At 44.0% G+C, this 72,089-nt stretch overlaps 1 protein-coding gene across 3 annotated transcripts; it reads right to left on the reverse strand.

Annotated features, from left to right (window-relative positions):
• Window positions 1-4,667: 4,667 nt before the first annotated feature.
• LOC146857553 (calcitonin gene-related peptide 1) lies at window positions 4,668-27,890 on the reverse strand. Of its 3 annotated transcripts, none has more exons than XM_085648112.1 (5): window positions 27,809-27,890; window positions 26,625-26,720; window positions 25,204-25,335; window positions 20,124-20,309; window positions 4,668-5,148 (listed from the first exon to the last, which is right to left on the reverse strand). In XM_085648112.1, exons 2-4 carry the CDS (start codon window positions 26,708-26,710, stop codon window positions 20,150-20,152), a joined length of 378 nt encoding a protein of 125 aa, XP_085504238.1. In that variant the 5' UTR covers window positions 26,711-26,720; window positions 27,809-27,890; the 3' UTR covers window positions 4,668-5,148; window positions 20,124-20,149. The 3 variants fall into 3 exon arrangements, with proteins under 3 accessions (XP_085504238.1, XP_085504237.1, XP_085504236.1); XM_085648111.1 differs by having other exon boundaries at window positions 20,124-20,312; XM_085648110.1 differs by lacking the exons at window positions 4,668-5,148; window positions 20,124-20,309 and adding an exon at window positions 20,325-23,448.
• Window positions 27,891-72,089: the final 44,199 nt, after the last annotated feature.

The following is a 72,089-nucleotide window of genomic DNA, read 5'->3' on the forward strand; positions in this document are numbered from 1 at the left end:
ATCGAAATAGGGAAGTCTTTGGTCAACATATTCTAAAGTCACTATTTTGTATAGCTCAAACTGAATTGTTGGTTTGCATGATTCTAGTTCGACTGGATTTCCTCAAATTTGGTCTAGCTGGAATAATCCTGTATTTGTATAGTGCAGTGTTGAGGGTTATATACCTGAATTCAATTACTAGTTTGTAGGTCAGTTACCCAAATCCTGGTTCTCATTGTATAACTGGACTGGATCCCCTATATCTGACCCCTATCAGCATGGTTCAAAGATCCATCAGAGGACCAAATAAATTACTATGAGGTGTAGTGTAAGGAGATAAAGTGAGACATGGTAAATAAGCCAACTGTCACTACAGCACCTGCATTCTGCATTGCTAAGCCAAGAAATTCCTCATTTCTGAAGAGTAATCAACACAGATGAGCGGCTGGGCCTTCATCATGATGCAATAAATAGTCGCTGTTTCTATGTAAGCACTGAAGGTAATCCAACCAACAAAATGTGATATGTCTGTGCAGAATATTATCCATGTTCTATACTGATGAAATTGATGCCCCCGTGTGTTAAACCACATTACATATCTTTTAATTAAGACAGCTCATTGATCCTCATGTGAGACGAAAACTAGCTGTTTTCTTTAATAAGGTAGGTAATGTGAGCTCAGAAGAAAGAATATGGTAAGAAATCAGACTGACAAATATTCGAAGGAATATTACTTTTATACAAATTATGCAGCTCTGCTAATGGCATTGCAGAAAATACAAAAGACAACTTAGAGGACTGTGGCTTGGACATCTTTGATTCATGTGTAATTGGGGCACGTTCCAATTAAACACGAATGTGAGATGTAGTCCAACAGTAAACAAAATTGCCAATCGTAACATGCATGTTTTAATAGCTACTAAACAAATATGGCTCTAGGGAGAAGATGTTAAACTGTAGAATAATGATGGTGCATTAAAATGAAGGGTAATTCATGTCAGGAGAGAAAATGCTAAAACGTATAACATGATGTGAAACTCAATACTGAACATTTCTTTGTGAATAAAAAGCTTAGGATCATCGCACAATGACTGGGCGGGGGTATAAATGCCATGGAGTTAGAAAATTCACAAACTACTTTTAATTGGTCGGCTAAGGGCTGTGGAGTATTAGAAACTCTAGCAGAATATATTTTACATCAGATCTGCTAATGAGCCTGTTTTTCTCTACTGTTTTAAGAGATTAATGAGCATCAAGAGGCATAGTCACATTATGGATATATCATAATCGAGCGAGTTGAGCTGTGTGTTGGAGATTCATATTAATGTGGGAACTAAATTTAGATTTGGTTCTTCCTACCAATAGAACTTAGGCACCACTCTGAAACTTTGCTGGGGATGAAATTCAGCAGATGGCGGATAGCAGGAGATCTTCTCAAGGTAATCAAATACTGTACAAGGAGGTATAAAATAATTCACTGAATCCCGTAGCTAGAGATAAGTAGCTTTAATGACCATATCATGGAAGGTTCTGCCTACCTCAAGACAATAAAGAAAAGCAAATACGATTACTCTGGTTGTAGTTATCAAAACAGTGAGATAGGAAGGAAATGTTGATCCAAATATGTAACAGTATCGTGGCAAGAAACAAAGATTGCAGCTTGTAGATGTGCCTTAGAGATAAGCACGAACTTGTGCTGAAGTCATATTCATATGTATGTTTGTGTGTTATGTGTGTGTGGGGTACGTATGTATGTATTTGTATAATGCAAACTTAGCCTAAAGGCAGCTGAGCCCAATGCTGAGTCAAAGACAAGCATGCAGTCACTGACTGATCAAAGAGGCAGCTTTTAATTTTTGGGGCGAGGGGCTTCTTCAACTATTTCCTAAACAGTGTTGGCATGATCCTGATGGATACATGGATGTTGTTCCATGTCTTTGGTGCCAAAGACCTGCTGCCTTGGTTTTTTTTTACATTTAGTTTCTAGTCTGATGGAGTTCCCTCTGAAGGTGTGCCAAGTGCTACCAGATATGGTGAGTTTATTTCCAAGATAAGCTGGGTGCTGGTCTTGATAATAGCTGATGAACGCCGGCAGGGAGAGCTAATTGAGCTCTGTCAAGATGGAGGTGATATAAGCAAGATAAAAAGGCCCTAAATATTTTAATGAACGTGTTATTGTCAATCGTATATACTGCATTGGGGTAGGTTTCATTCCAGATCTGGTTTTGAGCAATTATGATTTTCTCAGGGCCACTATTATGCTGTAATCACTACCAAATCACACGAATTAGGTTTTGGGGTACCGGAGAGGCATATAACCTGGTGAACTGTAAGTTTTTATTTTCGCTCAAGAGTATGAGGAACTTCTCAGCCCAGTTCGAGAGGGTGATCGGTTCAGTCAAGTTAATTTTGAATGGACAGTACGTGGGCAATGGATCAGGAAAGGTAAGAGTCCTCGGTAGAGTTTCCTATTCTCTTTGTGATATTTATTCATCTTTTGGAAAAGAGGTGCATCCTGACATTCTGGTCGGCACTGGTTGTTCTGGAGCTGCTAAAATTCTGCTTTATGCAGACAGCCTTGCTTTCTATTTAACATCAAAAAGGCATATTTTGGAAAGTGGCTAGAAGTGATTCTGGAATTTTGATCCCTGTCCCAGTATTAAGTAAATATATCTTAAAAAGACATAATTTTAAAAACTTGTGTATAGAAATGTATTCCCCCAGTGTTGCAGACTAAGGATCTCTGCAGTATTTAAGTTTCCCATGATATAAAAAGACATGTATGCAATGAATTACAATATTCTGAGGAAGATAAAACCCAGCACTGATAAGTGGAAGCATGTTCCATTGCCAATACTGGTGGCATTAATCTTATGAAATAATTCTTCAATCTTGGTGTCTCTTTCTCTTCTGAACTTAACACGTAATTTAAATACTCAATTTTTCTGATGTTTAATGGTCTTTTCACTTCATTTGTGCGGCCAGAGAAATGTTATCTCGCCACCACTTATAGTTGTACTGGAAGGTGACAGGTGCCTCCTAGATTTGGACTTTTACTACTTTGCTGCAATTGGACAAACCTTCAAACATAAAGCAATGTCAGGAGATTTCATTTCAATTCTGTATTAGTAAATGTGGGGACAGAATCCTTTAGTCCAGTGGGTCTGTTCAGCAAGCTAAAAAGGCCTTCATAGTTTAATGCAATCAAAATATGAATCCTTCTCTCCCAATTTGTAATATTTGATGGGGCTATGGAAAACTTAAAGTGATAGGAGTGAAAAGGCTCCTTTCTGTGGGGTTCAGTCATCAATTCCTAAGAATGATAACAGAAGACGTTTTTCTTGACTAGTGAAGCAAGGTTTTCTTCATTAATGAAAAAGATGCTTTCATAGCTATCTCAGTCTACATGGCTGTGGGAGGTTATGGTTAATTACGTTTTTCCTCTATATGATAGACTCAGTCACCATTTTTTGGGCAGCTTCTGTAAATAGTAGCATCTGCAAACTCACTTTGAATTGAAACTTGATATGACACATGGTTTTGTTTCTGAAGCAGTCTTTCAACAAGCACCTTGCAAACACTATATTTCTATAACGTATGCTCTACTGACTCGATCCAGAGAATGGCCGTGTTTGTCAGAATTGGCTGACTTGATCTTGAATAAAGAAAATGGGATAAGAATGGAGAATTATCAATGCTATCAGGTTACATGTATTCATTAGTGCCAAACTTCGTATTCTTTGCCCTATAATTCTGATCCTATTCTAGAATGGCTGCCTCATTTTGGCATTGAATATTGTGATTATAATAACTAGACGTCAGCAAGCGACTGGAGACTGGGAACACTCAGTCTAGCACTGTCCCAAATTCACACATTTTAGACTTTTTGTTTTCCATACTTGGGCCTGGGTACGCGACTCTACACAGCCTTGGTGGGTGAGGTGCAGCTGAAGATGGTTTTTTCAGCTCCTGTTCCCCGAGTAACCTTTTACTTATTTTCTCACTCTTTTCCTGGCTCACTGATTCTCTAAACGCAACAAATGGAGACAACCACTTCACTGGAAGGAAGGGTTTAGAAAATGAAACTGAGTAAACTGCTAGATGCTGTTTGCTATCGCTGGTCATATCATCTGGATATATTTGACAGTATTTGGGGGGATTCTTATGAATTTGTAGGGAAGTCAGCGGATGAGCTACACACTGACTAGTAGAGCAGTTTTGTTATTTTATCAATTAAAGTAAGAGGTGCTGCATAGTGTTTAAATGGTTTGGGGGAAAGGAATTTAAATCCTCTTTGCCTACTCAAATGCATTTATAACTACTATCGTCACCAATGCTATAACTGTAAAGGTATGCATTTTTTTAATTTCAAATAATAGTTATGATAAATGTTTGCATACAGGTGCCTTTTTTTCTTATAACAAAACATTTCTTAACGTTGTGGACGTCAAGGGCTGTAAATCATAGAATAATTTAATTCCACAATAATATCACCTAACAACCAATGAATAGACTCCTAGTCAACTACAACTTTTTACTGCTATACCTCACACAAATATAATGGTTTGGCAGTGAGAATTCAGTGGCAGGCAAGTCATTTTTCTCTATTGATTACACCGGAAAAGTAATAAAAATGAATTTTATACATATGCGAAGAAGTGAATAAAAAGAAGTATCTCAATCCAAGTGTATCTAAAATACTTTTTTAATCTTGCTGAAATTCACAATTGATACAATACTGAATCTTTTTTAACATACTGTACAATCTGGTCAGTTAAATGTTTTACATCAAGGCACAGCACACCATATTTTACAAATATGCCTTGATAGGCAGCAATTTCGTTTAATCCCCGAGATTTGGCAGAGTGTTGCCATGGTAATTAGCATGGGTCACATTGCACAAATTGTCCAGAAGATAAATAAATAAATAATAGATGCTGTCACATTTTTATTTTGAAATAGAATTGCATATAAAAAGAATATACAATAAATTACTTTTAATAATTCCCTTCTCTTGTACTATACATAACAGAAGTGCTCTAGCTTTTGTTTATAACAAAAGAAATATGTTCAGATATTCGAAGAATGCCAAACGGTGTCTTCTGCTCGGCCTTCCATCGTTCAAAAGAAAATTGATTTTGCTTGAAATAAAAGGATTTTCATGGCAATCTGGAAAAAAAACAGTAAGAGGTAGCAGATTATTTTCTCCCACGTAATAGGATTTCTTACTTTTTAAATACTGTTTACAAAAATCACTGTACTGATTTTTTTTTCTTTTTCATTTTCGTAATGCTTTCTCTCAGACAGAGGTGATTACAAAACGCTGTAATATTGTCCAGGTTCTTCGGTTCTATATCCAGGCTGAATGCTTTTGAGCTGTTACTCCCATACTTTGGTTTATGTGTTTCAGCCAATCAGGTTAGTGTACATGTAAGTGAGAAGTATCCCAAAGAAGTATCAAGAATAAAAGAAGTCCTGCATTGTTCAAGGGTGTAATGCAGGTCAGTGGTCATGCTGCATCCTTTTCCAAGGTGCATAACATAACCTGCAGCAAACTTCACCCATTGCTTCAATGTGCAGCATGTTTAGAGCATCCCTAAGAAGGAGATTCCATAGTATCACATATAGTACTAGCAGATTTAGGACTGTAAGATATATTTCAGAGCACATTATCTTACAAATCCTTTGCAAAAGATAAAGGTTTGATATACAAGCATAGCAGCGTTACAAAAACATTAGAATCATTCTAATGGGTATTAATTAGAGTTAATATATTAAATCTTCCATACAAGTGCCTCATACAGACAACATGGGAAATGGTGTTATCTTTGCTGAACATAATGGTTTAGGTCATCAAAATAATAATGTCAAATTGTGTAATATAACAACCTTCATAGTAACTAATTCTGAAATACTAATAAAATATTACTATTGGCAAACATATGCAGGTCCCAGCTTCCTCTAGCCCACATCTTGGATAGTTAAATACTGTTCGACAATTCCATTTAAGCAAACTATAACTTATTTAAAACACTGCAAATTGCTTAATGTTAGAAAGCAATGTAATGCTCCTCACATGTGGCTGGAGATTAGTAGGATGTTTTTCTGGAACAGACATGCAGCTACAGTATCACACCACTGAGGGAACATCCCAATAAGAGAGATTCATGAACAAACGGCAAGCCCAGCACAAATGAGCCAGGCCCATACCTTTGCCAGTCGCAGAATCTCTCGAAGGATACACGAACCTTTGAAGCCCAGCCGGAAACCACAAAGGATAATGAAATTCTGTCCTCTACTGGGGTTGGCTCTGGCAGGTGGTCAAGAGACGTATCAGAGTATTACGCTGTCACGGAAACCCCAGAAATGGGGGAAAACACATTGCTTAGGCGATAGTTCTGGCTGGGTCACCAATGGGGTGCCAACAGGTATCACCTACCTTACAGTCCAGACGGCAAACAGGGAGTGCCTTTTGTAATCCCACTCTGCACCACCCACCAGGGAACAATAACGTTACCAAGGTGGTAACCTTTAAATAATGACAACTATGATAATTCTAATCTTCGGAGAACCAGTGGGCAATTTCCTGTCCTATGGCTATGAAAGCATTGGACTTTTTGTGTATTTGACTGCTACTGTGGGATGAAAGGCTTGGAATGGCTTACCACTGAAAGAGGAATCTTAGTGATTTTTGAAGCATAAGCAATTTTACAACCACCTCTGGTCAATTTATGGACTGTTGATGTAGTACACCAATATGGTGTCCTTAATTTGACAAATATCTTATGTAATATCGTATGCAGTTCTTCCAGTTGCAAGAAGGAAACCCTGCTCAGACTCATTCAGTCAATGGGCTCTGTATCTTCAATCAAAGACAGAGAGTGGGACTTCAGTTCATAATCGTGATAAGAACATTGGAATGTTGAGAGCTCCATTGAAGACGATAGAGTGGCTCCGGGCTTATACCGGCTGATATAAGCCTTCTGCTCCAACATTTCAATGTTTGTCTTTCCCCCTTTTTAATTTAGAACTACTACCCTATGTTGATGGAATGTTATAATAGCCTTATAGTCCCTCTGCATTGGGCTATACCCGTTTTTAAATTCCCCCATCCATGTAATAGGTGCAAGCTGCACTTGAATTCTGGGCCTTTAACAACTGATATATCCCTCAGCAGTAGGCTATAAAGCTATAGTGGGTATGGATAAATAATTCCGACCAAACAATGAATCACATTAATTTAGCTGTATTTCAGAGTTCTATCTCAATTGAACATCTCCCTTGTTCACCTGAGTTCGAAAAAGATTCAAAGAGATTATTCATCAGACCACATGATTTTTTAAATTCATGTAGGATAGCAGTCCCCAGCCAGGAGTGCATTATTTTGTTTAAATATTTTTTGCACGTCTAGTCGTTGGTTAAGGTGGTTTCCATGAGGGCATCATAGATGTTTTCTCCTCAAAGGTCTGTGGAAATTATTACAGTCTCTTTGTTATGTCTACTGTACATTGACTATTGTCTTCCACGGAGAGAATAGTCCCTTTTGGTGCATTGTAATAATTTACCAGTTTCCCTGTTTTTATGACAAAATTAACAAATATTCAATGGGAGTTTGCCTGGGCCTGTTTGGGAGTCCCATAAAGGCATCAGTGAGTTTCTTTTTTACTTAAAAATAATAAATCAATGTAAATCGTGTTGATCCCGCCACTGTATTGACTGGTGAGCAAATGACTCTCATGGAATCGAAAGGCACAACTTCATAGGCTGATATTAATAAGCATTGGCAAAGCTGATAGGTCTGTCTCAGAAAAGGAATTACAGGCTATACCAATTGACCTTGCCACCGTTGGTGAGCAGTCAGGAGAAGCATTCAGGTGCACTTAAGAGCAGTGGCAGGTTTAAGAGCCGAAAAGCATGATCACTGTATGGCTATCATCCCGGTAGCAGAAGAGAGGAGCCGTCAGTTGGGAACTAAAATAGAGTGATGGGGCAGATGGAAAGGAAGCAGCAGCTTGAGCAGCGGTCCAGCAGTAGGAGCGAGGAAATGCCAGGCTCCATCACTGCATAATCAGAAAGAAAGAAGTGGCTAGCCCAGCAGAGAGTAGCATTTTTTAATGAATTTGTGGTGTACTTTTTCAGAAAAAAATATTGAATGTGTGATGAATGACAAAATGCCTCAGATGTAAAATAGTCCCTCTTGCATCCCAATGGAGGTGGAAGGATACAGTCAAACAGTCTATGGAACTACAGTGAGACTAAAAATCTCCTCTGGTTTGATCCAAGACGTGATTTTCAAAATCTCAAAAACAAAAGTGAGGGGTCTTGTGCCAAAAGACCCAATGGCTGAAGGAGGCTGTCCTATGAGTATGTTATATATATATTTTTTAAACCAAAGGTCTTGGCTTACACCAGACCTAAAAACGAATTGGCTGTCACTTCATTACATTAGTAAACCTCTAACATATTACCAGGATTCCAAAGAAAGGTGAACTGCTAACATATGACCAGGATTCCAAAGAAAAGAGAACTGCTAAGATATGACCAGGAATTGATGCAATCCTTGATGTCTTAGACTTGTGCCTGTGCAGCTGTTGGGCTTCCTACCATCATGCGCCTTGGGTTTGTGTAACCCAAAGCTATTTAGTTGTGCTGGTAGCCTTTGAATTTTTAGAAGAGAGATTAAGAAAAGTTACTATTCAAGCACAGTATACAATTTTCATGAAAACCTTTCCTTCATGACCGAGGTCGGTCTGAGTTGACTTTAGCAACGAAAAATGGCAGAAGAAATATGTTTGTTTTACAAGGCACATGCCACACAAGTGCTAACTGTGGACCCGATTACAAGTTATGCAGAGTGGAATTCACAGGAGGGTTTCCAATCTGCACAAGTATAAGTTTGCTGTTACTCCCACACCTGGATTTTCTGAGTACAAGAACAACGGACCCAATTTACTGGTGGGATATTCTGGCCAGTATATTTAAATTGGGAAAAGGTTGCAACTTCCCAGCCCCCATGTGACCAATCGCTAAGGCACGGAGACCGCATGTAACGCTTACCCCTGCCAGGCAACATCTCTTCTCCCCTTTCACCACCTTTCCGGTGCCCTCCCTCTCTTGTTCCACAGAGCAGACCTGTCATACATTTTCCACCGCTCAAAGCAGATGGTGAATGTCTAGGTTAAATCCCACGGAATACAGAATTCTGCATGGAAAACCAGATGACAAAAACTGTTCCACAGTTGTGCTCCCAGGGCTCAAGATCTAAAAAAAGAAGTAGGAGAACTTGCCAAGTTAGGCAGAATCGATGTGACATCTCTGTGCGTGACATCACTGAGTGTGACATCACAGGAAGTGACATCACCCCATGTGGCTTCAGAGGATGTGACATCACAGGAAGCAACCTCACGGCTCATTGCATCGAATGTGGCATCACAGGAAATAGCATCACAACCCATGACCTCACAGGAAGTGGAATCAGATGTTAAGACCTCATTTATGTTTAGCAGGTCTATCATGAGTACAATGAAGCGCATTATAATATTGAACAATTTAAATTTTGCATTGGGGGTGTGCCAAAACATTGACTCATCCCCGATGCAAAATCTGGGCCTCAACTTACACTTTTATTTTTTTTAAACCCTGCCACAAAGAAATTGGCAGCAAGGAGAAACGGGTCAGTAAACATTTTCTGCTCAATTAGTTGGAATTATCTGTATTTTAAAATATCTGATGGGGTTAAGACATCTGCTGCAGAGATCTTTGAGTGCCAGCTAAATCTCAAGGAATACTAATAGTGGTAAGAGAACTCTGGAGGATAATGTATTTGCTGGAGAGATCTGGATTTTGCAAAGTGCTAATTTTAAATCAAAGTACCATAGAGGGTTAATATGTCCCCTACAAAGTACATTATGTAACACACAGATGACAGATTTTTATTTTATGTAAATGATTAAGTAGGTTAATGCGTTTAAGACAGAGATCCTTTTGTTACTTGCAGTTCTTAAATTGTAATCCTTCTAATATAGCACAGTGAGGTAAGAAGGACATGTGTCCAGCGGCGACCGGCACTGGTAAACGCTCTGAGTTGGTGGGGCGGTTAGGGTGAAAGAGGGGGAAGTCGATAGACAACGGAATAGGTATCATTAAATAAATAAATAACACCTATTCCGTCGTCTGTCGGCTTCCCCCTGCCGCGCACTGCCCCGCCTCACCACGCTAACCAGTGCCAGACGCCAATGCACGTGGCTCCTACACCTTGTAACCCACACTGTCTTAAGTAACACATCCTTTATATTGATGTACACACATATAATTTATTGTCAATATCTAATCAGTACGTGTGATGTAAAGCGCTCTGACATGTTGCATTGAGATGAGCAGTGCTAAAGCGCTATAAAAGAAATTTTAAAAAACAGTGGCATTTAAATTGGTATTTGTGTAAATCCGGGGACAGACCACCACATCTGAGATTCCTACAGTGCATGCATATCTCTTAGATACAGGGACTGAACAAAGTCAAAAGCATGCCTCTCTCAAGTCCCTGTGAAGTGATACACTGTTGTTTGCCCTCCATTGCATTTAGGTGTAAGGCTCCTGATAGCTCCCAGCCAGGATACTTAAATAAATGTGATGCCTGATGGCTTCTTAACTTCGGCCTTTGTTATAGGCCCAGTTAGAATCTGATCCTACCCTTGCACAGCCTGCACGCTGCTGATTGGAACAAAAAGAAGACAACGTGCAGGTGCTGCTGAAAGTGTCCCGGTGTCTGAAAATAACACCGGGACGAGTTCAGCATATGATATTTCTGTGAATTCCGGGAGAAGTAGGAAAGGAACGTGGCACCGCACTGAAAGTGAACAGCTTGGCAGCAAGAATAGATGGCATCTACACTCTGAAAATAGTGGGTAAACGGCATCTACCTGCGTCTGCCCTTGACTCGAGCCCTGGTTGTTCCCCATTATCTGGGGATAAACTCAGAAAAACAGTCAATCTATGCAGAGATTCCAGCCTATGTCGGTAATTCAGGTTGCCCGGAATCTCAACATGGAATTTTACTTTAGTTGTAATTGGTCCTCCACTGATTCTTAGGCTGGCAAGGTAATAATAACTGCAACAGGGCAGAAAATCTGCAGCTCTGAGCAAAATAGACAATTGTAGAGTCGGGCGATAGAAGGACCACCGACTTCCCAGTCCGCAACCAATACAAGATCTTCAAATTAGAGGCCTTACATTGAAAGCTCTGAGTAACAGCAACAGTGGAGTTTTAATTCGCAAAACAGATCATGCTTCCAGGGAAATTACTTAGAAGAACACAAGATTGACTAGCATTCTTCAACCTACATTAGTATGGAGACTGTTTCATTGACCTTAGTTAAAAAAAACACCATAAACAACTTTGAGTCAATGTAGTCATGTAGATGGCACAAAGATTATCAATTACACCACATTGGGGTCACTATGTGATATATGTTATCATGAACTTGTTTTCCCACAGCTACATATTTAGAAAAATATTTTACAAATGGCTATTTTATTTTTGAATTACAACGCATATTACAAACACGACACTGACGTTTTAAACAAAATTGATGACTGTTTATTAGCGTTGCCAATACAACTAAAGAAGCAACACTGGCCACAGGAGGGAGAGGTCACTACCGGGTATGTTTTTACTTCCGCTGCAGAGTCAATCCCATAGTCCTTCCTGACATCCTGCAGAGCAAGATGGGGAAAGTAAGTGGGGCAACATGATTGTTAACTACGGCTACCCCTTCACTGAGATGGAGATGCTGCCAAACTTAAGCAAGGCTGCTTGACTGATTTAAAACAATTGGAATTCCATCTTGGAGTCCCTCGTTTTATCCCACAGTCCACAAAGTGGAAAAAGTCATGTTTGCATGTAATTCTAGGAATGTAGCCCCATCCACTGCCATATAATCTTAAGGATCTTGAGTTCTGGACTTATCGCTGGCTGGTACTGGTAAGCATGGTTTTTTTTTAAAAAGCCTTTTAAAATGAAGTTCCATCTGCATTTTGCATGTATGAGAAATTGGAGTGTAGTAGGGCGGAAGGCTATAATTTATTTACGTTTCCAAATACTTTTTTAAAATCTATTGTGCATTAATATTCAACTGAAGAATTCAGAACAATTTGGATACATATTCAGAATTCAAAAGACCTGAGATGACTGACAAGTTTGTCAGATGCCCTCATATTATATCAGATTATAATATCAGAAGGACTGCAAAGATTTAAAATGAAGTCGCATTTGTATCACCGATTTAACAGGACTCTCACAGTGGTATATTTATAAAGGTAAATGTACATGTGTATATTTAGTCACATTTAGATATACTCCTACTCTTAGGTGTAACTCTCCACTTTTTCTGGTATTCACCATTTCTGAGCAGAGATTTACAACTAGGTGTAGATTTACATGTCTAAACCCTCTGAAATGAGGGTGGAGTCTCCTACAATAGAATTTTTAAGTGCAAAGTTAGTACTAATAACTTTTCATCGGTTTGCAGAGATCTTTATCACCAAGGTGGCGATCCTATGGGATCCTATGGGAAAGTTCACAGAAATCTAATAAAGATTACTACTTATTTTTTTAAATAAAATATTTTTATTCTATGATTTGGGGTCCTGGTTTAATGGTATTTCTTTTTTTTACATTTCCGTCTATATTTATCCATATTTATTTTTGGGCCACATTATTGGTATTTATCCATATTTATTTTATGTTTTGAGAATAAATGGAGTCAATAAAAGGGTGTATTTCCACATTTATTTAACTGATAAACATTCACTCATACTTTGATGTCTGTAGCGTTTTAGCAAATTAGGCAGAAAAATATAACAAAATACTACACCGACAGGTAAATACTAGTATTATATACAAATATAAGTTAACATATGCCTGTTTTTAAAGGAATCTCACCCTGTTTTTACGTCCTCATGGTGTCTATCTGCTTAGTAGTTGGTCTAGAATTCATGAAGGACAACAATGAGAGTCACTCACAAGAAGCACAATTTTCTGCATTTTTTCACTTTTAAAAATAAATGCAGACAGGAATTAGATTGTTTTCTGTCTGCATTTATCTGTAAAAATCTGAAAAAACGGAAACCCAGAATCCTTATTTATGATATCAATGTAAAATACATTTAATTAAAATATTGTCAATGTACAATTTAATTGTAAAATAGATTAAAATATTTATTACTAACAGGGAATTATTACACTATCAAAATAAAATGTTGAACCACATTAAATCATCAAATCAAATGTGTATTAAATACTACATTAATATAGAAATTAGTGTAACTTACCAGAATATTACTATTTAAACAATAATTTAAAATATTATTTTCCCTAATATTTTTATTTTCTATTTCATTTTTAGTGAGCTTGGTTAAAAATTATGTATTTATAAAACATTTGAAGTAAATTAAGTTTATCATTAAATTTGATAAGTACAAAAATAAAAAGTTATACTTTTATCACTAAGATGTGTGTGTGAGAAACATTACACATATATGTATGCATATATTTTTAACTAATTTAATATAATTAATTTCAATGGGGTGGTATTTTTTTCCCATGACTCCATTGTTTTCTATGGAAGTGAGAGGCCATGTGTGGTGCAATAGTCCTACTCTTTTGTGGGTGGGTGTTTTGTTTTAGCATATCCTGCCCCAAACCCTCTTTAAATTTCCCTTAACCTACTTTTTGTTGAGTAATTATTCTCCATTTTCTCAACCACCTCTACCCCTAATCCCGTCACATTTACTACAAAGTAGTGTACGTACATCTGCAGAGGTCTTGGCCAGCGTGGCAGAGATCGCAATATAAGGAAGAGGCAGAGAACTGTAGTTATAGTTTGTGAATTGCAATTTGTGTAGAACGTACTAATGTAGAACTAATTTACATATTTTAAAAAATGTGTTTGTGAATCAGAACCACAGTGTCTAAAACTGGTTTTCAAAGTGGCATTCCCTCTACATCTTGTGAACTTCTTACTGGTCAGAAAACAGACAAGCCTAGTGTGCATGACCATAATCATTTTGCTGAGGTCTAAAAAAACTCATACAAAATTAATAAAGGAATGTTGCTGTAAATCTAAAGAACATGTTCTAAATTTACTCATGGACGTCAATTCACCAAAATGCCAAGGGTAAAGGAAGTAACACTGCACGCCATTTGACCTTTACTTTGACTCACACACACACATGCTTACATACTTAATACATTCACACACTCTCGCGCACATAAACACACTCTTAGCCACAAGCATGCATATAACATACATTTAACAGCTTTTTTTACTTACCTTAGCTTCCAGATAGGGTCATAATCTAGCTAATGTACTCCATTTTTTACACTAATAGTGATTAATATTATTCACTATTTGCATATTTAAAAAATGGACAGAAACCAGGCAAGTGGAGCTCCAACCAGCATCCATTAGGAATGCCCCTGTGTTCCAGGCACTGATTTAGCCACCTCTGAGGCCAGAGATCGCAAAAGCAGTCCCAGGGCTAGCAAATGAGCAAGTCATGGGTCGCAGCTGTGACCCCTGACAACCCCTAAATGATTTTCGTTAGTACCCTCCAACACAGCAATGTGCAAGAAATGTAGGTACAAAACGTAGATCCCAATGCTAAAAATTCTAGCAAAGGGCCTGGGTGCACACATATCAAGACATAACCATCTCGAGCAACCAGTGAGCCATCCTGAGTATGGTGTTCCAGAATGTCACCACTTCATATTGCTATGTGCCCATGTGGGATTCTTCAGATGTGCACATACATCATCTTTCCATCACAGATACTTACTTTATAAGTAAGATTTTTTGGTTGGTCCTTGCACTTCCCTGTCTGGTAGAATCGAGTCATTTTCATCAGTTGTGCTGGTTATTTGTACGGGAGGAAATAATTTGCTTTGTATTTTCCTTTTATTTGTATGTCTTTATTTAACTCTTTTATGTTTAAAGGTACTTGTCTGAACTTTCCTTTTTTTCTTTATTTTACTTTTTAGCCTATCTTAACTGCTGGCCTACTTAAGTCTGCCTCCACTGGATCTTCGGTAGTTTTCCTTGACTTTATACCAAACACAGATTAGAAGTACATTTAAGAAGCCAGTGCTCCCTCTTTGCCCTGAAATATCACAACCTCAGATGGTGGAAGACTATTTTAGTGGCTTTTGAGTCTAAACCAACATTGCCCCTTACAGGGGGTGGTGAATAACGAAATAATATTGATCAATTCAGATGTTGTTTTTATTTCATGTTATAGTGGAGGTAAACTTGGTTTGGTGCCACAAGTGCAATTGACGTGTATTTGCATCCAGGAAGAAAGGACAATTATTGCACCACAAACAAAAACAACAATGTCACATGGACTAAATTGAGAAATGTCTCAAAGCACTCAAATGTAAGAGGCACACTTTAAATTAACCGTCCACATGCAACCATTCCTACATACAAATCAAAAGTAATTTATAACAAATTACCATATATTAAATCACTCACTGCCCATTGGACATTGAGTCTATTAAACTTATAGGCCCTCTGGCTAATCTGTGAGTGAAGCCTTAATGTCTTCGGACTAATGCCCATGCAAGAGGTTTTGAGGGGCCCATTTGCCTATATTTTCAAATCCCCTAGGTTGGCACTCAGACGGTATAGCCCTTACGCCATCCCTTTAGAAACAGATGAGGGTAATGAATTTATGGGAATCAATAGCAAAAGGGCAGTCAGTGATTTAATTAAGTGAATTTGTTATGAATCACTAAATCTAGCGAGTCTACTAATTACTCGGAGATAGAACCTGTTACATTCCAGGGCTTAACACAAGATGGGCATCAGCACATATTTCCAAGTGTAGGTAGCAACATAAGCACGACATTATCCTGGAATAAGTTAAAACAATTGTGGTAGTTGGCTCCCAGACAATGGCATAGGAATATAACATACTATAACCTCCAAACTCAATTTCACAAAATTCCATTCCACAAGCAAGAGCAGAATCCAGTCTTGGAAAAAACGTGGTCAAAACTAAAACTTCCAACATTAGAAAGCCTATGTCAGAGGCAGTGTGAGAGTGAAAGGCATCTACAAGCTGTACACTCACAGGTGTGATGTTTGCCTACAAACTCATATTTTGGACTTTAACTGAAAGCTGAGGCCAGTATTTTTGCCTCAAAAGTTTCTGTTGGTTTACTGGACCATCATCATCCAAGTTATTGGCACACTTAAGAGGGCTGTGGCTTGGCAGTGGTCTGGCTTGGCCTGGTAAGAATGCAGGGGTTTATTTGTATTAAAATGCATCTCTAATATGAATGCATGCATATGCAGGAAAAAGACCCTATCAGTTGTAGGGTCTTATTACCACTTTGGCAGTCCTCCAGTGGCGCTGCCACCACACCGTTCGCTACAGTATGGCCAAAGCTGTGGTGCGCCCACCTGCTGGATTACAAATTAAATCCTGGTTGGGTGAGGCGCGGTCTCACAACGGTGGGCTGCTAGGCTCATAGGAGAGCCTAACATGCAGCCCGCCAACATGAAAGCACAGACTGCACATTCCTGCACGGTGTGGCATGCATGCACATCGTGCAGGAACTGGGGTTGCAAATCCAGACGGCACAACATGTTCCCCCCACATGCACCCCCAGGCCCAGGAGCGGAACAGGGTCCCTGTTGGGCCTTCCTTTGTTGCCTCTCTGCCACCTTTTTCATGTTGGGGGTCACCGCCATGAAAGGGACGGTGGACAGGTAACTTGTAATATGCTCTGCGGTGAAGCAGCAGCACCATCAGTACATTGCAGCTCCCTGACCACTGCTCAACTGCCGCGGGATGCTAGATCTGTGGTGGACCTGGTAGTCCTGTGGCGGTCCGACTGGACAACTCGTAATACTGCGGATAGGATGGTCAACAGGAAGGTGCGCAGAGTTGAGGATAGTTCCACAAAGCAGTGAGCTTTGTTATGTGCTGGACTAGAAACAAGACCACTAACCATGTCCGTGATTCAGCAAAGTGAAATAAACTTTTCTCTAGATGAAGTAAGGCTTTGTCTTTCTGGATTTCCTAGCTGGGAGGCAAGAACCCTTAGTGGCCCTAAAACGTTTGAACCAGGACGTTGAAAACCCCACTTCATTAAAATGGCGAGTGTTGACAAAAAGCTCTGAGTGGTGCCTGTTGGTCTTCAAATATGCCACAGCATAATTATGGAGTTTCTCCTAGAGAAAGTGTAGGGTTTTACTCATAACATTTGTGGCAGGTTTGGGAGTACAAAGTAAGGCTCTATAACCTAAGAAAAGGATCAGCCCTTCTCACTTGCACCAGTGCCCTCCAGGGACTGATAAGCTTTTCTACCAGATGTGAAGAACTCGATTTGCTAATTAAGCTGGTGCTGAGGTGGAAACCTGTCCTGACTGTAGATTTGAACTCCAAGTGCCAAGAAGCTTGAGTGCTAGAAGCTGTGGTGTCCAGGATGCCAGAGACAATCAGAAAGGCTTGAAGAGGTGGTTTCGGTCAAACAATAGGCTGTGTTTAGCAGCAATTCAGAAGCAGTGGGGCATTTGCATTCAAATCCAGGCCTTAGCAAAACTGTTTCTGTGGGGCTTGGTCATAAGGTAACCAGCCAGTACATTTCCAGAGTAAGGTCACCGACTAACCTGCTGAACCTGGTTAGCCAGTTATAAATATCCTGAAAAAGTGGTTTTCGTCTACATTTAATTCTCCCATGGCAATGCCACAACTTTGATGCAACTTCATCAGCCGCTACTCACACCTTGCTTCTGCTCTGAGCTCTCCATCCTTGCAAACCCTCATCTTCACACTCAGGCCGTCACAAGAAAGCTGAACTCTATTAGGCTACATCTTGAGATGGGTGACCGGTGAAGAGATCTGCGCTTTGAACAACATGCAGCAGGAGAACCACTGGCCAATTTCACCAAAGGCACCCACTGACGGTAAACAACGTTTACCACAAATCTTTTTCCCCGCAGGGAATCACAACGCGGTCGTTACAACAACCGCATTGTGATTCCGCATACCATTACTCCGCAAGTTGGAACAACGACTTGCGGAGGGGGGGGGGGAGGTGTTGGATTTAATATCCAACACCTTCCCTATTGTCCGCACAGACTGGAGTTGGAATAGTAAATTATACTATTCCAACATCCAGCACCCCCCCTCTGCAAGTCGTTGTTCCGACTTGCGGAGTAATAGTATGCGGAATCACAACGCGGTCGTTGTAACGACCGCGTTGTGATTCCCTGCGGGGAAAAAGAATGCAGGATAACAACACACATTCCCACTGACCATTTACCATGCATCAACGCCTTGAGGTGTTTAGCTTCTCTAACCTTCAAGGCTCGCAATGTGGCTCTGACTCAGTATATCCAGCCTCAGGGAATCCCTGCCAAACACAGCCTGGAGTTGACAAGAGTTATAAAGGATCTTCTTTGTCTGAAGATAAGTTTTTATACTGGGTCAAACCACCAGCTCCTTTCTGAGGACTTCCACTTTTAAGAAACTTATCAGGGGAGTAGTTCCTCAAGGAACTACTCCCCCTAATAAGTTTGATATGACATTCTAGGAGGGGCATGGGTGTGGGACCTCTTTAAATATGTATCTCTGTCCCTCCTTTGTTGATACAGACTTCCACTTGTAAGTCAGCATTACTTTTCATGTCAGCCCCTAGAAGACCCACAGTGGCATTTGGAAAATGTCTCGCCATTTCCACTTTTCCTTATAAACTGTCATTGATTCACAATGCCTTCAATGCCTTCTGTTAACCCCATTACTTTCATAGAAAATGATTATGCTACGTTTTTCTCTGTTTTTCCTTTTACTTTAACTAATTTTTTGTCGCTGTTAGCTTATACATTTTGTCAATTTTAGAAATTTTTATAAACTTGATCTGGCATGTGTTTTTCATTTTGTTGCACTAAGTTTAAATGTATTATCCTTTTGAAGTCCTATTTTGTGATGCTGGGTGACTTAATGATACTTCACAGACATTTTTCAAAGCAAAATGTCTGGCTTTTGCAAGAGAATGTGAATGTAAATTTTTTATTGAAAGTTTAAGTCCCAAAATAATCGGAATAAATTAAAGAAGGGATGTGCCATTAACTATATAGGGAATGTGTTTCCAATATAAAAATGTGCATGGGTGAGGTACAAAAGACATTGCTAGCTAGAGATGAAGCTGTAAACTGTACTGCCAGACTACCATGGCCCAGAAGTGCCCCAGCAGTCCCACAAAGAATAATACTTTGCCATGGATGGCCTTGTTCCTGAAACTGTGTTCAGGCTCCTAAAATCCTGTGATCCAGCAGGGGGTGACACGAAGAAGCTGACAACATGGTGAAGTTGGCCCCAGGCCACTGGACATATAAGCAGGCCATCTGACACATAAGTGATGAAGCTACTCCTGTGGTGCACAAGGCATTATGTAATGCTTAATTTGAGCCAGTGGTTTCTGGTGCTCGGCACTGTCGCTTAATTGTCAATACCGGCTGTTATCACAGTCTGCCAGATGGTGGCGCTGTTTGTCTAATTTAGAGACAAGCACAACAGTTGCTCGTTAATTTATTATACCATTAAACATGACTAATACCTACCTTCCAAGCCATTCTTATAGTTTTGGGTGGCCAGGAACAGTCTGAATTGTCAAACTTGTAGGAGTGTGATGGTAAGTAGTTGTTTTTGTACTGTCACTGGCAACGCTGGCAGGGCAACAGGTAGTGCAAGATGCAGTGATCTTCTGATGAGGGCCCTGGTACTTTGTTTCCTCACATTAAGCACTGGTATTATGGCAGCACTCTCGCTCATTACTTATGATTTACTAGGCACGCCTGTGAGCCTCCCTAGGCCCCCTGGCCTCTGCTTCCGGTCTCTTCTTTTTACTACTCCTCTGTGGTGCCTACTGCTTCCGGCAGATGGATGTTGTAATGCTTTGCCTGCGCACTGCTTTTCTGTGACAGGATGCTACTGAACCACAAAAGCTTTACATGATGGGGCTCTAGCTAAAGTTAATATGGAAATCCAAATCATTGTTTCTTCCATGACTGAAAAACTCCCCGGTGCCCAAGCAGTGGACATACAAATAGGTCAATAGGAGCTTGTGTAGGTCTTACCTTATTCCTACTGTAATGGAAGAACTTTACACGTGGATGCTTCTTCTTCGCCTGCCAAATGCTTTCGCTCCTACGTTTGTTGGTACAAATGTGCTCTTGCCAATCCCTCCAGACCGGCTGAGGAAATCTGCCAGGCGATGGGTCACGCAGGTAGCAGTATTGCATGCGCGCTTCTTTGCTGTAACACTACTAGAGAAAAGAAGACAAGACCTATGTCAGAGAGGCGTCTTGGAGCTTGCATTTAAGACAACATAGCCTAAACTAGTTGGGTTCTGTCCTTGGAGAGCCAGTATCAGACAATTGCTGACCCATAAAATGGCATTTGGGCAATTTGTTCCAGGCAGTCTGCCCGAGGAAGATGTTCCTGTCAAATTTCATTAGATATGTGCAAACAAAAATAAAGATAAAATAGTTTTGGACACCAGTTAGGGACTCTCTTTTTTATTTTATTGAGATTGATTCTACCAAAAGTATGGTTAAAAGATAATTTTGTCTCACCGTGCTCTGCAAGATAGAATGGTCCCCGTGTTCAATATGGAACCTTGCATTCACAGAACCCTACGACTAATTTATTGTGGACATTCTGTGGTGGGCTTCACTCAACAACTCACCTGCCTTTTTGGTTGATCTAATTAAGGGGCATCTGCATAAAACTGCTGAATCCCCAGAGAGGATGGTATGTTCCAGTACCAGGAGTAGCCAGGAGTCAGGTGTTTATGCACAAACTACCATAGAATAAGCCATTTTGATTAGTGTGCTCGACAACAGCCAGCCAATCACATTGCCTAGTTAGACAGGCTACTACTACTCGCTGCTATGTTCCATGCATTAAGAGCCTCACACCATCACCGTATCTGAGTAGTCAGCCAGCGGAAGTGAAACAGAGTGGCAGAAGAGACCAGCATTACAGGTTGTGTGAAGCTTCTGCAACATTCTACAAACAGCATTTAATTTTTAACCTCTCGTGGGGATTCTTCATATACAGAATATTGAATCAGCCATTAATACACCAGACATTCTTTTTGGCCAGAAGCAATGCTTTTAACACATCCTTTGGGGGGAAATGAGACCATGTACAACTATGTCAAAGCAGTCGTTTTGCAGCCCTGACTCAGCCAATTCTAGAGTTCCCAGCCTCCTAGCACCACGTGAATACTTGAATGAGTCTACAGGACGTGCCTTGCGGTTTTCAGTGGTTTCAGCGATTTAAATTCCCTGTTTATATATTAGAATTGCTGTTAAAGTGTTCCTCACTAAAAAAAAAAAGTTGCATCTAGGTTTTCATTGTCTTAACACATAAAGGGGTATATTAGTATTTACGTGGCATTCACTAATACATGCCAATCGTGTAGACGCTTTGCATGTTAGCTACCTCTCCTTTGCATCTTGGGACTTGTAGTTTAATTTTCCTAAATGTCAGTAAAGGCTCGCGGTCTATTGTGGGAGGGCCCTCTATACTCAGCAGGAGTAGTGCTTTCATTATGCCGGGTCTGCGCCGCTCTGGGTCAGGCACCTTAGAGCACCGGCACGCCGTTCCCTCTGAAACTGAAGCCAGAAGGGCTCGGATTTTTTTTTTTGGTTTTTTTAAGCACAGAGGATAAGGACGAAATGGCTATACGCTATTGTAGGAGAAAAAAAAACGGCTAGAAAAACTTAAAAATGGGGCCAGTCGGCCACCAATTACCGAGCAAAAAAAAGCATTTGGGAGAGGCGTCCCTTCTTCATTACGTGTTTTTCCTCGTTAAACCCACATATTATACACGACGCACATAAATATATATTGTTTCAGAGCAAAAGAAACTGAACTTTTGTTTTAAGTTTGAGGGAATAGTTGCCATTATTCCATTTAAAAAATCAAATATTCGCTGACTTTCGGGGTCAGTAAGAAAGCTGGACATGAACTGAAGTCATTTCAAAAGAACTCTTTTTTTATTTAAGAATTTAAACAAACGTAATCTAGCTGATATCGGAGTTTTTTTAATGTCCTTCAAGATAAATTAGTCATAATAATTGTTCAAATATGAAGCGCCAATAAAAAAAGAAATTGATTCGAAAATATCTGCTGGGTAGTGTTGGTAAAACGCCAGGGAGCGATTCTTAAATCACTGACCGCGCTTTATTTCCCATTTGGTTTTATACGTGACTGTCATTCGTGGGACAGGGTGTGCTCAGTTATGCGGATGCTAAAATAGACGAGAAATGCAAACCACCCAACGAAAAGAATGGCCTAAGGGGCGACGCAGCGATGACGTCACAGGTCGTTTGTCAGCCTTAGTCGATGCTTGCCGAAACGGCCTGTGACGTATCATTAATGCGTCAGCATAGTCACGCGGAAGACACCTGTGTATTATTTGCAAAACCCCCGGGGAGACGTGGCATTGGAAATAATAGGCAAAAACAGCTGGCAACAAACACATCATGGAATGCCCCACCCCACCCTCCGTACATAAACCTACTTCCCAGTGACAAACAACGGCAGACATTTGTCGACAAAAGAAACATTTCCATAGTCTTACCTGAGGCGTCTGAAGTGGCACGCGCTGCGAAAGACGGCTGTGTGACGTAAAGCATGTGTGAGCTGCCTGAGCTAGCGTGTGAAGTACCTCTTGTCTGAATTAAAGCATGACCTGGCTAGACCGTGCTTTGTAAAGGGGACAGGTGTAGAAAAGTAAATAAATGAAGCTTGTGCATCATATTTCTCTACTTCAAACATAAATCTGAGCTTCCCTGATAATCTCAACCTGCAACACAATGAAACAGCAGACCTGCTCCTTGTAGAAAAATAGGTTTATTGAACAAGTACATCACCAGGCATGAAAGAAGTGCTCATGTTTTTTTTCACATGTACTAGCCAGAAATGTAAAGCCCCGCTCAGATTTCTTGTCATAAACTTCTAAGTAAATCATCTGAAATCTCAAAGTAGTGCTGCTCATGTTTGATTTTATTTGGTATGAAACTCTGCGAGGGGTTACCCTCGGTGTCATGTCTGCCTTGGGGTGAGTGTGCTGCGCTCCTGGCGCCCCCTAGCCCGGGTCCGTCTCAAACATTCTCTGCCGAAAGCTGAGCCTGGATGTGAGGCCGCCATGCATGGAACCGGGACTGCCGGGGCGGGGCGGCCGGGCGCGGCTACTGCCCGCCCAAGGGGTCGCCGTACTGTGCGTAGCGCTCGGCCTCCGGCTCGCTGGGCGCGTTCCGCTTCTTGCCCGGAGTTCCGGCGCCGACGTCGGTGCGAGGGTACGTCTGCAGCTTGTGAAGCTCCTGCGAGAGCTTGCCCAGCACACAGGTACTCAGGTTCGAGCACCGCTTGGACATGCGTCTATCCATGCTGCAGGGAGAGAAAGAACATGCCAGCAGGAGGAAGAGAACGCATGCGCTCGTGCACTTCTGCAAAAACAACGTGTCAACATAAAAGGTCACATGCACCTCTTCCCATGCCTAGTTAGAGCAGACTCTTTATTTTTGTAACAGGACTTCTTCATGCGCCGGCAGTCAGACTTTATAAAAACAAGAGTGCAGAACTGTGTATATTCTTATTAAAAAAAAACATGCATCGGCAGTCGCAGCTCATAACACGTTAGGGCAAACATTTTATTCAGGAGATTGCATGCACTGCTAACCATGCCTCATACATAATCCTGCAAACCTACATTCAGATCATGCGCCGTTGTATGCATAATAAGGAAAGTGGCCGGTGCGTATTGGGGGTGCATTCTCTGCTTGGGGGGGTAGTTGGGTTTGGCGCCAGCATGCGGTCAGTTCGGGGTGTGCTCATGCTCGAGGGCTGCCTTCCAGTGGAGCGCATTGAAATGCAGTGCATGCATCTGCCATCGACCGGGTGGCCCTGGGAATGAAGTCATCGCTGAGTGCCATGGGTGCACGCCCCGGGATTATTAATGGCCTCCACTGCAGGCAGGCGAGCTGGGTGCATCCGTGCAGTCCGTGCATGCCACAGAGTGGGAAGAAACATGCAGGCTCCCGACAGAGAAAACTTGGGACACGGGGGTGCCACCCTAGCCCTCCCCCCAACGCCCCAGCACTGATAGGGGAAACGTACCATGTTGTAAACATTTGCAACCTCAACTCAACCTGGACTGCCTTGTTCTGCTACAATTGAGTCATTAAAAATAGATAAACATGTTATTTGTCATGACGTAGCTCTCTGATAGAATAAGAAAGGTGAACTGGTTAAAAAGACAAGAAACGTGGCCGAACTTTGATGAACTATGCAAGGTGAAACCTGCCCACTCAAACGGTGCCAGCGTGTGACACACGATATTGGCTCCCATCACATTGTTTCCCGGTGAGGAGCCGAGATCACACGGTGGCAGGCAAAAACGAGCTGAAAACCACTGTAAAATGGGGTTTTCCAGCTCGGTTTCCGAGGCTTTGAACTGACCACGTCTATTAAGCCAGGGTGTGAAAACACCCCAGGACATCGGCACCAGTCTCAGCAAGTTATTTTCTATTTTGCGGAGGAGGGGGCTTGGGAGTGAGGTGGGGTTCAAAAGTGCCTCGTAGGTACTTCTTGGCACGAGACCCCGCCCCCTCCTCACACGGTGAGATTGTTCTTCTAGTTGGCAGGTATGAATGAGTGATGACACCGGAATAGTGACGTCATCGTATGGCCAACTCTCTTTCTGGTCATTTAATGAGATGGCCTGAAAGGGAGTTGGTCGCGGTGTTCAGCTATCTGCACATATCTCAAGTTGCACACGTCTGGGAGGAGCATTCACACGATCCTGTCTATGTTGTCATTCTGGACTTGACAGTCGACCCTTTTCCGTCACAAGTGCAGCTGAGCAAGCATCTAGCTAACCCGTACCTACAGGACTCTTACTGTGCTTGGGAGCGGCCAGCTCGGAATGGCTGCACCCTTGCACGCTGCCAACGCAATGCGCCAAGAAGCCCTGCCTCGCGCTGCGGTAATATATTCCTCTCATGCCATCTCGGGATTGGCTGCTTCAGGGGGCCATCATCTACAAATGGTCTGTGCAAAGCAGTGCCACCCCCTCCCCCCCACGTAAGTACATGTCTACTTGACAATGCATCCTTGGCGATGGTGGGGGGTGGGGATTCCTACCTGTTGCTCTCGGTGTCCTGTTCGAGTTCTTCCGCCGTCATTTGTACGAACTCCTTCACCAGCGCGTTGAGTAGCCGCCGGGCCTCGTAGTCACTGAGGGCCACTCGGTCTGTGATCGACTCTAATCCGGGCCTGGGCGGGAAAGCAAGAGGTAAGCACAGAAGAGGCAATGTGATTGGTGACTGTCCAGGTGACAGTGCAACAAGTGTAACCGCCAACTGCGCACACTTAAAACAAGAGTAGACGAAGCTCATCGGTGGCTCCTGTGACCCAAACCATCCCAAATCCATGATCTATTGTTATGCGCAGTCAGTGCTTAATTTGAGGCGGTGGTTACTGGTGGGGCCTTCGGCACTTATTTTGGGGTCCGGTACTTATTTCTCCTGCTCGGACATTTCCAGAGAGCAAGAGATGGAAAACACACTAAGGGGAAAGAGGGAGGAAGAGAAAGGCGGAAACACAGTCACAAAGGGAGAAAGAAGGACCCAGTCAGAGTGAGATTAAGGGGGAGTCTAGTCTGGTCGTGGATTAAAGAAACCTGCAGTGGATTGAAGAGTACGCAGTTTTGGTATTCTGCGCGCTAACATTTAACAGCGCCGGACGTGGGCTTCTGAGCACGTTTACTAATTAAGCACGGCCCACCGTGTTATGTACACCTGTCGCACCCTCTTCCGCCGAGAACCCCCCTCCCCTCCCACCACTTGTGTGAGGGACATAATTGAAGATGTCACTTAACTGAAGAGCGCGCTGAGGGGGGACACAGGACATTTTAAATCTAAGGGGAGCTTCGAGGGGTTTTATTGGTTCGCTTAAACGCACTCTTACAAATACATGCAGCAAATAAGTAAGTGTCTTTTGGTGTTTCGCAGCTTCGAAGGCATAATCTTCTCTTTCCGGGGCTATAGATTAGGGTGGAATAGGGTGCTGGCAGTAGAGGCCGGGTGGCGCTCTGCACTTCTATTCTGCATAATCGGATTAAGAAATGTATGACTACTATCGGGGTAGGTCTGCCACTCTCTAACCCAAGGTAAGTGCTGTATTTGGGGTGTGGGGGGGGGGGGGTAAAGAGGCACCCTAGGAGTCCCTTAGAAAAGAAGGTGTTCCGAAAGACCCCCCTAAGAATATGTGAGAGTTGTCCAACAGTATCTAGCTCCGGAGATGGTGCTCCGGGAGCTCGCGACCACAGGCCGTCTGTCCCCGCGGGCTGCAGTGAGGGATGAGGACAGTGTCACGCAGTTTACACTACACTGAAGGTCACTTGTGCTCAGTGGGTGGCGGGCCAAGCCCGTAATAGAGCGAGCCGGGAAGGTCCCAGCTCCGACGGCGGCATGGGAAGGGGGTGGTTCCCTGTGTCGAACAGTCTGCTGGGTCGGGGTCTGTGTGGGCGCTGCCGTCCTCGCGGGGTGCAGGGGCGCTCTTACCTCACCGGCGCTGTTTGAGAGCTGTGCATCTGGCAGACCACGAAGGCTAGCACGGCGAGGAGGGAGGAGATCTTCAGCACGACCATGATGCCTCCTCTGCAACAGAGTTAAACACAGTGTGTGTTCTTGTGCATCCGTTTCCCAAACACCATTATCAATCAGTGAGTGCCACTGTCCTTAATTGCGTTCGCCCATTGTGCGCAGTTAATGTCCCTGTGCTGTAGCTCGGAGTTATGACCCACTCAGGGTCTCGGTACTGTAATAGATCAATGTTTATGAAACAGAAAGCTCTTGCAGTAATTATAAATTAAATGAAACATCTTCTCGGTTAAAAATCGATCAATTTGGAAGCGCCATAAAACTGTTAAACATAAAATTGCACCGTGATGGATGCTGGCGGCAGGGGGAGCTTGTAGAAAGCCCAGGTCAGGCTGCTATCAAAGCTACTGATCACATCCTGGCGTCACCTTGTGTTGTCAAACTTTACAAAGAAACTAATCCGATGCACAAAAGGATGCGCGCTGGGAGCGCAACAGGCAAATGTGCAAATTTAAAAGGGTCAGCCAGGGCCAGCCAATGGCAGCAAACAGTGCTTCTTTGATGGCGCTGGGGTTGGGTTTTGAGCCCATTCGAGGCTTTCCTCACCGGATCACCCTGTAAAGTGCCCATAGAGGCGCATTGCCTTGTCTGTTGGATACATCAAGCTGAGTTATTCAACACCTTGCTCAAACACAGAGACCTCACTTGCGCAAGGTGTGAGTAGCTCGACACTTTTTTTTGCATTCTGGCACTTTAAGTCCCCGATGCACAGCGAGAAATACAGAACTCCAAGCACCAGGAAAAAGATGAAACAGTGCAGGTACAGCACTCACAGATGGCACAGTACAACACGGGAAAGCTGCAACTTCCGCGTTCTTCCAGAGTGCTAGAAAGATCTATCTATCTATCTATCTATCTATCTATCTATCTATCTATCTATCTATCTATCTATCTATCTATCTATCTACTTGTTAAAAGTTGCCATCCGACTCTGTCTATCATCCTGTTTCAAAGATAATTATTTGCACAGAGTGCTCTCTAAGTTCTGTGGGGTACAAAAAATAGCAAGCCACTCCTGCACCCCAAAATGAGGACCATATTCTCCGCCGCCCAGGCCTTTTCCTACACTCAAGAGCCATGCTTACCGTCCTGTCCCAGGAGAGAGCGGACCGCGATGAAGACAACGCTCGGCTTCCCAGTGGTGCTGCTCCTGAATGGCAAGCCCGCCCCTTTATACCGCCATCAGCAGTAGAGTGTGTGACTGTGTGGGCGGTAGGCCAGTGCACGTCAGCCAATCAGTGCCCTGAGCGGACATGGAGCAGCCAATCAGTCGGGTGCCAGGGTCCCACGGCGTTCGAATTGCGTCATTGCCCGGTCACCGAGCGCCCCATTCATAAAATGTGCAAGTGCCCTGACCGGCTGACAGTTCTATTAGCATTGATGTCATGGACGGTGGGGGTTAGGGGGAACCACAGGCGATTAATGAAAAGTAAGCCAAAGCATCCCCGGCCATTAATAATGGACTTCCTCCGCCAAAGAGCTCTATCCTCCTGGACGGGAAACTCCGGGATGGGTTATTTACTTATTAGAAGCGACATTTGCTGCAAACCCTGCTGCATTGCAGGCAGCGGCAGGCTCTGACAGCTCAAGGGGCGCGAGCCCTCACTGGGCAGCACACGCACTATGCATACATGGTGTGCACTTAAAACTGCTAGGCAGGTGCAGGGCGTGCACTTTACACACGTATAGTTCCCGTGGCATTGATGATCGACAACTGAAAGACATGCACACTGCACAGGTGGATTATACATGACATGCACGTTACACACACACACAGTACACGTGGGAGTGCTGCTATGCCTGTGCACACAAGGAATACACATGACACCTTGCGTGCATACAGTACAGGTAGCCGTGCAAGTGGGCAAGAGTAGGACATGCAGGTTGAAGACATGAAGTGCACGTGTCAATGCCAGGTAGGAATTCATCTTACAAAACATAGCGCTGCCTTGCGGCAGTGCTGGTGAGGAGCTGCAGGGCCTGGACGACTGTGTACGCTAAGAGCGCCCATGGCAGTGCTGAACACGTGCAGGGGACGCACTGAGCGCACACTCAGTAGGCATGGTCATTCTGGGTAGATGCATGCCCTACATTTATTACACACAGAATGCACGTGCTAGTGCTGGGTAGTACAGATCACACGCCTTGTGGTTTAATAATGCACACTATAGCGAGGGACTGGTGCGGGGCTGCGTTGTACACACAGAGCACACACGGTAGTGGTGAACATGCAAAGGATATGGACAGAGAATATATGACCACGCTGGGTCGATAACGTATAGGCGTCCTTCACAATGAGGTAGTGCTGAGTAGATTCAGGGCGTGTATTGCCTACACAAATAGGGTCAGATTTACAAGCCCCTTGCGCCACTTCTGTGTCACTTTTACCATGTTAAAAATGACGCAAAAGCGGCGCATGGGCATTGTAGAAAAGCCCCATAATGCACACACACCACATATTGCAATCCTGGACTGGTGCAGGATCTGCAATATGAGGCAGATTTACAAGCCCTTTGCGCCCCTTTTGTTAAAAATGACGCACAAGTGGCACAAGGGCCTTGTAAATAAGCCCCTATATACATAAACTCGGCGCACACCGCCATGCTGGGCAAATAATATATACATGCATTGTTCGTGCACATGGTGCGCGTGTTAGTGCTGGATCATTAAAAAGTAAATGAGGTTACTATAATTGCTTTTAACTTCACTCACTCACTTTGGGCCCCACTTAGGTAGAAGTGCATCCCTGTCGTCAGGTGTATGCCCCCCCTCTATCAAACCGAGTTTTTAGAGGGCGAGGACTGGCCAATGATGAAGCATGACACCAGGTGGTGTGTGAGGCCAGTCCGTAACTTTTTGTGAGATGTCCACACTCACATTCACATAACACTACTCAGCACCCTTTAGGTCATTCCAATAGGAGCGGCCCCATTTGTGTTTAACAATTTGTGTTGGAGGCAGGCCGTCTCCTATTACCCTGGCGAGCCTCTAGTTCCCTTCCCCAGCGAGTCTGGGGCTAGTGTGCATTTAAGATACATGCTGGGCATGTGCAGTACCTGGGCTTTCACACAGGGCAGTGCTGGGCAGGCGCAAGATATGCACTGTGTGTACATACATACACGGTAGATAAGCACGTGCCAGTAGTTGGTCACACACAAAGTACACATTGAGTAGTGCTGGGTAGTTGTGGACTGGCGTCTGTGCACATTAAATGCATGTGACAGGGCTGGTGGGCAAGTACAATGCGTGTACTATTCATATACAGAACTCACATGGGTGTGGTGAATAGGCACATGGTATAGACTACGTCCACAGAAAGTACACGTGGCGGCACTGGCCGGTGCAGGCAAGTACTGGATTCTCAGCACACTATGCAAGGGCAGTGACCAACGGCAGTGCAAGGTACACCTTATGCCCACATTACCCAAGGCAGCGGTTGGGAGATGTAGGGTATACAAAGTGCACATGGAGTACACATGATCGGGCCTGCCAGGTGCAGGACCTGTACTATGCACATGACACCTTCGAGGATAAGAACAAGTACTGTGTAGACACGGTAGTAGAAATGCAGGGCAGGTGTGGGGCAGTTGCAGTGCACCCATTGAATATACTTGCTAGCGCAGGTGGACAGGTGTAAGATATGCCCTATGCGCACACCGATTACACAAGATAGTGTTGAGTCGGTCCTGACAGTACTGTTTACCGTGGTCACTTAAGTTCTGGAATCTGTCAGTGCACACGTGAAGTACGTGTGACACTGTTTGACTGGTTGGGGGAATGTAACGTGCACACACAGAGCACACATAGTAGTTCTGGAAAGGCGCAGACCATGTGCTTTGTAAACAGAAAACACATACTGGAAAACTGCGCATGCGTGGGATCCGGAATGCGCGCATACGCGGTACACATAATAATGACGGGCACTGCCTGCCCCGTCACTGTACTGCACTGATAGTGAACACAAGGGTGGCGTCGGGCAGAAGGCGCTTTATTACAACCACCCTCGCCCCGTTCTTTCCTGAGAAGTTGCACTAGAACGGGGCATTAGCCCCAATCTATGTAAATGGTCCTGATGTTGAGACGCCCACGCACATAAACCGCCAGCCTGGATACCACCCATGAAGGAACGCTCCAGCCCAAATTCAGTTAAAGTCAAGTAACTCTGCGGTAGCCAGCCACTTCGAATTTTGGTTCACAGTGTTAATTCTATGGTAGTTTATCAGTCGTACACTTTTGAAAAGTGTGGCCTTTTACCACTATTAATAAATCAATGCCGAGTTTTGTGTATTTTCTGCTTCATTTCAAGCCTCACTCATTGGAAACAGGGCTCCCGGGCGCTGCAATATTGTTCTTTAATGCAGAACAAAAAGTACGATTCTGATTTGCTCCGCATCTGGTGATGCATCTCTCACTGCCCGCCCCCGCCCGGCACCGCCGCCCACCCACGCGCGCGTCAGCTCTTAAAATATATCCCAGGCATCAACTAAATTTGCGCAAGGGGGAGGAGAGGAGCTCGAGTAGCCAGCGAGCAAAGGGTCATCGTTTGCACTTTATTCAAAATAAATCTGAAGCGTTGTGCTGCAAGGCAAATATCACTTTGAAAAGGTTAAGTATTCATTCAAACAACAAAGGCGGCCCGCTCTGTGTACACACAGCCAGGCCTTTTGCACAGGCAGGGGAGGGTGGACAGAGCAAACAGCGGCCCCTCTCTGCGGCGGGGAGCAACGTTCTCGCTCTAGCTTCTCGGGGTGTATAATAAATAAAGCCTGTGGATTCTTTGAGGAGATAGAACATTTATTGAACAGGAGGTCTTTAGATGTTAGACGTATAGCTCAGCATTCCGAGTTTACAAATAACCTTTCTTCAGAACGCAATTCCAATACAATTCTAGTGTCTGCAGAGAAGGCAGGCGCTAGGAATTACATATGTAGCAAGCTGGTTCGAACTGTTTAAATAAACTCTCGTCTTCACAACGCTGCTCCAGAGTGAGAGCTGCCCACAGCTCCCACTCTGCCTCCGGGCGCTACATTTGTTTAGTGTCACCAGGCACTCCTAGACTTATGCTTGGTCCCGAAGTGGGGTTTGTCAACTTGCAAAGCACTATCTTTGCACAGTGTCACACCGAGCACTTGAGGGAGATTCATGCGCAACCTGGCCCAGAGGGAATGTTTGTACACCTGCTGGGGATGCTGCCTTTTCCCGCGTGACTCCAGGCACTTGGAGATTTAAGCGTTCGTCTCGCTGTCTTTGCCCGGTGTCTCATCAGGCACTCAGTGGTGAAATATGGCCTCCCTAATCCCGGGGGTGGAGTAGTACACCTGTTTCATGGCGCCTCATTAGCCCAGTGTCACTCCGAGCACTCGAAGGAGACTGATGCCCGACGCGAGGTTTGTACACCTGACCCCGGACCCGGGCCGCATTGCCAGTTGCCGCCACAGGTTTAATTAAAGTAAACAGAGGTTGTCGGCAGCGCAGGTAATGTGCAGGGCGTCGAGCCGATGGCAAACAAAACGGGAGAGAGCCCCCCTGCAAGATGTGCATTAGGGCCCTCTCACACACCATTAGGGGCTGAGCCCCCTCCAGTATGGGTAAGCCTTGGGGTCCCTATGCACTGCGGGGGCATTTGTGACGCCCCTGCGCCCAGGCCCCTTCTCTGGGCTTCCTTTTACCAACCAGTATCCAAGAAAGTACGTTCCACAATATAGCGCCTGTCTGGGAAGATAGTGCCACGCGCCCCCCGCCCAGCACGACTCCCGCTCGCCGCTCTTCCGGTGTTACCCGGTGTGAGCGGTTCTCTCAAAAGGGTGCCAGGCTCTGCACGGCTCGCACTGCCCTTCTGCAGCCCGTGCTCCAGGGCCGCAGAAAGGGAGGGGGAGAAGGAGTCGGTAAATCAGAGTGATGGTTTCAGTACCTAAGTAGAAAGCCTTTTTATGGCACCGCAGGGACCAGGCTGGGGCTCTGAGAGGCTTTAAGTCATTCGCTGCAGCCACGCCGCTCCTGGCAGGACTCAGGAGTTCAGTGTTTTTTGTGCAGTCGGAACACGCCTCCAGACTACGGCGCATACCATGACCAGGCAGTACAAGCAGGCTTCCAAAAGGGGGTGCCTGTGCGCCAGAAACTATACTTGAAGCATTACATCAGTGTATTGGCAGCACGCCCACCGACTGCAGCTGAGTGTGCAGTTTACACCTTCTGACGTCACGGGGCCCCGTTCCAGGATTTTTTTTTATCATACTGGGCAAATGCGTGCTCAATTTTTGTCAGTTCCGGAGGTAGCCTACAAGCGCTACATCTAGATGATACCATCTTCTAAACATGCATACAAGACATGAAGAGAGTTATTTGAGAGTAAGAACTGATGTCTACACTGTCAGCCCCATCCCTCATAATTTTCAGCATGCAGGCTTCAACACAAGCACATAGATACCAAGCGAATTGTAATAGTAGTTCAAGCTTAAGGACCTTCCTGACAACTTCGCACTAGGAAGACTGGCTAACTCTCTAACAATTTCACCCACACATAGGTCTGGTGTAAGCCCTTTCTCATGCGCTAACTGGCACAATAAACTTATTAGAGGCGAGCAGACAGCGTGTATTGTCTGAATGTGTATGTGATGCAGAATTGGCCCTGGAGGTCGATGTACCAGACGTTCTGTAGCTTCCTTCTTGCAACTTGTCCAACGCTTATTTTTTGTACACAATACACTTTTTAACTTTTTATTTTCATGGCTTTCTTTTGCAGTGTACTTCCATTGATAAACAAGTTAAAAAAACAGCAACACGTTTGGGAAAAAAACAGAAAGCAATATTCTTGACAACTGAAAGCAATTTTGATGCCTGGCAATTGTAAAACTGGTAATTGCAGTCAAAGACAACATTCTGGGGCAGTATTACACAGAGTCCCCCAGAGGCACAACGGGCGTGTGTGCTGGCTATGTGCACGCCCAGAGCGCTATGATATTACAGAAGGGCCAACAGACACTTGTGCAGCTGCTTCTGTACTACTGTTAGCGCTAGCGCACATATAAAGTCAGTGCTGTTTTCAGAGGGCATTTCCTCATATTCTTGGGGCCTTGCCTCGATGCAAATGAGGAAATCTTTTTGCCTCTAAGCCCGCCCGTATTATGGATGCGGGAGCACATGCAACCATAACCTTGGAAGGCGCACTGACAATATGCCACCGAAAGGTGGCGCACTGTCAGTCTGCCTCCTTAAGCTGGTCCTCTGGAGGGGGCATAGGGTGTTCCATGGACTCTCCCCAAGACACCCCCTGCAGGCAGGTACAGTCTCTCACTATTTATTTTTATTTATTTATTAAAACTTGTAAGGCGCAACAGCTACCCAAAAAGGGTTTCCCGGCGCCGAGATACAGCAAGAAAAAAGTGTCAGGAGCGAAAGCTAGCTACTCAAGTTATTGCTCGAATAGCCAGGTCTTAACGTTTCTTCGGAACCTGTCATAATTTTCCTCCTTTCGGATGAAAAGAGGGAGCGCATTCCAGAGGGATGGACCAAGGAAGGCAAATGATCTGCCACCCATTCTTGCCAATTTAAATCTAGGGATACAAAAATTGGAAAGTGATTGTGAGCGAAGACTGCGCTTGGGAATGTAAGGCTGGGCCAAAGATAAAAGATAGTTTGGCGCTGTGCCAGCCTTGATTCTAAACATATAGGTCAGAGCTTTAAAGCGGATTCTGTTTTCAACCTTGAGCCAGTGGAGTTCCCTGCGATGGTTTGAGACCCCAGAATTTTTCGGGATTTTACAAAGTAGACGGACTGCAGCGTTCTGAACAAGTTGCAGTCGACTAATTACTGCTTTATTTGACCCGAGATACAGAATGTTACCGTAGTCAAGCCGAGAAGTAATCAGGGCATTGACTACAGTCTTCTGAGTAGAAAGGTGCAGCATCCAGATGATTTTCCTCAACCATTTAATAATGGTGAGACAAAGACCCACCACTTTGTTGGCTTGTTTACTCATAGAAAGAGTACTGTCCAGAATAAAACCCAGGTTACGAACTTGTGTCACTGGGGTAGGGAGAGTGGCCAACTGGTCGGGCCAGTGGGAGGAATTCCACAGATCATGCTGTTTTCCTAAAAGAAGAACCTCCGTCTTGTCTCCATTAAGCTTTAGCTGGTTACTAGTCATCCAATTCAGGATGTTTTGTAACCCCAACTTAAGGGGAGAAGAGGAAGACGGACTAGGCTCGGAAAGGGAGAAAATAATTTGGGAGTCATCGGTGTCAGTCATAAGGGAGAGTCCAGATTTTTCAGCAATATCAGCTAAGGGTCTGAGATAGATATTAAAAAACAGCGGACTCAGAATGGAACCCTGAGGCACGCCGTGAGAGGTTTTGAAAAAGTCAGAGCAAGCTGTAGAAGATGTTATTTGAAAAGTCCTGTCACTCAGAAAGGAACGGATCCAATCAAGTGCTTTACCTCGGACTCCGTTCCTAAACAGTGCCTTGATAAGAATTTCATGTGATATAGTGTCAAAGGCCGCGCTCAGATCAAGGAGCACGAGCGCGACCGTCTGACTTTTATCAAGTAGGTTTCGAATGTGTTCTGTGACTCCAAGGAGAGTGGTTTCCGTAGAGAAACCAACACGGAAACCAGATTGTGAGGGATGCAAAAGTGAGTTATTTTCGACAAAGGTGGTTAAAGTCGAATGGACATGTCTCTCCAAACATTTAGAAAAGGCAAGGAGCAAGGAAATGGGCCTGTAATTTGCCAAACATTCAGGCTCAGCTGTGGGCTTTTTTAACAGTGGCGTAACCATGGCGTGTTTCCAAAGAGTCGGGACAGATGAAAGATCTAATGACGCATTAAGCGTGTCAACGATGACCTCCAAGGACTGGTCATCAAGTAGTTTAATGATTTTAATCGGGATGGGGTCCCTGGGAGAGCCAGACTTAGTATTTTTAAGTATGAATTTCATCGTGTCTACCGTGATGGGGGGCCATGCTTCCAAGGTATTATCACCCAAGGAGACATGATCACAGTCGGTAGAAAGGGGTGACACAGTATTGTTAATGTTTATGTCCCTGATAATTTTCTCAATTTTCTCCGAGAAGAAACAGCCAAGATCTTAGCACTGTTGCGAATCCAGTGGGGAAGGTAAAGCTGAAGTGTGAGCTCCGGCAAGGTCCTTAACTAGATTAAACAATGTTTTCGATTTGTTAGTAGCTTCCATAATGGAAAGAGAAACAAAAGAAGCGCGCGTTTTAACACAGGCAGTATGGTATACATTTCTAGCCTTGTGATAAATGCTTTTAGCGTCAGGGGCGTAATCTTTACGCCATTTGCGCTCCAGAACCTTACATTTTGATTTTTCAGTTTTTAAAAGGTCATTAAACCATGGGGCAGGATGGCGGTGTCTGTTTCCTTTACTAGCGGTGGTGGGTAAACAATGATCGGCAGCATCACGGAGCCATTTATCGGTGGCTTCCGCCAGGCAGTTTATATCAAGGACCTTCCTAGGAGGATTTAAATGAAGTGTCTCGTTTAATTCAGCCATGTCAATTAACTTCCAATTTTTCCTCAACGTGGCAGAGGCATTTAATTTAGTGTGAGCAGTAGGCAGAAGTTTGATACTTAATTTTGTTAGATAGTGATCTGACCAACAAATAGGAGAAGTATTGTGCCATTTAAGCTCAATTAAATTAGAAAAAAAGGGGTCGAGCAGGTGACCCTTATTATGAGTCGGTCCAGTATTCATTAAGATCAAATTTAGGGCCTTCAAGTTGTCCAGCAGATTGGCACAAACTGCGATAGACGGGTCCTACAGATGTAAGTTAAAATCACCAATAAGTGAAAAATTTTTAGATGCCATAAAATATGGGGTAATGTAGTTAGCTAAGGTAGATGTCCATTTGGAGGAATTGCCAGGAGGTCGATACAACAGTACACCGGACATAGTGAAATTCGAATTCAGGGAGATTTTAAAGAATCCGGCTTCACACTCAGGGATGGTAATATGTTCTAAGGTGCACTTCAGTTTCCTATCGAAGATAATGGCAATCCCACCACCCAACTGGTTTTGACGATCAATCCTAATAATAGCGTAGTTTGCAGGGAGGGCAGTAGCCACATCAGGGCCCGCACTCTCATGCAGCCATGTCTCAGTCAAGAAGAGAACGCTAGGATTTACCTCCATGAGGAGGTTGAATATGTCCAAACTGTGCTTGGGAAGTGAGCGGCAGTTGGTAGTATAAAGCACATGTTCCTTGGCCTCCTCGACACTATGTTGTTTGTGTTTTCTACGCCTCCTAACCATATCAGGGAAAGGTTGGAGGATGGAAGTGGAAAGTTTGCATTTATTACAGGCCGTAACTCCAATACTATGGAGATTGAATAAGGTGCAGCTTGGGTCCCGAAGAGGGCGAAGCGCTCGCAGTTCCACCGAGGATCTTACCAGCTTCTTGCAGGTGGGAGGAACATGGCCTTCTGCCCAAGTCCCGTACAGGCCCGGACGGGCACAGACGGGCTAGTCTTTGGCGTGTCTTTGGCGTGCTGAGGGCGTGCCTGCTGCGCTCGTCCGCTGCGCGTCCGAAGAGTGTACATAGTTATAGGAAGGTAGAGGGGGCATGGCTATCTGTGAGGGGCGTGGCCCTGTGACTCGAGGGAGGTGATGGCGGCTCAGGACTCGCGCTTCCCGCCCCAGCACTGGCTCCGCTGTGCGGGGAGCGCCAAGCCCAGAAACACAACCGAGGCAAGGTAAGGAACAACGAAATACAAACAGAGCAAATCAGCAATGTGCAAAAGAGCGAGGTATTAAAATGTTAAAAATTGAGGAGCGACACCCCCGGCTTCCACCTCAAGGGTAGCTGTAATCAACAACTAGCTATTCACACAGACAGCGTTTTAAAACATCAAGGGGGGCGTGGCTATCTGTGAGGGGCGTGACCCTGTGACTCGAGGGAGGTGATGGCGGCTCAGGACTCGAGCTTCCCACCCCAGCACTGGCTCCGCTGTGCGGGGAGCGCCAAGCCCAGAAACACAACCGAGGCAAGGTAAGGAACAAAGAAACACAAACAGAGCAAATCAGCAATGTGCAAAAGAGCGAGGTATTAAAATGTTAAAAATTGAGGAGCGACACCCCCGGCTTCCGCCTCAAGGGTAGCTGTAAGCAACCGAACCGAACTACAGGGGGGATCTCTCTCTCCTCTTTAAAGTGCAGGTAGCATGCTCCCTGCATTGTGAAACACAGGATGTCTAAAGAGCTGCTTTGTATTTCACTAAATGAGCTGCCCCAAGGGCAGGCGCAGGTTCCTAGCTGAGCTGCCCTGATGGCAGCGCATTGATTTCAATTAGGGCTCTCGGTTTTATGGTATTTCTTTTTTTGTCATATCCGTCTGAATTTATCCATATTTATTTTTTGTCAACTTTATCTGTATTTATCCATATTTTTTATGGGTTTTGTGAGAAAAGTAAAGATGAAACTGGTATATTTCCACATTTATTTAACCAAAAAATATGCAGTCATGCTTGAATGCCTGCCAGGTTTCAGTGATATAAACACCCGCAGAAGATCAATCAATGCACTTATATGAAAATATGCACATTTCAGTATCAGCCTTGTGCATAGCTACTGCTGTTTAAGCCTCCTTACAAAAATTCCTTTCTTTTTAACCCCCTTACCTATCAATGCACACATTTATTGGCCTGGCAGTCATGGCAAAGTGTATTTAGAATCACTCAAAAAGCACACAATTTCCGTTTTTATCCATATTTAAAAATAAAAACAGACAGAAAATAAATGTTTTTCTGTCTGTATTTATCTGTAAAAATCAGTAAAAACGGAAAACGGGGAGCCTTAATTGTAGTAGGGTTCACTGTCCCCTGTTTGCACCCGGTGCATCTGTTTAAAAGTGTGCAGTGGCGCAAGCAGGGACAGCTCACCCTATCTGTCATATAGAACCTGTTGTTCTTTGAAAACTCCCTAACAAATTCACCCACACATAGGTTTGGTGTCAGCTCTTTCTCGTGCGCTAACTGGCACAATAAACTTATTATAGGCGAGCAGACAGCGTGTATTTTCTGAATGTGTATGTGATGCAGAATTGGCCCTGGAGGTCGATGTGCCAGACGTTCTGTAGCTTCCTTCTGTACATAGATCATTGGCTGTGGGACTGCTCACTGTTAAACCATTCCATTCAATAACTTTATTTCAGTCTCAAGGACTATAAAAGTACAGTTCAAAGCAGTATAAAACAAAACAGTATATACATTTAAATCATTAATAGTGCGCTATCATAAAACCACTGCGTGTGCCATTTTATAGAAGAAGAACTTCACATTTGGCCACAAATTAACCTGTTTTAAAATAGATGCAGTGACATGATTCGACATATAATGCAAGTGCAAAAAAAGGTCCATAAACGATTAAGAACAGATAATATTGGGCTGCTATCCCAAATTAATACAGTAAAAATATGTAAATACAAAATAGTAGCAACATGATTGCTATTTTAAAAAGGTCCGCCGGGCATGCCACATTGAATTTAGGAAGTGGGAAACAGCAAAGACAATGGGGGCGTGAGTGTCATATTTTAGAACTCTATATGCCACATCACATTGTGTGAAACCTAAGTTCTTGCATAGTTGGATAAGCCAGCGCTGACGTATTGTTCGGTAGGCAGGACAGAAGAAGAGCACATGTACATCTGTCTCCTCCTTATAACTATAGTCAGGGCATCCATCATAATCTGATTTGGACCATTTGTTAGTAAAGCCGCAAAGCGGCAGGATTCCTATTCTGAACTGCTTGTACAGTTTTCTAGCCGAGCTAGGTTGGATATCATCCAAAATGGGCTCCATTGAATAGTCATCTTTAATTTGGAGAAAATCAGCCGTCAAACGTCAGTAGGGCAAACTTTGGATGACTGATAATTTGTTCATTCTGTACAATCTTATCAGTTCCAGCCGTGAGATTGCTAGGCATGATTCTTCTGGCGAATTCCAAAGTTCTGCTTTGTCTAGGTTACTGCATAGAACCCTAATGTGTTTGAACCAGGGTAACTTTGTAGAGCCCGGGTTGTTCATTATCTCTTTAAGCTCAGCTTGATATATGGCCAGTTCAGGGGTGACCCATAGACGTTGCCAGTAGATTAGGGGTCTAAGGGATAGCTCTTCGCAAATGGGCCTAACGCCCAAATCCAGGTGTAGGGGGATGAGGGGTGTGCTGGGGGGGGACCTAACAGCTGCCTCATAAAATTATTCTCGATTTTATTCAAGCTGGTGGTAGAGCAATGACCCCACAGTTCTGCCCCATACATTGTAGCACCCCTAGCCTGGGTTTTGTAGATTTCAACCACTGGCCCTGCAGGTTTAAATGTAGAAGTTCTGTGTAGTTTTGTGAGCCCTCCCACCGCAGAAGATCAATCAATGCACTTATATGAAAATATGCACATTTCAGTATCAGCCTTGTGCATAGCTACTGCTGTTTAAGCCTCCTTACAAAAATTCCTTTCTTTTTAACCCCCTTACCTATCAATGCACACATTTATTGGCCTGGCAGTCATGGCAAAGTGTATTTAGAATCACTCAAAAAGCACACAATTTCCGTTTTTATCCATATTTAAAAATAAAAACAGACAGAAAATAAATGTTTTTCTGTCTGTATTTATCTGTAAAAATCAGTAAAAACGGAAAACGGGGAGCCTTAATTGTAATAGGGTTCACTGTCCCCTGTTTGCACCCGGTGCATCTGTTTAAAAGTGTGCAGTGGCGCAAGCAGGGACAGCTCACCCTATCTGTCATATAGAACCTGTTGTTCTTTGAAAACTCCCTAACAAATTCACCCACACATAGGTTTGGTGTCAGCTCTTTCTCGTGCGCTAACTGGCACAATAAACTTATTATAGGCGAGCAGACAGCGTTTATTTTCTGAATGTGTATGTGATGCAGAATTGGCCCTGGAGGTCGATGTGCCAGACGTTCTGTAGCTTCCTTCTGTACATAGATCATTGGCTGTGGGACTGCTCACTGTTAAACCATTCCATTCAATAACTTTATTTCAGTCTCAAGGACTATAAAAGTACAGTTCAAAGCAGTATAAAACAAAACAGTATATACATTTAAATCATTAATAGTGCGCTATCATAAAACCACTGCGTGTGCCATTTTATAGAAGAAGAACTTCACATTTGGCCACAAATTAACCTGTTTTAAAATAGATGCAGTGACATGATTCGACATATAATGCAAGTGCAAAAAGAGGTCCATAAACGATTAAGAACAGATAATATTGGGCTGCTATCCCAAATTAATACAGTAAAAATATGTAAATACGAAATAGTAGCAACATGATTGCTATTTTAAAAAGGTCCGCCGGGCATGCCACATTGAATTTAGGAAGTGGGAAACAGCAAAGACAATGGGGGCGTGAGTGTCATATTTTAGAACTCTATATGCCACAGCACATTGTGTGAAACCTAAGTTCTTGCATAGTTGGATAAGCCAGCGCTGACGTATTGTTCGGTAGGCAGGACAGAAGAAGAGCACATGTACATCTGTCTCCTCCTTATAACTATAGTCAGGGCATCCATCATAATCTGATTTGGACCATTTGTTAGTAAAGCCGCGAAGCGGCAGGATTCCTATTCTGAACTGCATGTACAGTTTTCTAGCCGAGCTAGGTTGGATATCATCCAAAATGGGCTCCATTGAATAGTCATCTTTAATTTGGAGAAAATCAGCCGTCAAACGTCAGTAGGGCAAACTTTGGATGACTGATAATTTGTTCATTCTGTACAATCTTATCAGTTCCAGCCGTGAGATTGCTAGGCATGATTCTTCTGGCGAATTCCAAAGTTCTGCTTTGTCTAGGTTACTGCATAGAACCCTAATGTGTTTGAACCAGGGTAATTTTGTAGAGCCCGGGTTGTTCATTATCTCTTTAAGCTCAGCTTGATATATGGCCAGTTCAGGGGTGACCCATAGACGTTGCCAGTAGATTAGGGGTCTAAGGGATAGCTCTTCGCAAATGGGCCTAACGCCCAAATCCAGGTGTAGGGGGATGAGGGGTGTGCTGGGGGGGGACCTAACAGCTGCCTCATAAAATTATTCTCGATTTTATTCAAGCTGGTGGTAGAGCAATGACCCCACAGTTCTGCCCCATACATTGTAGCACCCCTAGCCTGGGTTTTGTAGATTTCAACCACTGGCCCTGCAGGTTTAAATGTAGAAGTTCTGTGTAGTTTTGTGAGCCCTCCCACCGCAGAAGATCAATCAATGCACTTATATGAAAATATGCACATTTCAGTATCAGCCTTGTGCATAGCTACTGCTGTTTAAGCCTCCTTACAAAAATTCCTTTCTTTTTAACCCCCTTACCTATCAATGCACACATTTATTGGCCTGGCAGTCATGGCAAAGTGTATTTAGAATCACTCAAAAAGCACACAATTTCCGTTTTTATCCATATTTAAAAATAAAAACAGACAGAAAATAAATGTTTTTCTGTCTGTATTTATCTGTAAAAATCAGTAAAAACGGAAAACGGGGAGCCTTAATTGTAATAGGGTTCACTGTCCCCTGTTTGCACCCGGTGCATCTGTTTAAAAGTGTGCAGTGGCGCAAGCAGGGACAGCTCACCCTATCTGTCATATAGAACCTGTTGTTCTTTGAAACCTCCCTAACAAATTCACCCACACATAGGTTTGGTGTCAGCTCTTTCTCGTGCGCTAACTGGCACAATAAACTTATTATAGGCGAGCAGACAGCGTGTATTTTCTGAATGTGTATGTGATGCAGAATTGGCCCTGGAGGTCGATGTGCCAGACGTTCTGTAGCTTCCTTCTGTACATAGATCATTGGCTGTGGGACTGCTCACTGTTAAACCATTCCATTCAATAACTTTATTTCAGTCTCAAGGACTATAAAAGTACAGTTCAAAGCAGTATAAAACAAAACAGTATATACATTTAAATCATTAATAGTGCGCTATCATAAAACCACTGCGTGTGCCATTTTATAGAAGAAGAACTTCACATTTGGCCACAAATTAACCTGTTTTAAAATAGATGCAGTGACATGATTCGACATATAATGCAAGTGCAAAAAAAGGTCCATAAACGATTAAGAACAGATAATATTGGGCTGCTATCCCAAATTAATACAGTAAAAATATGTAAATACGAAATAGTAGCAACATGATTGCTATTTTAAAAAGGTCCGCCGGGCATGCCACATTGAATTTAGGAAGTGGGAAACAGCAAAGACAATGGGGGCGTGAGTGTCATATTTTAGAACTCTATATGCCACAGCACATTGTGTGAAACCTAAGTTCTTGCATAGTTGGATAAGCCAGCGCTGACGTATTGTTCGGTAGGCAGGACAGAAGAAGAGCACATGTACATCTGTCTCCTCCTTATAACTACAGTCAGGGCATCCATCATAATCTGATTTGGACCATTTGTTAGTAAAGCCGCGAAGCGGCAGGATTCCTATTCTGAACTGCATGTACAGTTTTCTAGCCGAGCTAGGTTGGATATCATCCAAAATGGGCTCCATTGAATAGTCATCTTTAATTTGGAGAAAATCAGCCGTCAAACGTCAGTAGGGCAAACTTTGGATGACTGATAATTTGTTCATTCTGTACAATCTTATCAGTTCCAGCCGTGAGATTGCTAGGCATGATTCTTCTGGCGAATTCCAAAGTTCTGCTTTGTCTAGGTTACTGCATAGAACCCTAATGTGTTTGAACCAGGGTAACTTTGTAGAGCCCGGGTTGTTCATTATCTCTTTAAGCTCAGCTTGATATATGGCCAGTTCAGGGGTGACCCATAGACGTTGCCAGTAGATTAGGGGTCTAAGGGATATCTCTTCGCAAATGGGCCTAACGCCCAAATCCAGGTGTAGGGGGATGAGGGGTGTGCTGGGGGGGGACCTAACAGCTGCCTCATAAAATTATTCTCGATTTTATTCAAGCTGGTGGTAGAGCAATGACCCCACAGTTCTGCCCCATACATTGTAGCACCCCTAGCCTGGGTTTTGTAGATTTCAACCACTGGCCCTGCAGGTTTAAATGTAGAAGTTCTGTGTAGTTTTGTGAGCCCTCCCACTGTCTGTGCTAGCTTATTAGTTGCTTTGGTTACCTGGGGCCCCAATTCCATATGCTCTGTAAGAGTAACACCAGGGCTTTAAGTGGGTCGGGTCTGTCCGGGTCTGAGCACTGGCAGTTATTTTCAAAGGGCCTCGAAGTGGGTCTCTATCGGGCTCTATTTTCGGGCTTCGCAGAGGTAGTCGTTTTTTTTTTCATGCACCAAACTTATTTTAATCATGACCCCCACCCCCTTTTTATCTGTCACCTTCTGCTTCTCTTTCTCTCCCGTACTCTTTCACTTCTTTTATTTTCCTCTTCTCCGTCACCTTGCTTATCTCTCCCTGTTTGTCTCCTGTGTACCCTTCATTCACTGGTTCCACCCCATCCCACTCCTCCCGCCCCATCTTTCTGTAAGTTAGTGCCTACCTCTCTCGCTCATTCACCTCCACACGTCACCACATCCCACCCTCTTTGGTCTTTACACTTGGGCGCTCACGCTGGAATGCCAGTCTGCTGCTGCACGTGCCTCCTGATGCCAGGTCCTTGCAGTCATGGGCCTGGCCATGGCCTGCCTGGCAGGAGGATGGGGTGGCGGCTATCCCTCGCCGCTGTTGGGTGGCGCTGTTTGTTTTCTCTCATACTCCATTGTGCGTTTCCCGGTAGCCTCTGGTTCACCCCTGCCCCGGACGACTCTCGTTCGCAGCTCCTACAAGCACGCGGCTCCGAGTCAGGAGCGCGCAGGAGGCAGGAAATACCAGCGTGAGGGCATTTTCCCATGCTCCCTGCAGTGCTACCGCTCTGGGAGGCCAGCGGTGCTCCCTGCCCTCTTCCCCTGCGAGGAGGAGACGGGGTAGTTACTAGCCTCTGTCCCACCCAAGTGGCAGCTGTCAGCACTGCTGCTGCTGTCAGTGACGGGAACATCACATGCAGTGGAGTCACTGAGAGGCTGTCGTGCCTGCCACATAGCCACCCATCTCGTTCACTCCCGATAAGGACAATCATGTCTAACCTGCTTCGAATACGGAAAGGGGGTCACCATCACACCCAGAGTCTCTTGTGACAGGGTAAAGGGACAACATCACAAGCAGAGTTATTTCTGATGGTAAATGGGACCTCCATCCATCACCAGAGGCGCAACTGGAGCCAAATTTCAGGGGGCTAATTCTTCCAGCAAGAGACAGAGTGGAGATGCAGGGGCTCTAAGAAGGGGTGAAAAAACAACAAAGCATCATTAACAAGCAAATGGTCTTTTAAAGACCTGTGAAGTACTCGGGTGGGGCTGTGAGCCTGCCCGGAAGCTGTCTCAGCCGGGCTGACACACACAACAGGTGAGGGGAGAGTGGGGGCTGAAGCCCTTTGAGCCCAATGTGTGTTGCGCGCCTGTCCATCATATCAAGAGGTAATGACTTTTCAGGGACCTATCTCCGAGTCATTCTGAGTAAAGCTTTGTTTGTTGGGTAAGTTACGTAGAACTAAGGATAACAAAAAAACTTGTAATTTCATAGATTTAGCGCCTTATTTTTGGTAAGCGTAAGATTGCGATCCTGCAACCAGCCTCCAAACACACACAGCTGTACCCAAGTACTTCACAGGTCTTTAAAAGACGATTTGCTTGTTAATGAGCCTTTGTTGTTTTTCACCCCTTTGTAGAGCCCCTGCAGCTCCACTCTGCCTATTGCTTGAAGAATTAGCCCCCCCCCAAAATGTTTTCTTATGCCCCCCTCGAAATCTGGAGAGGGTGGATGGCATTATCCATACATATCTTTATTTAGACCACGCCCCTACTTGGATGGGCCACACCCCTTTACGAGGTTTGCCCCGCCCACAGTTTTTTTCCCACTTAAAGCCCTGAGTAACACCCAGATAGTCAAACACCGACACTCTTTCCAGTAGAGTGCCGTGTATACATGGTTTTGCGTGAGACTTGTTTGCAGGGTTGAAGACCATGTATTTGGTCTTTGATGTGTTGATCTCCAACCCCCGGTTCTTACAAAAAGCGTCAAAGCTGTCAAGAATGCGCTGAATTCCCATGGGCGACTTTGAGAGTAAGAGGGTATCATCAGCGAACATCATCGCTGGAACCCTGCCATCGTTGTCCTTCACTTCCCTGAGCGGCTCAATGAGTCCATTAATAACAAGCATTACAATGCAATAGGTCTCACATTTACGAGAGTTTGAGCTATTCACATTGCAAATAACAATGCCTTTTATTTGTGTTTTCATTTTTAAAACATAAATAAAAGGCATCGTCATTTACAATGCCAATAGCTTAAACTCGCGTAAATGCGAGACCTATTGCATTGCAAATGCTTGTTTAATAAGGAAATGTATCTCTAATAACTTATCCACACCTATTCCCTCTCATAAACAAGTGCATGGAACAGATTCACCTCAGAAGTTATTACTGAGGTTGATGTCAGCTAGCAAACAGCACGCTCTAATACTAGCGCACAACAAAAATGAGACGTCATCGAGGTACGCATTTGCGCTTTTGGCTCAACGGATGGGGACTTTCTTGAACCACAGACAGTAATTTCTCCAGTAGGAAAACCGCAAAATCACTCAACAGCATAACACACTGTTATAAGCAGGGCCACTGGAATTATGTGATTGTGCGGCCACTGCTCTTTTCCGCATAATTATAGATCTGACAAATTTGCCACACATCTCATCATTTGCTGCATAATCTGTAGATTTCAACAAACAAAAATGTTGTTTCTCGCGCAAATTGGTCAAAAGTTAATAACAACGAAACAACACGTTTTGCGCGCAATGGAAAGCCTTTCGCAAAGGTTGACGGGTTCTAAACTGGTACTCATGAGGTGCAACCAAAGCCCAGACGAGTCTTAAGAAGTGTGTAAAGGACAAAATAATAAAGTAATAGTATCACAAAATCTTATACATTAATCCGCATCATGTGCCTTTTTACCGCATAATTTACTCAGCCATACCACATAATTTCAGGTGCTCTGGTTATAAATCAACTTCAGCCCACCCCTGCAGCCGTACGTAATAACTAAGGCAGGTTGAATGAACGTTTAAATCACGCCTCTCTGAAAGCCCCAATTGCAACTCCGACTGCACTTTGTACGATTAAGAGGCGCTCCGAAAATAGCGATAACTCGCTTAACTCCTCACACCGCCAAGCGCAACCATCCTTGGCAGGCGGCTGGAAATACACCTCACGCCGATAACCGCATAATCACTGCCGTTAGCATGCTCTGCGGGAACACGGCTTGAATGCTAAGACAACTCATAGGGTAACTGACAATAATCTTTTTTTTGCATAGCGCTACGTGCCGCACTTCAGCTGTTTTAGGAACTATGAATAACACAATGAAACTGTAACCCAATTTAAACCACTCGTAAGGATGGAAGGCTGAGTAGAGTTTCAACTCATGAACTTCAGGGTACTGCATTTTACAGGTGGAGGCCTCTTGCACACTTTGTAGTGTGGAGTCTGGCACTTTCACCACGGGCGCTCCAGCCTTCTCTGCAGCTGCGGCCTTGGAGCGCTCCCACGCCTAGGTTTGTCTGCTGGGAGCTGCGCAGGGTGGGGGGTTTCCTGAATGTTTTTTTTTTTTTATGTTATTTTATTATTATTAGGGGGAGTGACATATATACAAACTTTTATTTCCCTTCCGCCATAGCTCTGCTTTGATATACCCTACTGCGCTTGTGGTGAATGCCCCACCCACTCTTTTACCGCTTGCTGTGTCTATGCACCTGGATTGCCACTCTGCATGCGTACCGTTCATCTACTTGTTCCCTTGAACTGTCACCGAGAAGGACATGTGCTGATCTCAAGCAAAACGATCCCCCCCCCTTGTGCCGCACATCGCCATCGGGGAGTTCCCACCTTACACGCCGCCTGCCTGCCTCTCCCTGACCTCTGAGCCTTCTTTGGTAGTTGTGGGGGTGACACCCTGAAGCCGCGGGCAGCCCTTGCGGCATCTCCGGCCTCACGGTGATCCCAAGATGGCGGCTCTGCCTTGGTGATCTCCCGGCCCGCTCCGAGGCCCTAAACTAGTGCACCCAGGAGAGAGGAGGATCCTGGAGAATTGCTGGTGCCACTCCGGCTGAATTAGCGGTGCCGCCTCCCCTCCTTGGCACCGGCAGAGCACCCGCCTGATTGTGAGGCGCTGGGAGCGCCTAGAGAGATCCTACCCACCGTACGCCCTGGGCGGACCTGACTGGAGGAGGTGCGGCGCCGGACAGTCGATACACGCTCGGCCGCCGATCGGGCGGCGACAAAAGGAGAGGAATATTGCTTCCCCCTACTGTTTCTGTGCCGCTTTGCCATAGAGGGAGCCCACACAAACTACTGGGTCGGTGGACTGGGCCTGTGACTGGCGGCCTGGTGTGGTGGTGGGCCCTACGGCAAGTCAGACGGTGGCAGAAGGGTTGTGTGACCCAATCATACGCGCCCCCTCCCCACGCTGGTCAGCGCCGGTGTGCCGGGAACGGACTGCCACTGCAGGGATCCTGGGCCAGACACGAGGCCCCCCTCCTAGGAGGTGACTGCAAGTCAGGAGCTGGGTTGAGCCTGGGAACGGACTGTCGCACTTTCTGGCAGCCGCTAAAGAGGTGAGGAGCCTGGGCGCTTGCTTGATCCTGGGGAGTGGGGGATCTGGCTGTCAGTCGGGCGGCAGGGAGTTTCCCCTCCCCTTCTTCCCCCCCTTGTGCCCCAGCAAACCCCCGCCTGCCCCGCGCATCTCCCCCACCCAAGACGCCATGACTTATTTGCTTGGCTTTTCCTGTCGGCCTTGCCTGCCAAAAGGTTTCTTGTCTTTATGGGGCCATGTGTTTGGCCCCATAAAGATAAGAAACCTTTTTGCGACCAACGCAAAGCAAGCGAGTCCGTCCAAATGGGACGGCTCGAAAAGCCAAGCAAATATGTCACCGACACCTCTTTTCCAATGGCTGGCCACCGTTTAGCATAAACGGTGACGCCAGCCAATGGAAAAGATGGGCGGGGCTTAACGCCCCTTATAGAAAATACCTGTTAACACTAAATCTCACCAGCAAGACTGCGCATGCGCGCAGCTACGCCAGGCGAGACCTAAAAAGGCAGAACAGGGTGGGAGCGGGCACACAACCTTTCCGCACTCCCTTGCCCACTGCGAAGCGAGATGTAAAATTTCTATGTTTCCCGAACCTTACTTGGGCAAAATTGTCTTCGTGGAGCCTTATTAGGATACTAAGGAGGTACGATGGAATCCTCAAGGGTCTAAGGATATCCCAGAGTTTGCTCCTGGGAACAAGATCAAAGGCAGACTTCAGATCTACAAATATTAGATAGAGGCTGCCACCCTTTATAGCCACCGTTTTCCAATACAGGAGTTGAAGCCTGAATAACTGGTCAACGGTGGAGGTATTCTTTCTGAAGCCGGCTTGGTATTGACTCAGGATCTCTTCTTCTTCTATCCACGCCTGTAGGCGGTCAAGAAGCACACGAGCAAAGAGTTTCTGGGATACTTCAATTAGGCTAATCGGCCAATAATTAGTAGGCAGAAGAGGGCAGCCTTTCTTAAAGACCGGGACAATTTCTGCACCTCACTAGGTATCTGGGGCGTCCATCCCATTTACGATTGCATTGAACAGGTACCATAGATACGGTCCCCAAAATTTGGGTTCCTCTCAAAAAAGTTCCCCTGGTATTTTGTCAAGGCCCGGTGCTTTGTTACTAGAGAGCTTGTTAATGGCATTTAGGACTTCGGGCAGGGTAATCTCTGGGGTTAACTCGTCAGTGGGTGAAGAGGATATTGGCAAGGGATCATCAATTACGATTGTTGCTGCCATGCTATTATACAGAGAGTGGAAGTGATTCTCCCAGGCTTCAGATGATATATTCGGTTCAATGGCTGACCTCCCTTGTTTGTCACCTGAGATGACTATTGCCCAAAATGTCTTCAAATCTTTGTTTATTAGTGCAATTTTGAGGCTTTCCCACGTTTCCATTTCCTAGTCCTTTTTTCCCAATTGGATGGTTTCTTTATACAATGCCCGTTTTAACATTGTTCCATTCCTGTCCTTTGCCTTAACCGCGTCCATTAGGGCTCGTTTTGCATTGCAACATTTTGCATTAAACCATTTGAATTTATACTGGGCTTTGGCCCTCCTTGGAGCCACTGGGTAAAATATATCTTCCATTTTTGTTGTTAATTCCAAATGCATTTTTACAACTTCCTCATCGGCTGAGGGCAGGCCCTTTGCACCTTCAAATTCCCCCATTTTTACGCGTATTGGGGATACCAGCTGATACACCTTGGCCATCTTGTCAGGTGACTGTTTGATTTGGGGCCACCTAGCTCTTCTTCTGTTGTTAGCTAATATTAGTCCATTGTCCCTGGATGCAGTCGTGGAATCGGTGTTAGTGTATCCCAGGTTTAGCCTCTTCAGTTCCAGAACCAGGGCGTTGTGGTCACTATCCTGCCTCATTATGACACCAAAATCGAGAACCATTTGCCACAGTCTAGCCTCCACCAGGATATAATCCAACAGAGACTCTAGGCCTACTCTGTTAAAAGTTAGCTGCCCCGGACTATCTGATGTTGTTCTGCCATTACATGCTCTTAGTGAATGGACTAGTGTGACCGAGCTAATCTGTAGTGCCAGCGGCAACCAGGCTTTAATGGGTCGAATTTGAGGGTCAGGAATTTGCCAGTAAGAATCCTCTTCACTGGGGGTGGTATTGCTCGGATCAATGAGAGGTTCAAATTGACAGTTAATGTCACCCCCTATGATCTTCCACACCAATGGATCCATGGTGGAAATAAAGAGGCCCAAGTGGTCTATGGTGGTGGATTCCGAGATGATGGCAACCTGTCCGGAATAGACATTAATGAGATCGATTTTTGTCTTTGTAGGGAAGGTAAGTAGGACACATTGGATATCGTTTGTGGGTGTGGGTATCTGCTCGGCACTACACCCCAAGTGTGATCCTACCCATATGGATAGGCCCCCAGATGGTCTGCCCCTTCCCCCATAAGTGGCTTGGATGGTGAATGGTGCAAAACCTATCCTCCAACAATCTTCCCTGGCCCAGTTTTCCTGAAACATGCATATGTCCTGCCTGTCTACATAAATTCCCCAATCTGGACAGGCAAGTTTGATTTTAAGCCCAGCAACATTCCATGACAGGATTCTCAGTGTACTGCCTCGATCAATGTCCCTATCTGGGACCTTGATTACACTACTGGTAGTTGTTTGAGTGTCTCTCACTTCGACCGTATAATCGGTTTCTGGGGACCTTAAGCAGACCCTCGCTCTGCCAGTTTCAGCCAAAATGGCATCATTAGACCCGCCAGGTAGTCCACCTGCCTGTACCTCAGACACTTGTAGGCCAGTTATCTGCAAGGAATCCAATTTGTTTTCCTTACTGATACCCCCATCCCACTGCACTCCACCAAGTTGTTATCTAATCTCTGTTCCTCAGAAACCCCACCAGGAGTCAGACTTGCCTCATGTCAATCTACCTCCTCAAGGGTTCCAAATCTGTTGCTCACTGTTAGATTGTATAGTGGAGGTCTGGGGTGGGGGGGGGGGCGCATTCCACCTGCTCTCTATTAGCTGTCTTGGTTGGCAGCTTAGCGTACTAGTGTGGCCTTTATACATCGGTTGGTGTTGAGTGTAGAAAAAGTCCAGTGGGTATAGCCCGATTCCTATTTTTGAATACTGGTGAGGTATGGTTTGGCAGAGTAAGTAGCTCATAGTTTCCGGATTTTTAAAATTTATGACTACGCAGTCTCGCTGCTCTGTTTTTTGGCGATTTCCCACCCAGCCTATTCCGCGGGTCGTTAGAATTTCCCCTGCCCTACGGTAGTCAAACTGCCTATGTTTTGCTAACCAATAAAGGCACTTGTTCCTGAGATCATATTGAGTTTTCCTCTGATTAGTAGCAATTTCGGGGACACCAGTCAGTATAATTACATACGGAACGAAGGCGGAAGGCAGGTTAATAGTTGGAAGATTTGCTGTTTCTAGATTATCATTAGGGCGTTCTGCAAAGGCCTGTGTAGCCGAAATCCTATTGGGAGCATGTTGGGGCTGACTGGGTTTATCTCTGCCTGTTTGGGAGGGAACTAACTCATTACCACCATTCTCGTAACTTGTACTCCTGCCTGACTGTTGATTGTCAGCAATCTGATGCCTTACCTCTTGAGTTGTGGTGGAACCATTACTTGTCTGCCCACCCAACCCGCTTGGAGATTTTGCATCAGAAATGTCTGCCTGGCATTCAAAGTCAATTCCTCTTGATGCTGAGCTTAGATGTGTTTGTCTATTTTCCCCAGCTACTATAAAATTATCTAAGCGAGTGTGTAGGGGGGCCAGTTCGTCTCTTACAATATCCCGTATTTGGGACTTTAAGTCAGTCAGGAGATACAGTGCCCAGGTAGGATAGTTCTTCTCAACTCTACAATTCAGTGGACTGCTTGGGTTAGGATCCCGGTTTTCCCCCGCCCCTACGCTAGATACAATATCCTCACGCAGTTTCTTCCTTTTGGGTCCCACCTCAGTCGATTGCTTACGCTTTTCGTTTTTAGGATTGATAGTGGTGTTCCTACTTTTGCGTACAGCTTTTTTAGGTGGGGCTTCCAAGGGTGTAGACAATAGTACTTCTTCAGGGGGCACATGTGTATTATTTTACACAGCTAGTAAATCTGTCGCTAAAATACTTAGGTCCGGGGTTAGTGACAAGCGCCTCTCTATGAGCTCTATTTCAGTATTAACCACCCCAATAGCCCTCTGCAGCATTTTGTCAATCGAGGTTGGACGGAGTACTGCTGAACTAAGAGCTTTTGATTTAGTCACACATGAGCGCTTCCCCATTTTTTAAAGCCTTCTAAGTCTGGTATTTCAAGTGGACCACAAAGCCACCCCCGCGCTGTACTACTTTTATATACTTGTGTGGGCAAATCACGGTACAAATAATTGAAACAAACAGGTAGCGGGGGTGACTACATATGCCAGCATAGATTGTAAACCCTAGTAGTTACCAACTGTTGGGCAAATAGTAGTGCAAGTCTCTACGTTTTTGTGGAGTTTGTACCTCTAACCTTGCTTAGGCGTTCCAATCTAAGCTGGCCAAATATGGTAAAAATAGCTTTCGTTACAGTAATGTATTGAAAACCCACAAATTGTAACAGGAAATGTCAAGTGGCAAGATAGCCCCGCTCTGGGTTGTTTGTGTCTTTCTTTAGTCTCTAAGATGTTCAAGAGGGCGATAATTCCACTGCCAATTCTATTTTCATTCACATAAGAATTCCAAAATTTAGCTCCACGTGTTAACTAGAACTTAATAGACCATAACAACTGGGCGCTTACTCGTCTAGTCAATCGCCACTGGGTAAAGCCGAGAGATGTGGCCCTGCCCTGTCTCCTCGTGCGCTGACAGGCGCGGATGGGCCTGCCCTTGGCCCGGGCTTTGCCCGGGCGTGCCCGCGCTCGTCCCACGCTGTGAGAGTCCAGCGTTGAATTTAAGTGCCTCCGGGCGCTGCTGGCTGCTGGCGGAGGAGCCTGGGAAATGGAGTCCGTCTGACCCGCTGTGCCCGGCTCTCTCCCCCTGTATGTCCCGGTTGCTGGAGCTGTTAAACCTAGTTCTATGAAGTGAAATGTAAAAAGTAAACAAACTCTATTCAGAAAATGTAACCAAATAGAATAAATTACATTCTGACTTAAAATTTTTACGTATGTTGGTTTTCATGTAGCTATACCAGTATTTGATGCGATGTACGCACAGACTATCCATTTGTCTGAAAATCCTCTTCTGTTCATGGCAACATTTTTAAAATGTCTATTTTAATATATACCTTTGGAATTAATTATTTGGTTCTGCGGTACATTTGTATATTTAGCATGAATGCCACTATATGTATATCATGCCACATTGCATAACCCGTGGCAGTCCTTTATTGAACTGAATTATGATCAGTCCCATTGCGAGTACATGGGATTAGGAAAAGAGTAGGATCACTATAACCAAGGCCACGTAAATATGCAGCAGGGGAGGACCAAATAATGTGGCAGGCTCAACTAAATTATGTGTCAAGAAAAGGCAAATTATGTGGCATATTTAGTGATAGTATTATCTGATATTTTTCAATTTTTTCACACTTGTAAACACAGTCTGAGCATAGATAGCACCTCATTAGTACAAACGTAACACCCACGTACAGCAATAAGCAATAGAAAGGTGACCAATCAATCTTTGCGAAGGGCCTTCAACTGCCATGTGTGCCAAAGCCATAATTATGCAGAAAACAAACACCACAGTCTCAAAATTGCATAATTCTGCTGGCCCTGACAGTAACCTGGGAATGCGCAATAAATTGTACAAGATGTCGAAATATAAAATGCTCAACTTTATAACCGTGCCTTATTGATGAGAATATATTCAGCCCAGGACAATATCTTACTTGAGATAATACTGTTATTTACTTTACCACAGCATCTGGCTTACAATAGACGGACATGCTTACTCCAGTAGGCATTGTAATTCCACATTAAATCTTAGGTAACAGGCAGACATGTATGATTTTCTCATGGCTGATCATCCAATGAGGCATGTACTGCCACAATCTTAACATTACAGAGATCCCAGTTTTATGGTATTTATTTTTCCGTCTATATTTGTCCATTTTTTGTTGTTGCTAATTGTATCTGTATTTATTCTTATTTATTTTCTGCTTCATGTAAAAGAATGTTTGAATGTCTAATGAGTATTAGCTACGTACAGTACAATACGGACATCTGAAATTATTTGCATTGTATAAAACTGTGAGAAATGGGATTATTGGTTGAGAGGGGTAGAAGCCCAACTCAGGCAACAGCCACAATACTTGTCAGGGTGAGCCACAAAAGTCACTAAATTAACCTGTGTGTAACCCACTGGTAGCTTGGCATAAAGCAGTTAGTCTTAATTTAGAGGCAACGTGCACAGTTTGTTTGCAGCACACAAACAGCAATGCAATAAAAGCACAGCACAAGGAAAATCCCAAACCATTTTAGAAAGAGAGGGTACATTTTAATAAATGAAATGGTACTAGAATGGCAAAAATCCAATAAGTTGAACTAGAGATATTACATTTTGAAATTTTTAGTGAAAAATAGCACCTAAAAGCACAAAGCTGCACTCACAGTCATCTGGTCTGTGGACACTTACCCAAAAGTGAGCACACTGGTGCAGGGTCACCCTCTCGTCCACGGGTCCAAAGACTAACAAAATAGAGATCGGCACTGGAGTTGAAATAAAATAAGTTTATTAATCACTCATGAGTGGGACCACATCCATACAACACTCTCGATTGCTGCAGGAGGAAGTACACTGGATTCACAAACCATCGTCCTTTTTATGCAGTTTTGTTGCAATGTAAGCATGTGGACAGAAATTGAAAGAGCAAGTTTAGAAATAGCTATCAGCAAACAAGGGCAGATAGATGACTACGTGGTCAGCAATAGGGAGGGGGAGCAGGAATGCTTATGGCAGCAGTAAACAGTAAACAGATAACATCTAAGACCAGGTGCACTGGCAGCTACAAACCCCCAGCACGTACATTGCTTAGCTATGTCAGGAGGTCAACTAACATAGATGACAAAAGCAGAGTGAAAAGGCGAACAGCAGGGGATGAAAGAATTACGAAAGAAACTAAATGGACACCACAGCCAAAATGGCTGTTGCTTAAGCTAACGAAAATATTACACGTTTTCCACAGGTCGTACTAGACCAGGGAAAGTCACCAGTTCAGGCAGACTTTAATGGAGCATGTGTCAATTACAGGAACCAGGGTAGTCCTGCTGAAAAGTTACTTTGAAGTCCAGTGCAAAGTGTTCCGTTCGTGTAGGAGGAGGCTCTAAGGGGCAGGCTGAGTGTCACGGACAATTGTATCGGTAGTGCAAAGAGCTGATCAGGCATCACAGGTGGTCTTTGCTATAGCTGCGCGTTGGCGGTTGTCACTGGCTGTAGCTGCTGTAGCGCAAAGTGCAGGTATCGTGTTGCCATTCACCGCTGAGAGTGGTTGCCAGCACAGAGAGCAGGTTTCACCAGAGCTCTGCGTTGTTGGTCATCACAGGTGGCGGAGACTTGTTACCAACAGACCCACTGTCATTGCAAGGAGCCTCAACTTCAAGATTTTCATCTTTTCTTTAGGTGGAGCTCTCACTAATGCCAGACAATCCCTGAGGAGGAGTGGCTAGCCCATTTTGAAGAAATCTATGGAAGTCATCTTGAGCTGGAAGCCTTTGTGAATCCAATTTCTAGTCCTCTCCTCTCCCCTATTAATTTTACTTTAGACGAGGTAGTGAAAGCAATAGAGGGTACTGCTGGCCGTAAGGCGCCAGGCCCCGATGGGGTGCCTTCGGATATGTATAAGGCCAACCCCAATTACTGGGGCAAAATTCTGTTAAATGTTTTTAATTCAGCGGCTGCAGTAGTCCCCCCCAAGTCGTGGTCCTTATCAATTATAATCCCTGTGTTTAAGAAGGGCCAAAGGGGAGACCCTAGATGTTATAGGCGCATATCCTTGCTGGATTCCTCGTTTAAAATCTTAGGAAAGGTTATCCTGGCTAGGATAAATGATTGGGCCTTAGAAAAGGGCGTAATTTCTAATGCACAGTATGGTTTTAGATCAGGGAGGGGTACAGAGGATCAATGCCTTAATTTACACTTAATAGTGGCAAAATATATTAAAGCCTCTGGGGGCTCGATATTTTTAGGTTTTATGGACCTGTCCACGGCTTTTGACCTGGTTAACAGGTCCAAGCTTTGGTCGAAATTGTTGGAAATGGGTCTGGATAGGCCCCTTGTGTATTTTTTGGCAGAACTACACAAAGATTTGAAAGCGTTTATAAGGATGTCCCAGGAGGGGAAATGTACAGCCAGTTTTAAATCTGGCAGAGGGGTACGTCAGGGTTGTATCCTCGCCCCTATGCTATTTACATTGTACATAAATTCCCTTGAAGAAAGCCTGTTATCGGCTTCCCTCGATATTCCACGGATTGGTGGAACTCCCATACCCGTACTTCTTTATGCGGATGACACCGTATTATTGGCCCGGACCCCGCTTGGCCTACAAAGATTATTGAATTCCTTTGGGAATTTTATGAAGTCTTTGGACCTTGTGGTTAATAATGATAAATCCCATATTATGGCTCTAGGTAAGGGAAAAAAACTCCTTAAAACATGTTATTGTAATGATGCTGCTATCTCTAAAGTGAAAGTATTCACCTACCTGGGTGTCGTTTTTAGTGATAAGGGTACCTGGTCATCCCAAGTAACCACAAAGGCAAAAGCGGTACGTAGCTCTTAGGCTGCAATATTGGATTTTGCTAAAAGGTTGGGAGGGAAACCCTGTGAAGCTATTTTAAAAATATATCAAGCAAAATATGTTTCTATAGCTAGGTATGGGGCCGCTATTTGGGGGTATGCTAATCTGGAACCCATTCAAATCGTAGAAAACAAATTTCTACGTGCCCTTCTTGGCCTACATCAATCTACTGCAACATATTCGGTCCATTTAGAACTAGGCATTGGATATATTTCTGATATTTTAAAAATCGCCCCAATTCTGCTATGGATTAGAATCTGGCTAAACCCAGATTTATCATTGAACCATAGCATTTTGAATGACTGCATTAAACTTGATAATTGGAAGGAAATACAGTGGCTGTCCTACATTAAAATGATTACTAAGGAGTTGGGAACGCCCTGAGTTGTTTACCAATCCCGAAGGTCTCTGTAAAGCCGACTTATTGTGGGTTAAGTCATACTATATTAAGCACTGCGAGGCTGAGCGTGAATCCATAGAGCTTGGTAAATCATCAGTAAGGGCTCACCTCTTGCTTAATTTATCCATGGATATGCACCCATATTTATCAACTGTTACGAATTCTTATCATAGATGGCTTCTGACCAAATTCCGTTTTAGTCAGATTCACTTTGTATTAAGTGTCCCTCAGGGGTGGTTTAAGCCGGAAGACGGGGTTCCATGCAGATGTGACGATTTTTCTGATCAAGATATAACACACTTCATGTTTTTTTGCCCTTTTTATCTTGATGCCAGGAAAAGGTTTATACTTCCCATTTTGAGAGAGGGAGCTTTTGCCCAAGTTAAACCTGCTTTAATGTTTTTACAATTAATGGAATCTCCTACAACAATGTTTTGTGTAGCCAGTTTTCTAGTTGCCTCTATTAGGCTAAGGAGGTCTAGATTGGCTACCCTGGAGGAAATCATCTAGTTTTCATAAAACTGTACCACCGGGATTAATTAATTCTCCCTTTTTACTTATATACATGATGAATGTTTTTAAATTGTTGATTATTGAATAGTACACTTTTATGATTTTAACTAATCGAATAAAGTGGTTTTGAAATCTGAAATCTGAAAATCTAATGCCAGACAAGGGTGCAGGACCTGGGAGACACCTCTTGGGGATCAGGGCTCACTCCAGCAGAGGTTAGTAGCAGGGCATAGGCAGATACAGTTGCAGGACCAGTTAAAGCAGGTCAACTGGGCAGCTGCAGGGATGCCTCTGAAGCTTTGTATGTCCCTATAGCCCACACAGGAGGTCAGCCAAGTGACCCCTGAAGTAACTCTGGGTAGCCTGGGATGAAGGCAAGCAGGTCCAGTCTTCCTTCATAGACAGAAAGGCAGTCTTTCAAGCAGCAGGGGTGTCCTCTAGCAGCAAGACAGTCCTTCTATAGCTTCCACAGGCCCAGGAGTGTTCAGATGAGTTGCTTTAGAGGTCCAATATTTATTCCTGGTAGCAGCCTTTGTTTAGAGGATTCCCTGTCCTGCTCCCGCATGTGATTCTGGCAAGTCCTTCCCTTTCCCCTGGCCAACAGCCAAACTGTCTGGGGTGACAAAAGGCAAGGCAGGCCTGATGTCAGGAGTCTAAGCACTTTGAAGTATAAGTGGGCCTGGGTGCAGCCCCTCCCAAGTCATCCTATTGGGATGGCCCATCCTGTCCACACCTAATCCCCCTTTGTGTCACTGTCTGGAAGGAATATACAAACCCGAGCAGCAGAGCCATTCGCAGTAATGTGACCTAAGACACTGACAGAGGTCACAGATGGCTGAGAATAAGAAAATGGAAAATTTCTAAAAGGGGCAATTTCAAAATTGTAATTTAAAATCGGACTTCACCTTTGAAGAGGATATGAAATCCCAATTAATTTGAGCATAAACAGCATATCTCTATCTGCTCCCAATCTAAAGTTTGATACCAACAATGGGGTAACAATATGCTTCTCAGAACCTGGACCCTATGCAGTAAGTTACAAGAATGGTTTTGTCAGATCCACTTTACAGATTGAAGAAAACATTAGTGTGATTTCCTTCACAAAACATACAAGTGTGGAAGTCAACAAAATCACTTTATGCAAATATATGTTAAAATACTAATACAATTCACAGTATTACTGAAGAATGTGCTCCATGCTTGTTGCGAAAGTGCTTGTGCAGAGCGTGAAAAAGTTCATGACACTCAAGTAGAAATACAAAACTCTCTGTAGATTTACCAAAAAGGCTGGCCACAACAAAGTTCACTAAAGTCTCTTAAGTTTGCCCAATGTGATATATGCAAGCACGTTTTACAACTCCATTGGCGTTTCCACCCATCATGTAAGAGTGTGAGTTGTACATCAAACAGGGGTTTTCAATATGGACAAACAACTGAATCACTCTGTGTGAAGAATTAATTAATGTTTGTAAACTTGTGTGTACAAGAAAAACAAAAACTTCCAACAAAGGAAGAGAAGGAGAGACTCAACTAGTCATCATGGTAAAAAACAAATCCCAGTTATTTTCATGTCCCGGTGAAAATATCAGAGAAATATCGTGAAAGGTAAGGGAACAAAGGTTTCCCAGTTGGGAGTCCATGAATGAACAACTGTCAAACTATCAATTAAGGAAAAAGGGGAAAGACTCACCTAGTCTTCTTGGTCAAAAAGGCAACTTAAACATATCCCTGTTGGGGTCTCTAGTTGGCAGAGTAATGCACTTTGTCCAAGTAGGGACCCTTCCTTCTAGTCAGGGTAAGGGGATTACACTTCTAAAATAACCCCTGCTATGTATAAAGCATTTCCACATAACACACAGTAATACAGTGAAAACACTACAAGAGGACACCACAACCGTTTTAGAAAGATAGCCAATATTTATCTGTGTAAAACAAGGCCAAAATGATAAAAATACAACAAACACTAATCAAAATATGAATGTTGCAAAAGTAGACTTAAAATACAGCTCCTTGAAGTCGATAGCTCTGCCGGGCTATTGTGGTGGCGCAGTTAACAACAAATCCAACAGTTCAGTCCGCAGCGTTGTGCACTGGAAATGCAGGGTGTCTTGGACCTTGCGATTAGATGCAAAGATGCGGCAGGCATTGGCTTTAGATGTCGGTGTAGGAGTCATCGGGCCCTTGAAGTCATAAGCGTTGCAAATCGAACTCCATGAGGTTGAAGTTAGGAGCTCTGGTGTCGGCAGGCATCGGGCTGCGGTGTGAAGTGGAGCAGTGTGGCGTGCGGTGCCCTCAGGTAGCGATGCACGCAGCGGCTCGGTGACAGCGTCCAGCAGCATCAGTGAAACCAAGTGAAACCAGGGCTGCGGTGCAAAATGGGACAATGCTCTTCGCAGTGCTGTCAGGTTACGGTGCAAGCAGGGGCGTTGTCGCTGCTGAAGAGTGGTAGACGATCTGAAGTCGATGGTGCCAGAATCGGTGGGCCAAGGCTGTGGTGTGTGACATGGTGAGTAACTTACAAGCGATGCCTCCTGGCCACGGTGCATGCAGCTGTGTCAATGTTGACATGGAGCAGCATCAGAGAGACACTGTCCCGGACACACGTAATTAGGATAAAGTTCTCGTGTGAAGAGTCTCGTATTCTGACAGTATCCGAGTTTCAAAAATGCATGTCTACCATGAAGTACAGATTCAGAGCCAGAGGTTACAATGCACACACTATTTGCAAGGCAGAAAAAATAATCCACAACATAGAGACACAGGAAACACTGCATGACAAAAAGACGACCACCGAACATGAGGTCTATCCATAAAAAAAAGCCTTAACAGACACTGGGGCATTTTGCTTGTGGATTCCACCCTCAAAGATGTTATTTCTGTGAGGCCGCAAATTACCTACAGACGGGGCAGAACTCTTTGAACAAGACTGACTCCCAGTGTACCAGGTCCCCTCACTAGTCACACATGGCTTACCGCCCACACTCTGGGATTCTTTAAATGTGGTTGTTGTGGAGTCTGCAGACCAGCCCGGAATGGGGTTAAGAATTTCACTGCAATCAAGAAGAAAAAATACACCATCAAATGCAACATCAATTGTAACACAAGATTTGTCATTTACATTCTGGAGTGCACATGCACACGATGGTACATCAGAAGCACCATCAGACCGCTGAAAGAACGCATTGGAGAACACACCAGAGCACTCCTACATCAGGACACCAGAAACCCCATGGCAGTACATGCAACCAATTGCTCTACCCAAGGTGCCAAAAAACGCTTCTCCTTTTTCGGATTTGATGCTGCAGCTGCCAGCGCCAGAGGGGGCAACAGAGAATTGAGGCTCAGGCATCGGGAATCCACTTGGATTATGCGCAAGCAAACGGTACAACTCGGATTAAACACGGACCACAAGCTTCATTACTTCCTTGGGGAATGAACGTCCAATACTGAACCATTCTTGTCCTGTTTCTGCTAAGAGATTAAGTATGGTTTTCCTCCGTTTCTCTTGTTTAGTGAACTCATTAGTTACATAGGGGGTGAGCCAGCAGGTTGGCTGGTAGGCGATACATACACATGCATGACCCCCATATACATACACCTCCACCCTTTACCCAGTAACAGCAGTGTATCACACCGTCCCTTTTACATCATATTGGCTGCCTTTTCAACTTTAGAATGTGTTAATGTTTTGATACCATGTTTGTTATAGGTCACTGTTTATAGCCTTGATACACACACAGGTATGACCATGGTCAGCCCACCCTCCCTCCCTCGACTTTATACAGATGAACATCAGTTCATCACACCTGTTCCTCTCACTTCAAGCCTATGGCTTCTTGAACATTTGGATGGTTTGTCTGGTTTAAATATCATTTTTGATGCATGTCGTGTTTTTATACTCTTGGTCAGTTGAGCCCCCTCCAGTCAATCGGGGCACGTGTTTATATAAACAGCCATGCATTATCATTCCTACTCGATCCTATCAATTATTGCACTAGTTAGTTTATGGCTCTGTGATAACATTTTAATGTCACATGATCTCTGACAGGTTTTGTTCTAAACCCTACACCCCGGGAGGGTTCTTTCTTGACTGCAACAAGTTAAATACGGAGGGCTGGCGTTCACTCGCTTCCGCATGTGGAAAGCGAGCGAGCACCAGTGTCTCCTCACCCCTTTCGTATTACTCAAGGTAAGCTTCATGTCCTCCGCGCACCAGCGGCTTTCGCATCCTCCTCTGTAACTCGCCTGGGTTCCGTCCTGATCAGTTCCTGTTCTCCACAGATTATTTTGCTATCGTGGCGCATCCACCCTTCTCACCCTAGACACTGGACGGCTCTATCATTTACTTCACACGGGCAAGATCTAACCTGCCAGCCATCAAGCCTCCCCCCTCCCTCCCTCATCCTCCCTTTTTTAATCAGTTTTCCCCCTTCTTCCTTCCCAGCTACCTACACCACTTCATTGGTCACACGGATGCGTCCACGACTCACATCTCGTTTGATGAACCCTGATTAGGTAAGCGGCATGAGGCTTATGCCCTCTCTTCTGGTCAGTCACCACAGTAGCATTTATTGATCTTTCTTCCAATATCTACACACAGGTTCGTTGTCGCTCAGGGGCCATACTGCTCACCCTACATCCTCACCCACAGGGGTTCACCACAGGGATGTCCCCCATCTACAGGCTCTTTTACAGTAGTACAGGGACTTATTAACCCCCTTGTGGACAACCTAGTCGGGTTGGAATTATCACCGGCCCCACGATGAGTCTCTCCATCTCAGTATACAATTCCATACCATCCGTCACAACGTGTGGTATGCACCTCCCTGCCTGCTTGGATATCCCATTCATTCCGTCTTTCCTTTTTCCTTCTTCCCCCTCTTTCCAGATTTCTCCGCATCACCCCGCAGTTCCTCACAGGTACTTATCCCCCACGGCTCAACCAGTATTATTTTCGCGCTCTCAGTTTTTGGCATTTACGGCTATGACTCCTTCCCTCAAGGTCACCACTTCGTGGCAGTCTCCCCTCCCGCAGCGACTCATTTTTATCTCTCCAAGATGTGGCACCCTCTGTATCCCTCAAACCTTTTTTACCCTATGTTTCCCAGCCACTCTTCTAGCTTGGCATCTAGCTTGTCAACACTCTGTATATGATGGAATGCTCTAGCGTGTTTGTTTTCAGGATCTATGCGTTGTATCAAAATGTACACTTACCCTGGTATGTAACTTCCACACCATTATTCACTATGTGCCAGGATCATGTCACTTCATTGCCACAATGTTTTTGTCCTCCACGCAGTCACAAATCTATTACCATGTCACTTATACAGTCATCCATTTCACATTTCTGCTTAGGGTTTCCACTTGTTAATGGTGTTGTAATCGCACATGAATGAATTGTCATGGTATTTTGGTTTGGCATCGACCAACTTGATACGTTCACATTATTTTATTCAGTGTTTTGTATCTTCCCCAGCCCTGAAGAAGTCACAGGATAACTCCCTTGTGTGACGAAACACGTGTTGGCTGGTTGTTTTTCGTTGTTCCATCATTAAAAACATTTCTGTCAGAATACGAGACTCTTTACACCAGAACTTTATCCTAATTATGTGTGCCCGGGACAGTGTCTCTCATTATTGTTGTGGGTTTCTTGACTCACATATTTACGGGGGTTACAGGGTATTTCCCCCGACCTGGCAGCACCGTGCATACACAGAGCATAGTAAACACAACACAAACTAGCCTGAGCGCCAATCTTCCTGTCATTACTAAAAACCTTACACTGATAGAGCACTTTATGGAGCAGCATCATCAGGGATACCAGGGTGGCGGCGATGTGAAGCGAGGCAGTGTGAAGTGCGGTGCCATCAGGTCACGGTGTTGCAGCACAAAACATGCAGTTCCCAGTGCTGGTAGTAGATGATATTGAAGTCTTTGCTGTTCCTGAGACTTCTTGAAAATGGGGCAAGCTCTACCTCAAGCCCTGGGAGAGACTCTGGAAAATAGGTTTCAGAAAGTCCAGTCTAGTCCTTTCACTACCCAAGACAGAAGCAGCCACTGCAGGCTAACACAGCAAAGCACACAGCAAAGTGGTAGATCCCCCTCACAGCTTCTCCAGCTCTTCTTCTTGGCAGGCTCCTTAGTCCAAACGAGTTTTAAAGTTCTGGGGTTAGTGCCCCATTATGTATACTACTTTTCCCTTTGAAGTTTTAGGCAGCGAGTCCCTCTTGCTCAGCAGAAACCAGTTCTGTCCAGTATTTCACTATCAGGACATGTAACATACATTACTTCATGTCCTACCTTTCACACACACTGCACCCTACCCGTGGGGGTACCTTGGACCTACATTAGGGGTTCCTTACATGTAGTAGGAGGAAAGGGTAGGGCCTGGCAAGTGGGTGCCCTTGACTGGAAGAGTGATTCCCCACCTGCACACCTAATGATACAACTGGTATACCAATGTTTAGGAGAATAATCTGTTTTTATAAAAACCGGTGCATGCGGCTATGAGCTTATGGGCCTGCCTAAAAAGCCCTGTGACAAATCAAAAGAAAGGAATCGGAATTCTCCGAAAATGGGTGCCCTTGCCAGCTCGACATGGCAGTTAAAACTGCACGCACACAGTGCAGTGGCAGGTCTGAGACACCTTTGATAGGCTATTTGTGTGGGTGGCATAACCAGTGCTTCCGGCCCACTAGTAGCATTTGATTCACTGGCCCTGAGCACACACAGTGCACATTATTAGAGACTTAGTAGTAAATCAAATAAGCCAATCATGGAAGCACCAATCCATAACACAATTTACATGGAGAGCATATGCTCTTTGGGACTGATTAGCAGTGATAACATGTCCAGTGGCCTAAAGCCAACGAAAAATGGGTCACAAACAGGAGGCCAAAATGTGAAAACATCAGAGCAATATCCTGAAAAGATAAAGGAGAAATGGATTCTCAAAATATAATCCACAAAACCTATTAGTGTAAAAAGTAGGTGGAAATATAATCACCATTGGGAGAGATGTGCATGACAACTAAATAGTTTCCATTATTCAGACAACCGACAGAGCGTAGTACTTTGTTGAGGCATTACAGTCATCATCCCATGAGTTTTAGGAATAACGTACCCTATATCCACTTCCTAAGAATCATGCGGAATTGTGACTAGAGGGTGAGTGCTTGAACATGGATACCCAAGGGGATAGTTAAAACAAGAGAGAGTCTATTGGAACCTAAACGTGACAGTGATACCAAGACTGACAGACTGATATGTGTAACAACTTATTGATCTCTTAGCAACAGCAAGTGAGGGGTAAAAATGATGAAAAAGACTGGATTTACTTTAAGCGATAAAGCACCAATTTAAATTTGCAATAATCAAAATGCCATGGGATACAATGTTAGCTCTTCATACCTTCAACGGTATCTTAAGACACCCCCCGATGTGTTTCATGTAGATAAAGGCAGTGCAGCATCTCCACGCTGGCATACACGCGGAGGAGAGGATAAATTCTACTTCCAATGTGGCCAACACAGGTGTGCGTTAAAGGCTACAGGTAGGATCATGCTGTTTCCCACATCCTTCACGAGTTGAACCACTGTGCAAATACATTGACATATTCATCAGTCCTTTACTGCATAACACTCGTGCATACATGGCTTTTTTTTAATGGCTTAACATCCGATTCACTGACATCCAAATCACCATGTTATATAGTGACAATGAGATCATCTTTTTGGACATTACCCTTAAGGTTTCTGAGGGAAGTCCTAAGGCTGCTGTGATCGGCTGAGATAGTAATCTGATATGCATGATAATCCTTATCACTCTTCTCACTGCTCCATGACCATGTGGGATGACATGTAATGTGATATTTGTACAATTCTGAATAAAAAACAAGTTTATTAAAAAAAAAAAAGGTTCCTGAGGGAAAACTATACACCACATTATTCAGACAACTAACACAATGTAATAATTTGTTGAGGTATTCTAGTCATCATCCCATGAGTTGTAGGGATAAAGTACCCTATGGCCAGTTACTAAGAATCATGCTGAATTGTGCCTGGAGGGTGGATTATTTCTCAGAATATAACACATTGATTTCAAAGTTGCTTGAACATGGATGCCTAAATGGATTGTTGAAACAAGAGATACTATTGGAACCTAAACTGGACAGCGATACTAAGATTGCCAGACTGATATGTGTTACAACTTCTTTCATAGCGAGAATTTTAAAAAAAGTGATCAATAAACATGGGGGCTTGAGCCAAGATGAAGTTGACACTTCTGACAAACCTTTGTTTGCGTTTAAATGAGGGAAAAATACACAGGATCACATTGTTAGAGCCCTGGTATTGTAACCAGTACTACTCACTGATTTGCAAGCCCAAAATAATTCATCACCCGTTCATGGTCACCATAAATGTCGAGGATAAAAGGCTTGTGTCATGACCCTAGAGCTAAAAGATTTCCAACAGGACAAAAAAATGTCACCCCGAGAGACCATAGGAATTGTAAGAGTACAGATGTAATGTTTGCCATGTCCATGTGACTTCCGCTGCATGGGTTATTCAAGACAAAAAGTAAAAGCTAGATTCTTCCTACAACACTGTCGTCACGTCAGATGTAAAACGCAGGGTGAATTTTTGGTGGAACATTTTTCCAGTGCCAACCACAAGGTAAATTACTTGAGGTGGTTTGTGCTTGAAAAGACTCTTAAGAATCCTGGGGTATTTCAATATTTATGCACTTTGTTTTACCGTATCTCTGTCATAATGTTTTCCATTGCCTTCTCTATAGTGATTGATGTATGCGAGTTGATACCTTGTTTCTGTTGTGTGTCGATGCATTGTAACAATCACTTTCAACACCTAAAATTAGCTATTTGAAAAGCTGTGTCTCTATAATATGGCTTCTCCCAGCCTACCCATGGAAGTGAAGTTTTTTCATAGGTTTTGAATATATTTTTTTTTATGAACACTTAAATGAAGGGTAAAGCAAGATAATAATTTGACGCTTGGGGAAAGGGGGATATAACATACCAAATACTAATGGAAATTTCCAGCTTAGACTGTATAATACTTACACTGAATTAATCCTAAATAGACACCGACTCTGTCATATTTATAAAATTCGTTTTTATTTCATTACAAACATAATCTGTACTGCATTATTATCCTGCATCAATTTTACAATAAAAAAATTATATCAAATTTCTCAGTACATCTCATGATTTCATCAATTTACTAAAAACATAGCGGCAGATTTACAAGCCCCTCGCGTCATCTTTACGACACCGTTGCATCACTTCTGTGACACAGCGGTGTCGTAAACCATGCGCCACAATGCGACAGATTTACAATATGACGCATCTAGTGAGATGCGTCACATTATAAAGCCTGCCCTACATTATACCTTTGTCAGGTATAATATATGCAGGGTGGGCGTTCCGTCATAAGGAAGCTCCGTAAAAGTGACGCAGTGAAATCTACACGATTTCACTGAGTCACTTTTACGTCCATGCTGCGTCAAAACCTTACTTCTGCTTAGCAGGTGTAAGGCGTGATGCAGCATTGCAAGTATAGGATGCCCCTGAGCAGTGCTGGAGTTGCATCGTGCTTGCGACACAACTCCAGCACTGCATCACCTATACGCTGATAGATGCATCACGCATCTGTCTCTCCTTGCACCAAGGTGCGCCGCATTGTAAATGCTGCGCATCCATGGTGGCGCAAGGGGTTCCTAACGTCACGCAAAGTAACTGGCACATCCCTGCTGATATGCAGGAATGCGCCAGTTATTGTAAATTTGCCCCTCAGTACTTCAACATCACAAACCAAACTTCTTTCTCACATTCTCCAAAGAGAAGCACATTCATCTCCCCCTAGTAATTCTCTTGACAACACAGCAATGAGACATTTGTTATCGTCTTCCAGCTGGGGTTCTCAGGTAACTGTCAACGTAGGTTTCGGTGGAATAAATTTGTATAGACCACCTTCTTCAGGACCTGTGCCCAACTATTTTTCACTTCACAGCAAAACACAGGGGGTTTACTATGTATTTTTGTGGTATCACATTTCTACTTTGCTGGCTTTTTCTAGTACATGAAAGCCTGCATCACCCTTAACATCCTGCAGTGGATTACTTGATATTATAGAGAACCAACTCACTCATATTATGGAGCTTGTGTTAAAAAAACATACTTGCTCACGTTTCTGTAAGGTATCACAGCTCAAGGCACAACAATATGTTTATAGTTGGTATCCTTTTAAAATATTACAGTAACCTTCAACTTGTTGCCACTATATGTAACAATCAACTTTCCTCTATGCCATTTTTGAGTACGGGATAGTCAATAAACACAAATTTATATATGGCACACATCTTTCTTTCAAATAGGATGTTGTGCCCTAATATGGTTTGAATCTTGGTTAATTAACATACTATATTGGCAGCATGTTTTTAGCAATATATTTTTTAATATCTGTGTAATATGTTTCCTTCACAATTGCAGTAAATGAGATTTTAGCATTTGTTTGTTATGTTTTATGTGTGTTTATCATCCCTAAAGATGTCCCATAGTATCTGGGATAAAACATGTTGGCTGTGTTTCTCATTCACATTGCGACTGTGTTTGTCATTCATATTTCAAGAAAGAATGAAAGAAAGAATATCACTTTCACTACAAACAAGTATTCATGTATTTGTGGGAAATAATAATTGTTTTGAAATTTACAATTAATTCTCTTCTTGGACAAATTGAGAGTTGTTTTATTACTTATGTAGTGCCTCTCCCATATTTGTGTATATTAATTCTGTGATATTTGTTTTTTTCATAAACATTAACCCATGGAGAAGAGCACCTGTGCTGTGAAATGACTTGGAGTGCGGCAACACACTCTATGCCACTCTATCCCACTCTACGACACTCCAAGCCAATCCACGATGCTCTACACCCCCCACTCTACATTACTCTATGCCCCTCCACTCTATAACACTCCACTCTACAACACTCCACTCCCCTCTACAAATCTCTAATCCATGGTGAATGAAGTGGCCCGTTTAGGGTCACTCGGGTCACTCGCGACCACCTCTCAGCCTTCCATACAAATGAAGAGTCGGTCAGACAGTAGAGAATACAAACCAAAGATATTTATTAATGGTACACTCGAGGGGAGTCCGGTCAGACCAGCCTCCTTAGATTGCGGCAGAGGGACTGACTTCAGCCAACATGGTAAAAAATAATGTACATCTTCAGAACCACTAAAGACACGCCCAGGCTGGAAATCTCCAGTTGGTAGCTGGTGAATAAAGGAGACACAGAAGGGTGAGTTGCAATCCTGGGACCGGGTACATGCCATCTCAGTGTCAAGGTTACTTTGCCTGCACCCGCCGCTCTAAGGGTGGAAGCAGGCCTATCGACGGAGAAAGGTATGCAGTAGCAAAAAACTGTATTCATTAGCACAGCGAAACTCAGCCTTCAAGAAACCAAAAAAACGATTGCAGCTGCTTTCAGCTGAAGTAGACAGAAAGTGAGACAGAAGATAGTTTTGATTATAGCTCATAATTGCGGCTCAACTTTAAATGGTGCCAACAATGCTAACTTTATATAGAGCAATATGCGAGCAAAACAAATGCATAACATTTATATTTCAATAGACCCTCCTTTTAGCAGAAGCTAACCATTCAAAGTTGAGAAAATAGAGAGTGTAGCTTAGCATGTATACAGCAAATAGTCTTCAGAATTCAGAGCAATCCATGTATTCAGCATCACGGCAAGAGGAGTACTCAAATTCACCCTTGTCTATCTGCATAAAGCTATCTATTTCCTTCTGAGTCATAATCACAGCATTAGTATTATAGATGGGCATCCTCTGTTTGGGGTGAGGAGTGTGACACAGTAAGAGTAACAGGCCGGAAGACATTGTATACAGAGGCAACATGTGGGGAAAATACCAATGACTACAGCTAGGAAAGCAAGGATCTTCCAACCCCAGGACATAAACAGATCCCAAAACCACCCAGATAGGGTCCAAGTACCATTTTCTCGGTGTATGTCAGATGAAAGCTTATGCAACTTCTGTATAGCAACATACACTTTGGGGGTATGGACTGGTATGTACACGCAGCAGCTACTGTCAATAACACGACAAGCCCCACCCGATCAGCAAGGATGATGTCTAACACCATCCGGTTGTGTAAGGTAATGAGCCTCGTGGCCTGGAGCTCAGCAGTGATGTCTGTCAGTGTACCAGCCGCTGTGTTAATAACTCCTTCAACAGTCCTTGTCAACCGGCGAATGTTAAGGCTATTAGACATGGGGCCCCAAAAAGGGTACAATACCCTTCATGGCATATTCAAACTGTTGCAAAGTAGTATCTGTCTGATCTATATCTTCTGTGTTACTAACCCTTTTAACTCGGGGCAAGTGTACACTCCAATGCTGCAATTGGTGATCTTTATGGTAACTGTGCAGGGCAACATACACCGGGGTAAGAAGAAAAGAGAGGGTACATCTGCCAGACCACCTGCTAGGGAGCCAGACATATGCCTGGGATCCACAGACAAAATAGACGTTTGGGGGTAAGATCAGAGGGGGACTATTGATCGAGTGGGAAAGTGAAATTGCATCTGCTTTTCCCTACCTCTATCTCCCCCTTCCCTTGGACACAAAAGGCAGCTGTAGAGCTGACCACGGATACCAGTATTGGTTTGTCTTTAGTGACATTACGGTCTTGAAATGATTGGAAGTACTCAGAGGTATTAGACTTATTGAAATCGGCTATTTCCATTTGAAGCCATGTATTATTCTTCACCCTATCATATTTGCTCATACAGGAGTCTGGGGACAAAGTACCAGAGATATTTTGACCTTCCTTGCCTATAGGAGTAAACCCATGATGAAAACGGATATATTCAATCACAGTGCGAGACTCAGCAGATGTCATAACCTGAGTGGACTGATGAAAACAGTAGTGCACTGTGGTGAACAAACATCGCACTCAAGTCGTCGTGAGTGGTAAGTAAATTACTTTATTGAAAGCAATACAGGAGGAAAGCGAACCAACACTTGGCAGGCAACAGCGCTCCGTTTGTTACCTCAAACCGTCTTCCCACTCCCAGTTCAAACACCGCATTCCATGAAGACGTGTACACGAGACCTCGAGGTAACGCAGCGTCCTCGAGCTCCCGTGGTCACAAGCTCATCACAACACATCCCCTATCATTGAATAACAAAACAGAAAAAGGCAAAGAAAATCTGAGACAAGAAAAGATAAGAAACTAAGGGAGAGTAAAAACAGAACAACATAAGGCTGCATAGCATAATCCCTTAAATACTTTGGTGGAGAAAACAGGGCATGAAAGACTATGAAGCATATTCACTTAAATACTTTGGAGGTCTGCAAACTCTACCTACCCTCGAGATAGTACCATGACCAACAGTGGCATCAGGGATGCTCTTTTCACTACTCCAAGAAAGAGCAGGTTCTTCAGGAGTTGCAGGAACTTGTAGACTTTCCCCACGATGGCTAAATTCAACATCATCCATGTACATGGAGCCATCACCACTTTCTCCCTTTTCCACATTAGAATGCCAACCACCTCTCTGTTATAACGCAACTCTATGTCGATTCCAGCGTTCACCATTATCAAGAATAACATAAAAATCCAATGCACGTAGAACTTTGTAAGGCCTCCTAAATTTGGAAAGACCTCTAGTCGTGCACCCTGATATTATTTTTAACCCAATCACCTTCAACCACATGAGCCTTGGAGCGTGCAAATTTTAAATCTTCTGATTTGGGAAAAACAGATCTGCGTACCAACTCCTTTAACCATGAAGTAACCATCTTGCTCCCAGGGAGCCTGCCTCTCATAATCTCAAAAGGAGATTTGAAAGTGGCTTCTTGTACGGTTGTGCGATTGGCCCACACAAGATCTTGCACAGACTTCTTGACATACAAGCTTGAAGATATTGCCATTTGTATGGCACCCTTCACTGTTCTGTTGGCCCTCTCAACCATACCATTTCCCTGGGGATTGTAAAGGGAGGTGCAATGGTGAGTGATGCCATGTTTTTTAAGAAA

The sequence above is a fragment of the Triturus cristatus genome, chromosome 3_2 (genome assembly GCF_964204655.1).
Source record: "Triturus cristatus chromosome 3_2, aTriCri1.1, whole genome shotgun sequence".
NCBI classification, from domain to species: Eukaryota; Metazoa; Chordata; class Amphibia; order Caudata; family Salamandridae; genus Triturus; species Triturus cristatus.

Coding starts and splice junctions, on each gene's coding strand:
- LOC146857553 (XM_085648110.1), bottom strand. CDS start 26,710: ATGGTCGTGCTGAAGATCTCCTCCCTCCTCGCCGTGCTAGCCTTCGTG. Junction 25,336..26,624: donor TCTCAAACAGCGCCGGTGAG/GTAAGAGCGCCC, acceptor TTTCCCGCCCAG/GCCCGGATTAGAGTCGATCA. Junction 23,449..25,203: donor CAGGACACCGAGAGCAACAG/GTAGGAATCCCC, acceptor CTCTCCCTGCAG/CATGGATAGACGCATGTCCA.